This window comes from Dama dama, chromosome 23 (genome assembly GCF_033118175.1).
Source record: "Dama dama isolate Ldn47 chromosome 23, ASM3311817v1, whole genome shotgun sequence".
Lineage (NCBI taxonomy): Eukaryota > Metazoa > Chordata > Mammalia > Artiodactyla > Cervidae > Dama > Dama dama.
In genome coordinates this window covers 67573508-67641722 of record NC_083703.1, presented here as the reverse complement: position 1 = coordinate 67641722, position 68215 = coordinate 67573508, and the positions used below count along the sequence as shown (strand labels likewise).

Here is a 68215-nt window from a genome sequence, read left to right as displayed (position 1 = left end):
CAAACCCAGGTCTTGCCTGCTCCAGAGCCCGTGTCTGTCTTCTCTTATTGGGCTTTTGACACCTCCTCTGTGCTGCTCCCATTCCTGGTTCATCCCTCTTATCAAAGCATCATTCCCCTGCAACAGTTCACACCGCACCAGCTCTGGTCCCATCTGCTGGTCTCACCTGCATGGGCTGCTCATTTGCCTGGTCTTCTCCAGGGAAGCTCTCACCTGAGCTTAAGAGCAGGCTGAAGGCATGTTACATTGTACATTACATGGTAACACCAAGACATTGAAGGTCCCCGATGAAGCACACACCTCCTGATATCCATGCCTTTGTGCAGCCCCTCCCACATCAGGGTTGTCTGTGAGACTGGCTGTGGTCAGCAGGACCTCAGCAAATACGATGCAAACAGGAGCTTGAGAGGCGCTTGTGTGCGGAGCCTGGCTCTCCTGGAACACTGCCACCTTGTGGACAAAGTCCAGATAGATTTGAGGATAAGAGACCTAGCCCAGCCAATGGCCTGGCCACCTCTCCTCCTGGTCTGGGAATTCTAGCTGAGATGGATATGTCCCTTGGTCTTAAGTCAGTGGGCATGTTTTGATTTGTCTTGTTTTTATTTTATTTTTTATTTTTGGTTGTCTTGGGTCTTCATTGCTGTGCACGTGTGCTTTCTCTATTTGCAGAGTGGGAGCTACTGTCTATTTGCCGTGTGCAGGCTTCTCACTGAGGTGGCTTCTCTTGCTTCCGAGCATGGGCTCTAGAGCATGGGCTCAGTAGTTGTGGCACACAGGCTTAGTTGCCCTGAGGCATGTGGGATCCTCCCGGACCAGGGATCGAACCCATATCCCCTGCATTGGCAGGTGGACTCTTAACCACTGGACCACCAGGGAAGTCCTCTCTTGCTTTTACAAGCCTATATTTTTAATCTCATATTTGATTTGGCTTCTTCACTGGCCTCTCAATCTCACAGATCGCTTTCCTTTGCTCAAATTCACACCACTTGTGAGTGGAGGATCCAGAATTCCAGCCCAGATCTCTCTATCTGGAAAGTTATAATAATAATGATAACAATAGGGATTTCCCTGGTGGTCCAGTAGTTAAGATTTTGCCTTCCAATGTAAGGGGTGCTGGTTCGATCCCTGGTTGGGGAGCGAAGATCCCACATGCCACAAGGCCAAAAAACCAAAATATAAAACAGCAGCAATACTGGAACAAATTCAATCAAGACTTTAAAAAATGGTGTACATCAAAAAAATCTTTAAAAAATAATAACAATATTATTAAATACTGTTATGTATTATTATCAAATAATTATTATTTTATTTTCTTGCCCTAATCCTGTACTATATATCTAAGACATTATAGATTTTAACTTTATTTTTATGCATTTTATAGTTTTATCATCATGTTCTTTTTTATGTTTTTCATTATCACAAACTATTCTTTAATTTCTTGGTTTTCCTCTTATGTTAGAATGGCCACGATGTTGCCTCTCTTCAGTCCAGTTTTCTGCTGTATTATATCAATAGAGTATTTTGTATGTTTTCTTTTTTTCTCTAGTTCTTTCATGCTAGACCTAATCTTATGATTGGTTTGTGTATGTCTGTAAAAGGTATAAGCCAGGATCCTCGAGGCCCACCCTTAAAACACTGCTGTTGTCATGGAAACATGGTCCAGCCTACCCCACCCCCAACTGTTACCACTTGACTGTTTCAAACACCATGAAGGGAAATACAACATTCCCAGAAACGCTACTTAAAACCCTCTTTTCTGCCCCGTCCACTTACTTCACATGCCCAGAGTCTTTGTCCTCTGCCCAGCTCTTCTCTCTGTCTCCTCTGACCCTCTCACTTTCTCTTTTTCTTCCTAGGTCTTCCACTTTCTTCCAGCCTCTGCAGATCTGTCTCTCTCTCCCCATCTCCTGGATTCTGCATCACAAGACTCACTTAATCACTTGTCGACCACACGACACCATGCATGTCTGTGATTTTACACATTAAGAAGTCCAACAGTTTCTCCATTCAGGTCATTTAGAACTAATCAGAGAATTCTTCAAGGTTGTTCGATACAACACCAATAAACAAACACCAACGACAAAAATCAACTATGTTCCTACACACCAGCAACAACCAATTAGAAAATGTCCTTCTTCAAAAGATGCCATTTACAATAGCAATAAAAGCTTCAAGGTGTCTAGGAATGGGCCTGCATGATATCTTTATGGGGAAAATTAGAAAACTGTAATATGAGACATTAAAGAAGATATAAACATTCCATGATTTAATGAAAGAAAAAACACACACCCAAAATAAAGAACATACACAAAATCCACATGCAGAAGAGATACACTCCATTATCAAATTAGACAAAAGATGTGAATGGGGAATGTTCACAAGAAATATAAATGACCAGAAATCAAAGTATTCACTAAAACCACAGTGTGATATAACTTATTGATTATTAGTAAATTATTGAAAATTTAAAAAAATTTTAAAGTCGTAAATATGCAGGAAGGCCAAAGTGTGAAAAAAATGGGTGGATACCTTTAGGGAGAGTATAAACTGATTTTGTTTTCAGACAGTGACTTGACAATACCTGTCAACATTTAAAACCTCCTTCAGTGCAGTAATTTACTTGCAGTAGTGTATCCCTCCCGAATATACGTATGCAAGGATGTTTATTGCAGCACTCTTTGTAATAGAATAATCTTGGAAACATATTTACTCAAATGCCATTCAAAATGGAATCATTAAATAAATTATGGTATGAAACATAATGGACAAATGTTTAAATATTTAAAGGAATCAGTTGCTTCACTAAGCATGGAAATATATGAATACAACTTTCAAAGTCTAATAGGTGATATAAAGACCTGAATAAAGGAAAAAGGCACATTCCTATTTTTGGTTAGAAGAATCAATAAAGAAAAGATAGCATCTTTCATCTTTCAATCTGTAATTTTAATGGGATGCAAGTACATATTCCAACAGGATTGTTTTGGAACTTAACAAACTGGCTCCAAAGATGTTGCAGGAAAATCAAGAAGAGCCCTGAAGAGAGAGAGAGAAGTTGGAAGAGATAAACTCTGTTACATCTCAAAGTAGATGATAAAGTGACAGTAACAGTTCATTATGGATTCAAGAATAGACAGAAAGATGAATGGAGCAGATGAGTGAGTCTGAAAGTAGACACAAAAAGTAAGGTTATTTAACAAACAATAAAGGTGGCGTTTAAATCAGTGGAGAAAAGATGGATTACTCAATATTGTTAGTACACCAGGCTAGACATCTGAAAAGAAATTCCACTGGAGCCCTACCACAAGCCTTCGTGAAGATGAATTCCAAAAGGATAAATAAATAAATCATGGTACATGCTCGCAACAAAATATTACACAGCAATGAGAATAAATGAACTGTGGCCACAGGCAACATGGATGCGTGTTAGAGGCGATGTTTAGAGATGCATAATTAGGTGGCCAAACTATACAGGAGCATGGGAAGAAATACTATAGAAATTGGTATAGTGGTTTCCTACAAGGGGAAAGAAGACTTTGATCAAGAAAGATCATACTGGAGGCTTCTGACTGGGAAGGAGGGCAGCAATGTTTTGTTTGTCAACCATTATGACTGCATCAGTGTTCCTTTTACAAGTTGTTAGGTTGCTCATTTATATTCTTAGCCATTATGTAGGGTTTTTCTTTTACATAAAAAGCTTTGCAATAATTAAATACATGGGAAGAAAATGTCGGGCTTGGTTTTGTTGTTGTTGTTGTGGTTTTTAATTTTCTCAGCATGAGTAAGGCTTTTCTAAAGATGACATGAAACCCAAAAGCAATTTTAAAAGATTGCTTGATTTGAGCCCATAACAAATTCTGCATGGAAAAACACCTCCACCCAGTCGTATGACAAACACCCATTACTGGGAAATGTTTGCAATTACATCACATTTCTTAGAATAAAAGAGCAAAGGATTGAAGGATGGTTTTTCAGAATCTTATGAATGCGTAATTCATTAAACATAATACAAAACTAAGGAAAGGAAAAAAGAGTATGGCAGCTGCTTTTATATTGATGGGGGCTGATCTGCAAGGTATATTGTTATACTGTGTATAGTACATGCTACTATTTGTATAAAAAGTGTGTATGTGATGTGGATATCCTGGTTGCATTCACTTGGTGTTCTTTACCATATTTGTGGCAGATATGCACACATATACCTCTTTTTTTTTTTTGCAAATACACTTCTAAAAGATGAAAAAGACTCCACACGTAGTGATATTGAATGATGTCTACGACATACCACTACATGAGCAACAAAACAAGGCTAGACAGGAGTAGCGCTACTTCTGTTTCTTTTAATGGAAAACTGCAAACACGTACAAAAAGTAGAGAGAGAATATAGTGCACCCTTATGTACCTCTCTCCCAGATTCATGATAAAAAACACATGGCGACTTTTGTTTTTTCTGTACCTCACTCCCACGCCCCTCCACACCACATGATTATTTTGGAGCAAATCCCAGACATACCATTCTGTTTGCAGACACCTTGGGATGTACCTCTCTATAAGCCCTTGCTCTCTGCCTCTTTCTATTTCTCTCTCTCTCCATACCACAATCATATCCAAAAATTAAAAGCTATTAATAATCATACAGTCAAACATCCAGACACTGTTCAACCTTCCCAGATTTTTTCAGGAGTTGATCTTCTTTACCAGTTGATTTATTCGCATCAGGGTACACATGTCTACATTTCGTATCTGTGTTATGGTTCAAATGTCTTTTAATTTACAGGGCACCTTCTTTTTATACCCTTTGCAATTTATGTAAGGGGGAAAAGGTTATTTAACTTATAGATTCTTCCACCAGTCCCTTTTTCCCTCTCTTTGCAAGTTATTTGATGGAAGAACAAAAGGGGGTGGGGGAGGCGGGAGGCGTTGTTTGTCCTGGAGATTTGTCGGTCTTCTGGATTTTGCTGATGGCAACCTTACGGTGTTATCATGTTTATGCTGGACTGCAGTCACTTGCCCCACTCAGGTCTTCCTTCCACTCTTCTCCACCCTGCCCTTTGCCCCAGGAGGCCTTATCAGCCAGGCTCTCTTGCCCTCTGGCTTCAGTTGGGCTTGGCTAATAGCGAGCGCTGGTAGGATTGGGAGGGGACGAGAACAATGAGTTCAGGGTGTTTATTTCCCCAGCTTCCTCTGCAAGAAGACCATGTTGAGTTGGCTATGCTTCTTCACTAAAGGTGATTGTTCCTCTCAAGACAGCTGCTCTACATAACTGCCCCCCTTCCAGTTTCTGGTAATTTCTCCCTCTTATTGGCAAAGGCTTCTTTGCTCCTCATCCTAGGATCCTTCACATTCTACCGTCACCTTTATTTAAAAAAACAAAACAAAACAAAAAAACCCTCTTTTCATGTTTCTAACCTGAGTGCGTCATCCCTGTCCTGTTGGGACCCTAGTTAATACAAGGTTTCTCTCTCTGTACCCACCCTCCTCCACCCCCAGTATTTCCAACAAACTGGCAGTTAGATCTGAAGCTTGATCAGATTCAAGCTAAACATTTTTGTAAGAATACTTCATGGATGTTGTTAAACACATTACATTGTATCACCTCAGAAGGCATGGTAACATCCATCCATTACAAAGGTCTCCATCAACTTTTCACCAAATGGTTTTCAGCTGTCATTGGATCACTGTCTCTTGCCATTATTGGAAGTAAGAAAATAATGCTATTCTATCATTCTTTCTTCATGCACTTGCTGGAAATCCTCTACAAAGGAAAACCCCCTTACCATCTACTTGGTAACCATGTGGTCTAATTATACAAGAAACGGAGGACCATGCCTGCTTATTTCCCTTCTTTGTTTTTATTGATTTTCAGATGGCAAACTGGATCTTTCGAACATAATCAATGATGAATTCATGGATTTCAATATTTAATGTTTTAATTCTTCATCTTTGTTCTTTCTGATGCTCAAATTGCCCCCATTTTTTGGCCAGTGGGTGGGAGTCACTGAGTTCTTTTGATGTGATCCCAGGAGTCTTTCATCATTTCTTTGGTTTCTGATACAATAAGATATTCCAGGCTCATCTAGTTCCTGCCCCTGAACTGGAATCATCCTTTCCTCCAAAGAACTCTGGTTCCTTTTAATGAGAACTGGTATTTGAGACTGGAGCTTCCCTGGCAGCTCAGATGGTAAAGCGACTGCCTGCAATGTGGGAGACCTGGGTTTGATCCCTGGATCAGGAAGACCCTTCGAGAAGGAAATGGCCACCCACTCCAGTACTCTTGCCTGGAAAATTCCATGGATGGAGGAGGCTGGTAGACTACAGTCCATGGGATCGCAAAGAGTCGGACACGACTGAACAACTTCACTGGTATTTGAGAAGCCACACAAGGGATGTTCCTTTGTACTGTGTTATTTCTAGACCATACTTCAGCTAAGAAATTAATACTTTTAGAGAGAAAATTCATCGTGTTCTCTTACTGATATTTATGATTCAAATTTAAGATTACAGGACTTTAATTTTTAATTTTATATTTTATGCCTTGTAATGTATGCTGAAAATCTTAGTTCCTAACAACATTAACATAATCATTTACATATATATTGATACATAAACATTTATATCTTCATAATAACTATACCAATGCTATTACCAGCAACATAATTACTGGAAACAGTAAGATTCCTTTGCTGTTCTTTTTTGTCCTCAGAATATATCCCACTAAAGATGTACATTCAACTACTGGGTTTTTTCTCACCACTGTGAAAAAAAAGTCACTTAAAGTCACCTAATTAAAGATTTAAAATAGGACCTCTCTGTGTGAGTAAGCTACCAACTTGATATAATTAGCTTCATTTATTTCACTTTGCTTTTGATTTTTAAAGATTGTGCTTTTATTTCTATTGAAATTGGTTTCTTTCATAACATATACACAATTCCAGAGCCACACATACAAAGCATGTACTGTTAATTTAAAATGCAGGTGAAAGAAGAAGGAAGAAGAAGGCTCCTCTGGCCAGTACGGACAACTTAAAAACAGTTGCACCTTCCTTTTTAAAACAGAGCTGTCAAATAAAATGTTATTACTATAGCAACATACAATTAAGCAAGGCTGCCAAATTTTTTTAAGGTTTTAAGAATTTTATGGATATAGTTTGTAAAAGATTTTTTAAAAAACAACACATGATTACATTTCTCTAAAAAGAAAAAAACTCCATGTGACTTAAAATAATCCTTTGTTACATTTGGAAAATTAAAAAAAAAAATTTTAACTGAATCGCTCCAAATGTGGACCCTAACTCCCTGACCAGGGATCGAACTTGTGCCCCCTGCATTGGAAGCAGAAAATATTAACCACCCATTATTAACCACTGGACCGACAGGAAAACCCCTCCCTTGTTACATTTAACATTTGCAACCAAAATCGGAACAGGATGAGAGTTCCCATTTCATCAGAACAGGAACTTTGGACCAGTTTTCTACTGCCCTCAGGGGGCTGTCTGCTTTTCCAAACAGGCAGAAGAAGAGGGAACATCTTTCTCACCTGAGATACTGTTCACTAGGAATTGTCAATGAGGAGGATCTCCAATCTCAAGGCCAAGCCCCAGAATGCCATTAAATAGCAGGAAGCAGAAAGAGCAAACTCCAACTCAGAATATGTGAAAGAAAAAGGCCATGAGAAGTTTTAAGTGTCTGCCTCCAAAATTCACAAAGAGCCAAAACCAAGTTATTTCGTGTTCTCAGGATACACCTCTGCTCTTACCTCTTCTTCCAACCAGATTTCTCTGGAAGCTCTTTTAAATTTGGTCCTTCTCCAAAGTAGCTCCAAATTCAGAAAAGAACTTTTGGGAAATTTTGCATCTGTGTCATCTTTGAGGGCTTCCCAGGTGGCGCTAGTGGTTGAAAAAAAAAAAAAAACAAACACCAGTGCAGGAGACATAAGAGAGGTGGGTTCAGTCCCTGGGTCCGGAAGATCCCCTGGAGAAGGAAATGGCAACCCACTCCAATATTCTTGCCTGGAGAATCCCATGGCCAGAGGAGCCTGGCGGGCTATGGTCCACAGGGTCGCAAAGAGTCGGGCTGGACTGAAGCGGCTTAGCTCAGCGCAGCACCGCACAGATCTTTGATGCACCCCAGAAAGCCGCTAGGTGGCGCCAATGAATCTTTTCCCATAACCAATGACGACTCACACAGAGGTGATGCTAGGATAACCTGGGTGTAACTGCTAGGTCCCCAAATATCTCAGTGTATCTTAATAATCTTGTGAGAGGTTTCTATTGTTAGATCCAGAATGTGGGGGAAAGCTGCCAAGAAAAGCAGAAGATCATCCTTCGCCCTGGGTTGGGGGGGTGGGGGTGGGGCCTCTGTAAATATCCCGGTCAATTTTATTCAACTTCTTATTTGTGTACTTTAGCATCTGGGCGTACCTTCTCACAATGGCTAAAGGAATGTCTAGAACAAAGGCAGACTGGATCACTATCAACGAAGGGCTTAGTTCAAACTCGTGGAATGCCCTTTACTATGAATAGTGACCAGGGCATGGATATGGCTGGATTATAAAGCCTTACAGATCTAAAACAACTATGATGAAATCCAATCCAAATTACTGCGGAAGTGTCCCAAGTTGAGGAATGATCTGGCAGGCAAAGGGGAACTTCACCCCCTTCCACCACTAAAACTAGAGTTTCCAGAAGTGCGTCCAGGCCAGGAAATACCCATCAACCCAATTCCCAGGCAATCCCCAGATGGTTGTCCAGATGGAAAGGTCTGGCAGGACAAGATAGAGCCCACCCTCAGTCAGATGTTGATCAAAACCTTAAGCAGGCTGGAGAGTGCCCAGCAGCTGAATTCACCCCCCTCCCCCCAATTCTTGTCCAGGTTGAGGACTGGCTGTGAGGAGAATCCCACTGCATTTCCTCGGGGACAGCTAGGTACCAGTCAGAGGCGACCCCTCCACCCCCACCCCTTTCCGCATTCCTGAGAAGAATGCGCAGGCTGAGCTCAGTGGCCAAGGGAATGTCCTCCTCCTGTCCCCACTTTTCCTGTCCCAGAAAGTCGGCGAGGAGGTAAATGTAAAAGACCACCTTTTTAGATTTCTCCAAGACTGCTGACTAAATAAAACAGTGTTAACAATGCCATGTGGGGTATAGAGCGTAAGTATTAGCAAAACACAGGATACCAATGGCAAATCCCAAAGTGGCAAAAGGAGTTATATACGGTGACATTCCTACATTGTTTATACACTGACATTCCTACACAGTTTATACATGGGGACATGCCTACATTGTATGTGAAGTGTTACAGATGAACTCATGACCAACTGTAACAAACTGAGGATACACAATGTAATCCTTAGTGTGCGGTGTGGGCTCAGTCATATCAGACTCTGCAATCCCATGGACTGTAGCCCACCAGGCTCCTCTGTCCATGGAATTTTCTAGGCGAGAATACTGGAGTGGGTTGCCATTTCCTACTCTAGGCGATCTTCCTGACCCCAGGGATCAAACCTAGGTCTCCTGCATTGCAGGGGGTCCCCTGCATTGCAGGTGGATTCTTTATAGACTGCTCCACTAGGGAAGCCCATAGTCCTTAGAGCAACTACCAGAAAAAAAATATATATAGAGAGAGGCACAATTAGACATGAAATGGAATACCGAAAAGTTATACATTGCTAAATGATGTGCCTTAACCAAGGGAAGTTGAGTAGGTGTGACGTGTGTTACTTCTGGGTGGAAGCATTTGGGAACCAGGACTTGACTCTTAATGTTCTCTTTTCTTCTTCATGTTGATTTGGCACAATCCCAAAATGAAGTGCTGTGATTATGTGCAACTGTGATTCCCTCCAACCTGCACATACATGCTGACATCCACTGGACACACAACATAAGAAAGAAACCTTGTGGTAAACCTCTGAGATTTTTTTTTTTGCCTCTGAGATTTTTGATATTGGACGGATACCCTTGCCTTCCTGGAATAAAATCCATTTGGTCACTATGGATTATTTTTTCAATGTGCTGACAGATTCTGTTTGTAAATAATTTACTTATGGTTTCTTCATTGATATCTTTAAGTGAGATTGGGTTATGGTTTCTTCGTGTGTCTGTGTGTGTGTACATGTGAAGTGGGTAATCAGATTTTGATATTATACTTAGTACATAAACATAATTTAGATGATTTATTCTGTTCCTGCATTCTGAAAAAGTTTAAGGAACATTGGAACTATCTAGTCTTTAAAGGTTAATAGAATTCTATGCGCTTACCTGGACCTGGAGTTTTCTCTGAAGGGGCAGCTCTAGGGGTAACTTTCTTTAGTTCATCTATGGAAATAGGTTGGATGGGCTCTACATATCTCTATGAGGACCAATTACAATTTTCTAAAAAAATTGACTATTTCACCAAGGTTTTCAAATGTATTTGCTGACAGTTGTGCAAAGTAGTTATACTTTTTTTCTTGTTTTGTTTATTTATTACTTTGTGTATTTGTGTTTTCTCTATTCTTTCTAGTAGCTTAAAACTTTGTTGGTCTTTCCCTCGTAGGTTTTCTGGTTCTTCAGCTGTGTTTGTTTTTAATAACAGTTGATTTATTTTACCTTTTTGGGGGCCTGGCCACACCAGGCAGCTTGTGGGATCTTAGTTCTCCAACCAGGGATCGAACCCAGGACTCTTAGGCAGTGAGCATGCAGTGTCCCAACCACTGGGCCACCAGGGAATTCCCTGTTTTCTAATTATTCGGTTTCTTTTACCAACTTTTTAGTTCTATACATTGCTGTTAGAGTCTGATTCCATCTCATTTTTCTTTATTGTGTAAGTACTCATCTATTTTTCCTAGAGGCCAGATAATTTTTTTTTTTTTTAACTAGTATCTAGAGTTTGACATAATAGTTTTACTGGGCCTTTTCTTAAAGTTGACACTCCTGAGTCAGTTTTCCCAACTATGCCCACAGTGGGTCTTTATAGTATTTATATTTGGGGCCTTTTCCTTTCAGAGGGAGGAAAGTTTTACTGAATTACCATTTTAAGTATCAATTTTGTTCCTTTGTTTTCCTTCAATTCCTCTTCAATATAAAATTCAATACAGTTTAATTTTCAACTATATTCAATTTGATTCAATTTGTTTCCGCCTTTTCTTATCTATAATTTCTCCTATTTTCTTTCATTTGTTTTTCCTTTTATATCTTCTTAGTTGGATATCTTCATCCTGTGCATCTTGAGTTTAGGTTTCTGAGGTAATTTTTCCTTTTTATTCAGTTTCTTCACGGAGTCCTGTCAGTTCCCACTTCTCATCTACATCTACTCAAAGTTTTTCAGTTGTTTTGTGGTAGCCTCACACCTATATCAGCTTGTCTATTTAAAAAAAAAACATATTTAATTTGACTGTGCCTGGTCTTTATTGTGGCATGTGGGATCTGGTTCCCTGACGGAAGTTGAACCTGGGCCCGCTACATTGGGAGTGCAGAGTCTTAGCCACTGGACCACCAGGGAAGTCCCTGGCTTGTCTATTTTTAATTCATGTTGGAATGTTGCATTCCAGTTTTGCCTGTAGTGACTTTGGGGGGTGGGGGGGGGTGTATATATTTTATCTGATCAAAAGTTTGAATCTTTTGGGTTTTTTTTTTAACCATATCCTCTTAAGGATGCTGCAGTTTTATTAATGTTCATATCTGAGGATTTTAAGTTCACCTAAACCACATTAGCAGGAGGATATGGATAAGGGCAGGTCAAGGAAAGGGCTTTGGGGGATTACCACATTTCCCAGGGCTCGCCCTTCTGGTGCTATGGGGAGGGACAGACTCTTTACTATTGGGCACCTCTTAGCGGCTGAACCGGCGTCCCAGGTGGCGCTCAGTGATAGAGAACCCACCTGCCAGTGCAGGAGATGTAAGAGACGTGGGTTCGATCCTTGGGTCGGAAGATCCCCCGAAGAAGGGCATGACAACCCACCCCAGTATTCTTGCCTGGAGAATCTCATGGACAGAGGAGCCTAGATGGGGTCGCAGGGTTGGACACGACTAAAATGACTTAGCACAGTGACTGAACAAGACAAGACCTCTTTGTGGTCAGTCTTCCTCTGGTCCAGCCTTGCTTTAGTAAATATCAAATTGTAGGCCTTCTGTGCTTCCCTTCACACTACCTCTGGCTTCAGAGGCGCCTCTGTCACCCACAGCAGGGGTGCCTTTCCAAGACTGTCAGCTCTGGTCCAGGAGGCACCAGGACAGTTGGATCCCACGGGGCTCCCTGGGCCAGAGCAGATGAGTAAGGGGCAGAGAGAAGCGTGCCTGGGCCTCGGTGGGAGCTCCGAAACAGAATTTGAAGAGAGGAGAGGACTTCATGGGAGAAAGGGAAACAGAGTCTCTCTGTGCCACTTCCCAGGACTCAGCTGTCTTAGTCCACGGGTGATGCCCACCCTGGCCTCCCAGACCGTGGCTGCTCCCCAAGGTGAGGCCCCTGACCACCAAGCAGAGGAGTCACCAGAGGACAGAGGTTTGCTGGGCAAGAGGAAATCCTGGGGCTACCCTGGCTGGAGGAGGCTGACTGAGGGGAGGCAGTGGAAAGAATGAAGTGGGGGGTGGGTGGCTGAAGTCCCTGAAATCCCCAAGTTATCAGAATCCACTTGAGGAAATTATTCATCTGTTTTCCTACTGAGTTATATCCAGTAGCCTCTGCATATGTCTGCTTATACTACAGGAAGGACCCACAAGGGTTTTGAGGGCCAGAGAGGCCAGCAGAGAAAGCTAGAGAAAGATGAAGGAAGGATGTGGCTTCCAGCTCAGGGTCCTCCCTTCCTCCCAAGCACAGCCATTCTGGGGACCATCAACACTGTTCCCAGCATTTCAGGGAGCCCAGTCCTTGGGAGGAGTCCTAGGGAGAAGCTAGGAGTCCAGGTGTAACTGCCCAGCCTACAGTTCTCCTTTGCTCTGCCAAGGCACTGGATTTAGCCCAGAACCTAGAAGTACCAGACCCACCCTATTTCTGGATCTCATCATTCACAGCTCCCAAATACTGATCTCTCAAGGACCAGGCACTATTTATCTGCCGCTTTATGATTCTGTCAACCTGTGCTTTACACATTTTGAGGCTATTTTATGAGGGGCATAGAGGTTAGATTCAGGCTCTGTGTAACTTTTTCTGAATTGTTATAAAGTATTTTTCCTAGTAATACTTTCTGCCTAGCAGGTAAGTGTTCTAGTGTTCCTCTGCCTTCTTCTGTCCCTTTCATCTTTGTATCATGTTTTCAAAGCATCTTTTGCAAAGAGCTTGCAGCTATACATGTTTTCTAAAACTAACCTTATTTCTCGTTTTTCTTTTGACAGGCCTATTTACACTTATATTAACATACTTGAACTCATTTATACCACTTTGTTTTGTACTTTTAAAAAAGGAACTTATTTGGCTGCATTGGGTCTTAGTTGCAGTGGATGGCGTGGGCTTCTCTAGTACAGGCTTAAGTCTCCCCCACAGGATATGGGATCTTAGTTCCCCAACCAGGAATCAAATTTGAGTCCCCTGCATTGGATGGCAGTGGACCAGCGGGGAAGTCCCTATTTTATTCTTTTCATTAACTAGGCTACCTCTTCTCCCCACACCACCCACCTCCAAACTTTTCTTATACTATTAGACTTGGATTTATAGGCTCTGTTCATAATCTCTTTGAGGTTTCCCTTGCTGCATTAGTATTACCTATTCAGGGAGCTTATTCCAGGTTCCTTGCTCCATGAGAACCCAGGCTACATCTCTACTTAGGCATTTTAAAACATGTAGTCCCTACCCGTCCCGAGGGCTGATTTCTCTATCTGAAACTAAGGCTTGCCTCAGTGCCAACTCGGCTTACCAGTCTGGCTTTGATTTTCATGTTCATTTCCGATTTCCAAGCTTTTCCATGATATCTATAATTCTAAGGTTAGCATGACAACTTTTTAAAATTCTGCTTTATCCCACTTTTTGCATAACTTTGTAGGAGGTGCGAGGGGGTCTTTCTGGGTCAGCTTATACAGACATGTTTCCTGAAATCCTTTGGTGATTCATTCATTAGCTCATTAATCCTACAGGATAGTCAGGTGGTAAAGAATCCGCCTGCAATACAGGAGACCCTGGTTGGATTCCTGGGTTGGAAAGATACCCTAGAGAAGGAATAGGCTACCCACTCCGGTATTCTTGCCTGGAGAATCCCCATGGACAGAGGAGCCTGGTGGGCTAGTCCGTGGGGTCACAAGTCAGACACGACTGAGTGACTAAGCACAGCACAGGATAAAAGGAATTACTCTGATTTCCTGGGCTTCCCTGGTGGCTCAGCTGGTATAAAAATCCGCCTGCAATGTGGAAGACTTAGGCCCAACTGCTGGGTTGGGAAGATCCCCTGGAGAATGGCACGGCTACCCACTCCAGTATTCTGGCCTGGAGAATTTTATGGACTGTATAGTCCCTGGGATCTCAAAGAGTCAGACATGACTGAGTGATTTTCACTCATTTCCTAAATGAGGAGATAACTATCTGTCACATTGTTCTTGTTTCATATTATTTCAAAGATTTTTCCTCCTTAAATCCCCGATGAACACAAAGGTAATGGTTTTTATTTTTAATCTACACTTTTAGTTAGAATAAGGCTAGCTTCTGTAACAAACAAGGCCAAAGCTCTCAGTGGCTTAAACAGTAAGTTTATTTCTTACACACTGAAGGATTTGCAGGGTCTCTGCTCCAAGCAGTTGTTTAAGGACTCAGCTTCTTCCACTTTTGGTTCCACGCTCCTCTTGGACCTTGGACAGCTCTCTGTTCAGCCAGACGAAGGGGAAAGAGAGGCTCTCGTGGGAGGTTTATGGAAGCAGCCCTGCCTGGATGTTGTACATCTCTTCCATCCGTATCCCGCTGGCCAGAAATCAAATGGCTACATGTGTAACTGTGAGGGAGGCTGGGAAAGGTGGTGCAACTCTGTGCCCAGGAGGAAAGGAAGATGAATTTAGTAAACCGCCAGTCTCTCTGCCTATATTTTTTAATTCTCTGTTCTACCATTTTCTAAATATCTGGAAATGACTTAATTACAAGTATCTATAATGATACATTTCATCTCATCCATTTAATCCCTTAGTTAAGCGTAAAATAATCTGCGCATGTTGTATTTGTATGAGTTCAGTGTCTTCATTTCTTGGTCAGGTATTCTCTGCCCATCCTTAAACACTTATTTTACTCTAGACTTCTATTTCCTTACCTTTTCACCTTTGTCACTTTGGTAAAACTGTTTATTTCCCAAGATGCCCATGGAAGGGAGAGGGGGCACAAAGGGGGGACACCCCCGTCAGGGAGCGAGGCCCTGATCACCCTGGGTGGCCACTCAACCTTCGGAGCTGCCCTGACTCAAACCCAGAGCCAGGCTGACCCTGGGCGGACTCTCCCGACCCTGGGCTTTCCCCTGCCACAACGCAAACAGAAGCCCGAGGCTGGGCTACGGGAATCTATTTCTTCACGGCTGCCCTCAGATCAGTCAGCTGGAGTCGTATCCACTTCCTCTCCAGGAACAGTCCTGGCAGGATCAGAGGGAAGACTTACAATGTCTCAGTAGGGCTCCCTGGCTTAGGGGAAGTATAGACTCCTGATTTGTTCCTCCCACTGGAGCAGACAAGCTATCCTCAAATTGCCTTTGTTCACAGATTTGGTCAGTCATCCAACCAGCTGGTCAGTCATTAGAAACCCTGCGAGCCCTGGCACCCTCCGGGCCCAGCCCTGGGATGTGCATGCTCCAAGCTGAATGAAACCCGCCTCCTGCCCTTGGAAACACTTTCTGCCTTACAGTCTGTAAGAGACCACGTGCGGGCAGAGAAAAAGCTCAAGGTATTGTGATGAGCGCTCTGATGGTGGTCAGTGCGAGGGGCTGAGAGGGGTGAGGCGAGGTCTCGGCAAGCTCAGCGTGAGGAGTTAAAGCAGGAGAGCGTGAGGCCAGCCTCAGCACAGCCCCGACCCGCCTCAGTTCCGGGCTACAGGCACCCCGAGCAGAGCTGGCTGCACCTGTTCTTGGACCTACGCTGTGTCCCAGCTTACCTGCCCAGTCAGGGTCCTTCCTCAGCAAGGCTGGATGTCCAGGGCAATCTTTGCATCTCACCACTGCTCTTCAGGCCATTTAAAACATGGACTGTGGAGAAAGACCCCCAAGGCCCTCAGCAGCTCACCCAACCCCTCTTCCTGGAAGCATCATTATGAAAACCTCTCCACGGAGGCTGGTCCTGCCTCCTTCGCATCTGTCCTTTCTTGTCAGCTCACGCTCACCCTCTCATCCGCCCCCAGGCCCGGCTGTGGGCAGCCAGTGGCTCTCTGCGAGGCCGTGGGGCATCTTGAGCTGGCCGGGTCTGCCGCCTTCCCCTCCACCACTGCCCCTTCCTGGTCTTCAGGGTCAAAGCCCTGGAGAGCTGGAGCTGCATGTGAACTCCATGGACGGACTGGCTCTGAGGTGGCTTCCTCAGGGGGTGGCCCAGAGGCTCCACAGGATTTAAACGCATGGATTCTGGGGCAAGGAAACTCAGGGGCGTCCTGGGCTTAAGTACTGGGTGTGTCTGAGAGCTATAATTCTCCCCAAGCCATCTCGGGAGAAGAGAGGGGTTATCCATCCATTTAAGATGAAGCTGCAAAGGCCCAGGAAAGATGAGGTTGTGGCAAAACTGAAAAGGCAACACAACGGACCTTTTCCAATCTGTTTCTTTCTTCAGGAAGGCCTGCAAAGTTACGCGGCCAGCAAATTCACAGGGACAGAAACTTCTTAAACTGTAGGAAGGCCTCACACGGTGGAAAAGTCTCCAGCAAAGGAAGCATGAAGGATGCTGGCAGCCCCACACCTGCCCATTCAGAAGCTGGAGCCGGGCGGGCCCTCAGGGAGTTGACTTCAGACAATCTCGTTTCCATCTTTGGGCCCCTTTTCCTTATTTCTCAGCAGAAATAACAGGAGGAGGAAAATATTTCCAGTCCTGGAGAGTTCATGGGTGATGGTTCTCGGAAGTGTTATCTTCTTAGGTAAAGATGAAAGAACGCCACCTGCTGGGCATTCACAGTTTTGGAATCAATTTGCAAAACTAGCTACACGGACAATATAAAATTTAACAGATTTAAAAAAAATAAAAACAAGAACGAAAACGGCTTTAAAATGTAGCAAGAAGGACGCCTGTGTACACAGTCTGTACACCTCTGCCACCATCACGTTCATTCACTCTCATTTACTGCTGCAGAAGCGAAGCCTGTGGCTCATCCACGGCACAGCAAAGACAGCACGTCCCAAAGTCTGCTCGTCCCTTCACTGCAGACGCCCCAAAGAGCACAGTTCCGAGGGGTAACTCCTGGTGGCCCTTAACTGTCCTCCCCTGGAGAAACCCATCTCGCAGCCAAATGTTCCCAGCAGACTCGGGCCGTACACAGCTGGCAGAGTCACTGTCCCGACATGGCCCCAGGTCCCTGGAGGGGCCCGTCCGCTATGCCTGCTCGCCGGCCCCACCTCCGCTGGCCCCGGAGCCCTTGCCGGATGCCTGGGCCTCTGCGGAGCGCGAAGCCTGCTTGGGCAGGCGGATGGGGACATACACGTTGGAGGCGCAGTGCTCCCTGAGGTAGCCTCCCCCCTTCTCTTCATAGTCCTTCCTGGTGATCCAGACGTCCTCGTTGTCCAGGTGGTCCAAGGCCCAGTCGCGAGCTCCGTACCAGGCGTCCAGCACGGGGTTTGAGGCCAGCTGAACCTGGAAGATGAGCAGAGCGGTCACCGGAAGGGCATCTCCCATCGGTTTCTAAGGACTGGATGTTTAGCAAGGCTGGCTACAGAAATGCACACACAGGAGGGCCCCCTTTGATTCCATGATGCAGCAGGACGATCTCTGCACCCCTCAAACGGAGCTGAGTTGAGATGCCCCAGACATTCCAAGGAAGGACAAGAACATGCAGAGCGTACCACGACCGACCTCACAGACTACGGGGTCATCAGTTACTTTATCCACGCCACCCTGGGCGGGGCGAGGGACCCGCTGCCCGCCTCCTGCCCCTGTCCTGTCGACCACAAGGTGGCAGGTGGAGACCGGGAAGACCTGGACCTGAGCCCCTCTGCCCGCAAGGAAAGCAGAGGCTGATGCGAGGTGGCTCTGGCCATGGTGGCAAACGAGGCTCAGAGGACGTGAGGGCAGAGAGGCTGCCCTGGGCTTGGTTTCCGCTGCTTTCCCAGGAGCAAGACTGTGGTCAGCAGTCCCGGGAGTGCTCCCAGTGAGGCTGGAGCTGACCACAGGGCAGACCGCCGTCCAACTCAGACCGGGCTCCTCTTTCCTGGAGTCACCCGCCTGACTTCCCAACCTCCTCCCCCCTCCCTCCCTCCACCTCCCATAGAAGTCCCAGGCTGGAATGGGGGTTTGGGAACTTTCTGAAGTAAAGGGCCGGAGGAATCAGCACAGATGGCGGAGGAGGAGGCAAGGGACCTGCGAGAAAGGACCATCAACAAAATCAGGGTCACGAGAGCCCCGGCTGCTCTGGCGTAGGAGTGTCACTGACGGGACGAGGAGGCGCTCGTTCTACTCCTTGCACCAGGCAAGTGCCCACGGCTGAGGAATATCAAGTAGGATCACGTGTGGAGTCTCGGTGGGTCCTTCTAGCAACTTGTGGAGTCCAGCGTGTTCTCAGGGGCCCTCAACACAACAGCTGATGTCTGTCCATCACACGCAGGCCCTGGGCTGAGCGCCTGATTCGCCTTGCACGCTGAAAGCTGGGAACGGGTGCCAAGATGACCCCCCTTCTCACTGCTGCGAAAACTGGGGTGTGGCAAAACTCAGTGATGGTGGTGCTAGAGTCAGGACCCAGGTCCAGAGACCACCACCTGAACGTACATGTCACATGGCATGGGGCGGGCCAAGCCAAGGCCCTCAGCAGGACACGCAGGCTCCACACCCCATGCGCCCTGCCAGCCTCTCCAGCACACGCCCCCGCCCTTCACAGCCACTCTCAGCCGCACACCCCTCAGCAAGGTTTTGGCCCCCAAGCCTTTGCTCCTGCTTGTTCCCCACCCCACCCAATCTGGAACATTCTCTCCATCCCACCCCCCCGCCCTATGTGACAAACACCTCCTTGTCCTTGGAGCCGTCCCTGAACTTCCAAGGAGCCATCCCTGAACTCCAAGACCCCTAGGTGCCCAGGACATCTCAGCATCCTGAGGTGACTGGTCCACGAGGGGAGCTCAAACCACGTCTCTTAGTGATCGGGAATTTGGTAAAGAAATTGTGGGGTACCCCCACCAAATAGTTGCTTTTAAAAGTATTTCAGATGAATAGTTCAGATGAATAATGACATGGGGAAATGTTCCTGGCAGGTTAAGAAATTCAAGTTACAAAAGCCATGTGTAGAAAATGTGTGGAAGAAAGAAAAAACCTCCTCAGCCAGTCCCCTCTGCCTGTAGCCCAGGGCCTGGGTGAAGAGAAGGCCTTAATCTCAATGTACACTCTTTTTAAAGAAAATAATTTTGGTAATAATGAACCCCACGTGCCACAGGGTAAGTGGGGCCGTGTGCCACAAGTACGGAAGCCTGTGAGTCTAAAGCCAATGCTCCGCGACAAGAGAAGCCACTTCGATGAGAAGTCTGTGCACCACAACTAGAAAGTAGCTCCCGCTCACTGTAACTAGAGAAAGCCCGTGTGCAGCAAGGCAGACCCAGTGCGGCCAAAAGTAAATAAATAATTTTGGTGATAATTTTTAAAAATTTAATTAATTTAGCTGCACTGGATCTTAGTTCCAGCACGTGGAATCTTTCATCTTTGCTGCCACACGTGGGATCTTTAGTTGTGGCATGTGGGATCTAGTCCCCTGACCGGGGATCAAACTCAGGCCCGCTGCACCAGCAGTGTGGCGTCTTAGCCACTGGACCACCAGGGAAGTCCCTCAAGGTACACTCTTGTGTACTCTCTAAATGTGTACTGTATGCAGGTCTTCCTTTGTCAATTAAATCAAAACAAAGAGGTACATAAATTATGATTTCCATTTTGCTTTAAAAATCTGAAGAACAGAAGGAAAGCCACAAATGTGTTAACACTGGCTGTCTCTGGATGATGGAATGACAATTTTTCTCATTTACACTGTACTACTTTTGCAACCCAGAAAACAAATAAGGTTATTTTCGAAACAGCTGGTTACATGGACAATTGGTACCTGAAAAGAAGACTGAAAGGGCCTCATCTCCAGCAGCTCTTTCTCAATTCTAACCTTCATCCCAGGATACATCATGTTCCCACCAGTGAGGAAAACGTTCTGAACCAGCAGCTCTTGAACATCCTTTGGGTACCTGGGGATGAAACGATTCTACTGCTATAGTCTCTCCTACTTGAATATTGGAAGAGAATGTGGATGTGGAAATGTGAGCTCTCAGTACAAATCAGAAAACATCCACACAAAAAGTTAAAAAACAAACAAACAAAACACTTTCCCTTTTTCATTTGCCTTTACAGAATGAATGTCCAACAGCTAGCTAAAACCTTAATTTGAATGGTCAATCCATTTCCTTAGCATTATGCCTTTCTAATACATGTTTTTTAAAAACTGACTTAAGTGAGGATTGCTTTAAATGCATTTAGATGAAGTCTGACAGATTCATAAAGCCCAGCAACCACCACCACAACCAAGATACAGAACATTTCCATCATCCCCCGAAATCCCGCCTCTCCTTTTGAGGACCTCCCTCTCCACTTGTGCTGTTTATTAGTTTTATCTTACACGTTTGATCATTTTTCTACTCACTTTGAGACAAAACTCAAAGATATTCAAACAAAGTAGCTGCAATTACTTTTCTTCCTTGCTAGTTGTTAAGCTGCCATTTTGTTTTAACCAACAGCAACTAGAGGACCACAAGACTGTGTTCCCTACTTGTCCCACGTGAATTAGGAAAACTCACACTGCAGAATCATATCTGTGGGGAGAGGCATGTTGTTATAGAAATGTAAACTCTTAAAAAATAAAATGCAAGGTGGGAAAAAAACTAAGTTCTGCTTGTTTTTAGGGTGATTTAGAACCACTAGTGTGCAATGATGTGAAGACTTTTAGAAAAGTCAGTGTACATATATTATCATGTTGCCCAAATTTTTAAAAGACATTCTTAAAGCTCAAGTATATACACATTGAACATCCACACACTGAGAAAAGAGCAGACAGCCCTAACTCTGTGCCAGGCCTGGTGAGAGAAAAAAACACCCTCTGAGCGCAGCAAGTCAATGAAAAAGAGACACCCGGCCATCAGCTCCACTGTTCAATGCAAAATTCAAGGGAATGGTTCAAGAAAACAGAAGGAAAAGAAGAAATCCAGGCTCACCTGTCCAGGATGTACTGGAGGGTCTCTGCTATGCCAGCCTGCTCCTCTCCAATGAGAGATGGCTGGAAGACAATTTCTGGAGCTCGAATTCTTTCTGTCCCAACAAACAGCTGATGATACGCTGCCAAGTTAAACACGGGCTTTAAAAACCCAAGGTTTAGAAGATATTTTTAGGCCATAAGAACAAACATCCCAGGTGCCAGCTTCCTCAAACTGCATTTCTCATTCCATTATAGCTTTGTTCGTGCCAGAATAACCTCTCCCCCCACTCTCTTGATGTGATGATTCCATTTTTCTACCTTCTTTAACCTCTGGATGATAAACTGCTACACATCTCCATCATGAAATGATCCGTGAGATGCAGGAAAGAGACTGGGTGGAGAGCAGCAGCAGCAAGGCTGGCATTGGGAGACCAAGTCTCCGCCAGTGCCTGGCTCGGTGCCCAGTCCCTGCACAGCCAAGACAGCCTTCTCCCAGGTGTCTCAGCCTCACGTCCGTGGTTGCCACGGTGGTTCAAGAAAACAGAAGGAAAAGAAGGTCAACCACCTGGTTGCCACGGTGATGGCAGAACCATGGACCCAGATGACAATGAAACATCATAACACTGGCTTCAATTTAAACAAAAGCATTAAAAGCTACTCTTTGAGTCTCAAAGTCCCTGGCTACTGGTCCAAATGCTCCCACCAAGCAGACTATTTCTCACAGTTTCAGAGTCAGTGCTGGAACCCCAATCAATCACCGAGGAGGAAAAAGTCCCTGACCCTACAAGTTTTTAGAACTGGTACTCGCCCTTCTAGAAAACTACAACTGGGATTTGCAGCTAGAGGGGGGAATATTCCTAAAGAAGGAGACTAGACCTGACTGGTCATTCACACCAAGCTTCAAAGTATAAGCAAGGTCGAGGCTACAGGAGGCCAACCTGGACTGTGGCCACTGGCTTCTCCACTTCCGGCGTCTCCTCCGAAAACAGGGGCTCGAAATCGTTGATGTTTTCCACGTCTTCCAGAGACGGCTCGAGCTGCTCCAGGTCAGGAGTCTGAGAAGAGAAGAAACACAAGAAGATAGAACCTGTGATTTAGCAAGCCTTAGCTCTGTGAGTTCACGGTCACCAAAAAGAACTGGGATCTCACCCAATGTCCTGAAAGTATGTCCATACATAAAAACAATGAAAATTTTTCTAAACTATTGGAAAAAAAACAAACAAACAAACCTGAACACACATGAACACACGGTTAAAAGACTAAAAAAGCCAGAAATCGATTTTGTTCATACCCCCTATCTTCCCCACTGAGACCAGTCTCATCAACTCCCACCTTCTCTGAAGCCTTCGGAGGGGGCCGCTCAAGTCTGCCACCCCAGAGAGGACTGTCCCACAGAGACTCCAGAGATGAGGGGCTCAGGATCCAGCTGGCCACCTCCCTAAGCTCGGTCCACGCTGCCTCTCACCCCAGCCGCAGTGACTGGAGAGAATCTGGACTCGGACTGCTCGGATCTGACTCTCAGCTGCGCTGCTTCTAGCTGTTGACCTTGGGCACATTTCTTCCCTCGTCTCAATCTCAGTTTCCTTATTTATAAAATGGGAATGAAGACAGTACTTGCGGAATCGTGAAAACTCATCAAGACAACATTTGCACGGCACGGGTCTGGCACAGGCCCCGTGTCCTGTTATCATCAGTAACTGTCGCTCCTGAGTGGGCACCAGCTCTTTGTTCTGACCTTGGATGTCTGTCCTCCTCCACCCCCATGGCCACAGACAAGCTTCAGGTCACACTGGCTCCCTCCTGGGTGGAGCCATCCCATTTTTATCCTGTCTTCCCACCTCTGGTCTTGCCTCTCCCTAAATCCATCATCCTAACTGCCACCAGTTATTTTCCTAAAATAAAATCTCCTCAGATTATGCCTTGCTCAGCACACTCTGAAGGCTCTGTCTGAAGGATACTGTTCAGGCTGACGGATAAAGACCGTTTCAGGCAGCCACGGCCTCCCTTCCGGCTTCATCTCCCACACTCTCCACGCGGGATGGGCCCTGCTCCCTACATGTACACTTCTTTCCATATAAAATGTCCTTCCCTCCTCATCTGGTATCTACTGAAATCAAATAAATCTTTCAGGGCCCAGCTCAAACATCCCAGTCCTTTCTCATAACTCCATCTGAGGACTTCCCTAGTGGTCCAATGGTTAAGCATCTGCCTTGCAACTCAGGGGATGTGGCTTCCATCCTTGGTCAGGGAACTAAGATCCCATATGCCGCAGGGCAACAAAGCCCCTGCAACCACAACTAGAGATCCCGTATCCTGGCAACTAAAACCCAATGCAGCCAAAGAAATAAGTATTTTAAAAAACAAAAAAACAAACCTGCATCTGCATTCCCACAGACATCTATTAATAGCATCACATTTGATAAAGGTTATTACAGTCGGGGGCTTCCCTGGTGGCTCAGACGGTAAAGAATCTGCCTACAATTTGGGAGACCTGGGTTTGATCCCTGGGTCGGGAAGATCCCTCAGAGATGGGCATGGCAACCCACTCCAGTATTCTTGACTGGAGAATCCCCATGCACAGCGTATTACAGTCCTGAGTGTGGTTCTAGAGCCCTAGGTTCTGAGGGACTGAGGAGGGAAAGGATTGTATTTTAGTCACCTCTGCCCCTGGTCCCTGGCAATCATGCCGAGCACTGAGTGGTGAGTCCCCGGGATACACCCTTAGATTTCTCTAGAATAAAGAGGACTGTAAAATGTCTGGGTTTTAAAGGCTTTTTCTGTATTACTATCCACTTTCATATCTAATTATATTCAAAAGCAGTCACCTTAAAAACAAGATTTCTTAGCTTCACCAAAAATTGTTAAAAAAAAAAAACCCAACAAAAAACCTTTTCCTTATCCTGATTCATATGATTCATACAGAAGAACAAAGCTGGTAATGTCAATGCAATAACGGGTATCCCAGAGATAACTGATTTCTCTACCATGGCTGGCTTCTCTCCCTCTTAGGGTTTGCCAGGGTCCCCAGGTGTACTTGCTAACAACTGGGAACATATATATATAGGCTGTTCTTTGGGAACCAAAGAGAACAACAGTTTGCCAAGGCCCGTCAGAGAAGATGCAGTGTGGTTCCCCATCAGAGAAGATGCAGTGTGGTTCCCCAGAACAGCCTTGAGCAGCAGAAAAACAGAGACCAGCTCAATCTTGATTCCTCAGGTAAGAGAACTTTCTATCTTTGGCCCACTATGCTTTCCAACAAAGAAGGGTGCTAGGGAGCTGCACTCCCAACCATTTGCAGTGATGGAAAGTGAGCATCTTTTAAATACTCCATGAGGAATGCTATTAGGACTTCCTTGGTGGTTCAGTGGTAAAGAATCCACCTCCCAATGCAGGGGACACAGTTTGATCCCTGGTCCCAGAAGACTCCACATGCCACGGGGCTGTGTGCCACAACCAGAGAGTCTGCGTGATGAAGATTCTAAGTGCCGCAGCTAAGACCCAGGGCTGCCAAATAAATAAATAAACATTAAAAACAAGAATGCTAACAAAGCCTACTCCTTTACAACATCCTCACTGAATACGTGCAGTGAGGGATGAAATGGATTGGTCTGTAAGAAAACATGGATTTTTAGAACACACTGGAAGTTTAAAAATTCAGCTGTATGAATCCAATGCAACTTTTATCGCTTAGATGGCATTTCAATATGAACTGTGGTCCACACAGATTTGTTCTCTCCATTGTAAAGGAACTGTACAGTTGGAAAATACAATAAATACTTTTTGAAAGGTAGAACTGGTTGGCCAGTGTTGTGGCCAAATTTAGCCCATGAATGTTACTGTAACTGATCTAATCTTCAACAATCTCCCTGACTGACCGTTAAGGCCTTGGGACAGATGGATTCATCAGATCTGTTGTACTACGTAGGGAAACCTTTTAAAGTCCAACAATTCAAAATCTCCCCAAGCCCAGAGAGATTTGAATATGTACCCTCAGGTCACAGGAAAAAGTAGGGACTTAGTAAGTACCTGCTGAATGAATGAACAGAGTGACTGAATCAGGGCATATAACAAACACAGAAAAATGAACCAAGAAAAGGAAAACTAGCTCCCCAACTGCTTGGGAATCACATCTTCAGTTATTTGATTTCCTTTCTTTTTAAATCTGAAATCCTCCATGTGCATGTAGCTCAGTGGTTCATCTCTGATATAAAGATGCTGACACCCTGTGGACATGTTGATAAGCATGATAGTAAGTACAGATAAACAAACAAGAAAGGCAATGTGAACAGAGGATTCGATGGTTGGATGGCACCATCAACTCAATGAACCTGAGTCTGAGCAAACGCCGGGAGGGAGTGAAGGACAGGGAAGCCTGGTGTGCTACAGTCCATGGGGCCGCAAAGAGTTGGTCACAACTAAGCAACTAACAACAACAGCAACAATGTGGATCCGGATCCCAGGAACCAACGGCTCAAACCTGAAACACAGATCTGCAAGTGGGAGGCACGCTGGTTCTCCTAAAGCTGATCTGGGATGCTGTGGGAGACTAAGACGGAGGTCAAGGCCCCTTCAACCCCGGACCTCAGTGACCCAGTATGCTGTGTCTAGGAAGTCTGACTCAGGATCTGCTTGGTCAAACATGCACGCTCACAGCCAGTCACTGTCCTCATGTGATCTACAGCCTGTCTGAGAGGTGGGGAAGGGGAGGGTGAGGTCAGGAGCCATGAGAGCTGGCCTCCAGCTGAGACAGTGCCTGCAAAAGCAGGCTGCCTGCTGAGCCAAGGACAGCTCTGAGGCCCCTGATGAGCAGCAGACTACATACACCCAGCGGCAAACTGAAATTTTCCACAGGAATGTTTCTTTTGAAAAGTAAAGGCTTTAGAATTTAAAGTTGACTTAAAAACAAAGATCAATAGCTGGACTGGCTAACCCTGCCCCGGAAGTATCACAAGGCAATGAATAAGTACCTTTATTTTAGAACTCCAGAGATGACAGATCCAGCAACAAGGCATCCACCTACTATCACTTTTGTCCAATTCTAGGGAAAGTGAGACAACCAGAGACCTGTGACCTGCAGGCAGCCCCTTCCACACAAGCCCAGTGCTAGGGTTTGATTTACCCAGGGCACTATCTCAGCCCCACGCACCTGCCCGCCCTTTCAGCCACATGAATACTTATTCACAGTCCATGGGCAGGGAAACAAAAAGGAGACTGAGAAGATCAAAGAGTTAGCTTTAGTAACTAACAAAAGGCTGGTTTTTAATCAGCCCACAAATATCTTTTCAAGGTTTTAAAAATAACACTTATTTCTTAAAAGTTAACATGTGCATAATAGGAAATCGAAAAACACAAGAAGCAAAAAACAACGTCACTCATAATCACAAGTCGTTTACCATCTGATGTGTCCTTCTGGGTCTCATTTGTATATTTCCTATTGAGCATGTCTACTAGTGCCTGTAAAAAAATTCCCAGACTATGTGTGAAGTGTGATCCCTGTCGTTAGGGAACACTGAGATGGAAAGGTGATGAATGAAAGAGTAATCACAGTATATTTAATAAGAGATCAGAAGAAAGTTGAGGCATATATGATGATCCAGGAACCATCAGTGGGGCAGGCTCACGCTCAAGATGGGCCACACGACTGGTGTGCATATGTTCTTGCTTTTCTACTCGCACATGTCCCCCTCCCAGGGGCCAGAGCTCTACCAGGTAAAACCCCTCGGGTCGGTACTCCAGTTGGTACAAGATCAGTGCCATCCCTGCCCCCATCTGTGCCCCCAGACACATCAAACACCACTCTGTTCTCTTTGCCACTCTAGTCTGGTCACAACCCATTTGCCATCAGCCTTTCCTGGACATTCCTCTGTCCTCAGAAAGGGCTATCCTCTCTAACAACCCCTGGAGACCTCCCTCCCGAGGCCCCAGTACCTCTGGCTTGCTGTCCACCACGTCCACCTCGAGGCTGACTTCTGCCTGAAGGATCTTCTGCTTCGCCTGCTCCACTGCGGCACTGAGCTTCTGGATGTAGGACTGCAGCTCCTCCGGGGAGTCCATGTTCAGCTCTATCAGGGCCTTGTGAAACTGATCCATCTGGCCGTCCTCCAGGAGCTCCTGCAAGCGGAGCAGTCACAACCCATCCTCAGAGACGCGCATCGGGGCAATCACGCCCGGGAAGGAGAGAAGGGGCTCAGAAGCTGGACGGACAGGAAGAACGGCGGGCGAGGGCTCCCCGAGTCTGCCCCTCCACACAGCCTGCCCCGTGAAGCTTCGCACCATGGCCCTCCTCCCCAGCCATCTCTGGGCTCCCACGCATCACCATCTCAGCACCACCTGAGCAGGCAACACTCATCTATGTGGACAGATGTCAGAAATGTGAGCTTCTGGGAGGACAAAGGTGGGAGAGTTGCTAACAGGAGACTGAGGGAGGTTCCTGGGCTGCTGGTAGTGCTGTATTTCTTGATCTGGACGCGGCTACGTGGTGTATTTCAGTGATGAAAATTGACTGAGCTGGACCCTTAAGATTTGTGCGCTCTGCATCATGTGTGCCACACTTAAGCCAAGAAGTTAACATCAATCAAAGGGGACTATAAGGATAAAATACATCATCAAGGCCGAGTCCACAGCTCTTTCAGAAATTCCTGCTGCTACAATGTCCTCCACACACGTGATCTCTACACGGATGATCCCGCTAGACTCCTCCTTGACCTCAGGGCGGGGGGGACTGAGACGGCTGATGCGTTTCATGGCTGGGGCAGAATCTACAGGAAGAACAAGGCGGGGACCCACCCAGGGGTCTGCATCACCTGCACATAGAGCAGCCGGTCCAGCCGCTCCTGATCCAGCTGCAGCTTCTCCTCCCGCCGCCGGGCATTCAGCTCCTGCAGCCGCCGCAGCTGCTGCTGCCGCCGCTCCTGCTTCTCCTCAGCGGTCAGGGTGCTGCCCAGGAGCTTGCTGGAAAACGGCAGCTGCATCTTGTGGACGTTGTTCTCATAGTAATCGGGGCACCGCCATTTCTGCAGCTCTTCAAAGGAAGTGTTTCGGAAGTTAGGAGACGGGAACACCATTAGCCCTGAGATTAGCAAGCTAGGACCAGGGTTCCAGGTGCAGGGGAAGATGGAGGAAGCATGCTCCCCCCATTTCTGAACCCACCCAATTGACAAAATGCAGCAGTAAGACCTGGACACGATGCCAACACACCTGCTCTGAGAAAACTGGTAAATAAAGCTTTTCAGATGGAAAGGATATCACCTGGAGCACCAGAAATGAAGGAAATGCAACTGAAATGATGAACAGACTAGATTAACCTCCTCTGGAATTCTTTAAAATATGTTTGACAATTCAAAGTAAAAACCATGACAATGTCTGATGGGCTTCCCGTGTATGTAGATGTGACACGGAAGACAAATCCGACACAAAGGAGGAAGGACACGGGGGCCTCTGGAGTGTTAACATCTCCAGGTTCCACTTGAAGTGGCGAAAAAGAGACCCTAAGACTGACAAGCCTGTTAACTGTCATCTCTTGAGCAACCACTAAAACAAAAAACCTACACAAGAGAGACTGGTTAAAAACACAAGAGATAAATTAAAATGGAATGCCAAAAAACTGGTGGACCTAAACCCAGACACAAGAGGGATTACACTCACTGTAAATGGTCTTAACTTATCAGTTAAAAGATAGAGACTGAAAGAAGGGATTTTCAAGGAAAGGACCTGTTAGAAAACTTGCTTTGAATATAATGTTTTACATAGACTAAAAGGCCAGGAAAAAAACCACCACATAAGCACCAATCAAAAGAAAGCTCAAGTGGCTATACTAAATCCAAGCAGACTTCAAAGCAAAGAAAATTGCAAGGGATAAAAAAGAACATTACATAATGGTAAAAGATCAATTTGCCAAGAAGATGTAAAAAAGGATGACTACATAAAAGACCAATTTGCCAAGAAGACATAAGAATCCCAAATGTGTACCTAACAAAGGAGCTTCAGATACTTGAAAGCAAAAACTGACAGAACTGAAAGGAGAAATAGGAAAATTCACAATTCTCCCTGGAGATTTCAACACTCTTAATAATCAGTAATAAATAATCAGTACAGCTTGATGGACAATGAAGCTGGGTTGACAAGAACTGAACAAAACCAAAAACCAGCAGAACCCGAATGACGTCACAGACTACTCCATCCAACAAGAGCAGGACACACATCCTCTGCAACTGTATATGGAGCAGTCACCAAAACAAACCAGGCCTGGGTCCTAAGCCAAACCTTCACGAATTTAACTGACACCAGGGAAAAGAAGTTGTTTGACTATGATAGAATTAAAGTAGATATAAACCACAGAAAAAAACTGGAAAGTCTCCAACACTTGGCTATATTCTGAATAATCAATGGTTGCAAAGAAAAAACCATTTTTTCTTTGAGGGAAACTTAAAAATATCTGAACTCAATAAAAATGAAAATACACCATACCAAAATCTATGGAATGTAGATAAAGGACTGCTGAGAGGGAAATTCAAGCTTTAAATGTCTATATTAGAAAGAAGTTATGATAAAAATCTATGCTTCTACCTCAAGAAACTAGGGGAAAAGGGCAAAGTAAACCTAAAGCAAGAAGAAAGGAAGAAATAATAAAAAGAAGACATCAATGAAATTGATGAAACTTACACCGACACCTATTAAAGAAATTGAATTCCTTCAGAAAAATAAATCCCCCAGGCTCAAACAGTTCTGCTGCAGAATTCTAACAAACATTAAAAAAACAAAACAAAACTATTTACTTAATCTTTCCCAAAAAGTAGAAGAAAACACTTTTCAGCTCATTTAATAAGACCAGCATTGCCATGATCCCAAAACAAGACAAAGACAGTAGAAGAAAACTGCAGATCAATATCCCTTATGAATACTGACACAAATACTTCACAAAATTTACCAAATTAAATCCAGCAATATATAAAAAATAATACATAGAAACAAGCAGGGTTCAAGGCCAGTTCAGTATCTGAAAAGCAATCCTTATACTCTCTTAAATGAACAGTCCAAAGCACAAACACCATAGGATCATATGAGACACAGAAAAAGCATTTCACAAAATTCAAAAATCCATTCACAATAAAAATGATCAGCAAAACTTGGAACAGAGAGGAAATTCCTCAGTTTGACAAAGAATAAAAACTCACTGTATTTCATAAAAATTCACTGCATTTCTATAAAATAGCAATGAGCAATTGGAAACTGAAATTTAAAATAAGTAAAGAAATAATTTAGACATAACTCTAATAAAACATGTACAGGATCTATATGCTGAGAACTATAAAATGCTGATGAAGCAAATGAACAAAGACCTAAATAAATGGAAAGATACATTATATTCATGGATTAGAAGCCTCAAGATAGTAAAAAATGTCACTTCTCCCCAGCCTGGATTTAGCATATTTGGATTAATATTTAGAAGGTTGCTGTTTTATATATAAACCGATCTACACATTTAATGTTCTTTCAATCACATCCCAACAGAACTTTTGGTAGATATGGACAAACTGACCCTATCATTTAAATGGACAGGCAAAGGAACTAGAATAACCAAAAGGATTGTGAAAAAGAACCAATATATGAGACTTATCACTTAACTGGGAAGTTTTTGAGGAAAGTAAATACCAAAAAATGGAAGAGGATGCTATAAAGTATGAAGTGCAAAAAAGTGGGCAAAAAGGGAATTCCCTGGTGGTCCTGGGGTTAGGACTCTGCGCTTTCACTGCAGGGGGCACGGGTTCCATCCCTGGCTGGGGGAAGATCCTGCATGCCACGCCTCGTGGCCAAAAAAAGCCTGTTAAGAGTGAGCAAGAGAGCCACCCTGGGAACAAATTTACGGAACACCCCCAAAGGCAGACAACACTCGGAGCTGCAGGCAGACGTCCTCCTCGTACCTTCCACGTAATCCTCAGCGATGTAACTGTGCTCGTGGAGGATCTCCTCCATGCGGCTGAGAGTGATGGCGGCCAGGTGCCCGGGATACTTCAGCTGCAGGAGACGCTGGAGGTAGCCAGCTGCCTGGCTTCCTCCCAGGTTGATGCGCTTGCAGTTTCTAGCATCTAACCTACAACCAAGAAGTGGAAATAGCACTGAAACTTTGGCAATGTGGAGGAAAAAATATGGAGCAGGTGGACAAGGGGGGATGATAATTTAATGTAGACTAATGAGGAAGAAACTGACTGGTAGGGGAAAAGAAAACAGTTGGTAGGGACTTTAAGTTGCCTTAGTGCAACCTCTGACCCAACACAGGCATTCCTAGACCACGTCCTGACAGACACATGAACATTTAACTTCTGGTAAGAGTCTCAGAAGGAAACCAGGTTCAAAGCAAAGAATGTGCTCTCAGAAGTCAGACCCTCATGTGACTTGTCATGTATTTCTCAAACTGTGGTTCCAAGGCCACGCATCCTGGAATTAACTGGGGATGACGTTTAAGGTGACAATGCCCAGGACCTGTCTGCTCTGGGGAGGGCCTAGGGATATGCACTTTTTCTTTTTCAGCAGTGCCACATGGCATGTGGGATCTTAGTTCCTCAACCAGGGATCAAACCTAAACCCTCTGCAGTGGAAACTCAAGAGTCGTAACCTCTGACTGCCAGTGAAGTTCTGGGGATATGCATTTTGACAAGCTTCCCGGGTAGCTCCAGTGTACCCCTCCCCTAGACACTCCACTTCTACTTATGCAAACACATTTAAGTAACCACATACACACCGGCTTACCGTAATCTCCTAAGAGTACCAGGTTCCTCTCACTTGAAGTGAAGGAGAGGAGAACCACAGTAACTTTATAAATTCTCAGTGTGAGAAAGGGAGAGGAGGTGGGCTCTAGGAACTTGCTGTGCACTGAAATGATGCCGCTATATCACACCTCACCAGCAGGTGCCAGCACAGAACAGGACATGCTCTGATCTGATCCTAGCTTCCAGGTCAAATCATTTTCTCTCAGTATAATATAAAATATTATTTTTAATTTCTGCATATTCTGGTTACATAAGGTAGAAAATTCTGTATAGCAGGAGTGTTTTGGAATGCCTAACGATTGCCTTTTTCTTCATAAATGTTTGTACAAACTTCAAGAGAAAGTCCCACAATAGGGCTCAATAAATTCACCAACCTCTATTTTCACTTAAATATTCAGATTGTTTTACAAAGTGCCATCCCCTACATTATCTCATTTCATTCTCAGGGTAACCCTGAGAAATCAGTTTTTCCCAAGTTTATATGTTAGGAAACCAAATGAAGAAGTTAAATACCTCATCCTTAGCAGGACTGCAAACCCAGGCTTTCAACTCCTCTCCCTATTTACACACTCTCTCTATGCAAAGAGAAACCTTCTCAGGAGAGCATGATGCTGGCCTAGTCTCACTCTTTCTTTTACTTTTTAACTGAGGCACAACTGATTTACAATATTTCAGGTATACAGCAAAGTGATTCAGTTACATATAACATACGCATATATGTATACTTTTTCAGATTTTTTTCCCACTGTGCTTCCATTGGGCTTCCCTGGTGGCTCAGATGCAAAGAATCTGCCTGAAATGTGGGAGACCTGGGTTGGATCCCTGGGTTGGGACGATCCCCTGGAGGAGAACATGGCAATCCACTCCAATATTCTTGGCTGGAGAATCCCCATGGACAGAGGAGCCTGGTGGGCTACAGTCCATGGGGTCACAGAGTCGGACATGACTGAGTGACTAAGCACTGCTCATATATATACTTTTTCAGATTCTTTTCCATTGTAGGCTATTACAAGATACTGAATATAATTTTGTATCCTACACAATAGGTCCCTGTAGTTTATCTGTTTTATATATATTGGTGTGTCTCTGGTAATCCCCAATTCCCTATTTATCCTTCCCTTCCTGGCCTAGTCTCTTTGAAGTGAAAGTGAAAGTTGCTCAGTTGGGTCCGACTCTTTGCGACCCCATGGAGTATATAGTCCATGGAATTCTCCAGACCAGAACACTGGAGTAGGTAGTCTTTCCCTCCCCAGGGGATCTTCCCAACCCAGTGATTGAACCCAGGTCTCCCAAAGGGCAGGTGGATTCTTTACCAGCTGAGCCACAAGGGAAGCCCAAGCATGCTGGAGTGGGTAGCCTATCCCTTCTCTAGGAAATCTTCCCAACCCAGGAAAGGAACCAGGGTCTCCTGCATTGCAGAGGGATTCTTTACCAACTGAGCTATCAGGGAAACCCCCTGGCCTAGTCTCTTTAACAGACAATAAGAGCCCAACTATAAAATAAGAACACATTTTAAACATGACAGAAACTACCCTCAACTTTTAAACAACTTGGAAAATAATCTACTACATATCTATTAAGTACCACACTTGAAAAGGTCTAAATAACTGTCATTAAAGAGCTTTAAATAAAAAAGCAAAATAGCACTTAATAAAAAAAAAGTGACTCCAGAACACAATAGTCAAAATTAAATTTATTTAAACAATTTACTCAGAACATTTTTATTGAGTGCCTACTACCTACAGGTACTTGTGTTAAACTATCTATTTCACTCTAAGTCAAAATCATACAATTCTAGAATTACAGATTTGTACCTCAGAGACCACTGACCCCAACCCAAGCCAGGAGGTCACAAGGACAGATGGTGAAGTGACATATCTATACTCACACAGTGAGGCAGGCCAGAATTCAGCCCAGAGGTCAGTTCATGGTCCTGTACCTGCTCTTTCCACTCCACCTTTACTGTAAGGGCCCAATAAAAGTTTCCTGAATGCTTCTCAAAACAGTACTCAAATGCCCTAAGTACAACTCACCTCCCTTCTAAGATGGGTAAAATATGTGTACACTGATAACCAGACGAAATGATGAGCCCACTTGAAATCATGTTCTTTGGGTTATTGTGGTAGAAGCTGAAGAGGCTGTCTATCCCATAGGCAACCTTAGGAATCCCGTAGCACTCAAAGAGAAGTTCAGACATCATCTGTCGTGAATACAGTGGGGTGCACACGGCTTCTGTCAAAACTATGGGATGATCAACACAGCCCTACTTTGAAAGAAAAGAGCAAATTGTTAGGTGCTAAGAGGATACACTTTTCAAAGCATAAAAAGAAACAAAAATCCTTATTATAAGGGCTGAATTGGCTTTTGGTCTGCAATCAAAACACCTGATCAGAAGCAATTGAGAAACACCCCTCTTCCCTGGAAGTTTCTTTGGAAAATATGAAAGTAGGGTCAGTCGTGTCCAACTCTTTGTGACACCACGGACTGTAGCCCAACAGGCTCCTCTGTCCATGGGCTTTTCCAGGCACGAATACTGGAGTGGGTTGCCATTTCCTTCTCCAGGGAATCTTCCCAGGGATTGAACCTGGATCTCCTGCATTGCAGGCAGATTCTTTACCATCTGAGCCACCAATGCTCATAGTAACTTTCTTTCTTTTTTTTGCTCACAGTAACTTAAGTCAGTTCAGTCCAGTTACTCAGTCATGTCCAATTCTTTGCAACGCCATGAACTGCAGCACACCAGGCTTCCCTGTCCATCACCAACTCCCAGAGCTTGCTCAAACTCGTGTCCATCGAGTCAGTGATGCTATCCAATCATCTCATCATCTGTCATCCCCTTCTCCTCCTGCCTTCAATTTTTCCCAGGATCAGGTTCTTTTCCAATGAGTCAGTTCTTCGCAATGGATGGCCAAAGTATTGGAGTTTCAGCTTCAGTATCAGTCCTTCCAATGAATATTCAGGACTGATTTCCTTTAAGATTGACTGGTTTGATCTCCTTGCAGTCCAACGGACTCTCAAGAGTCTTCCCCAACACCACAGTTCAAAAGCATCAATTCTTCAGTGCTCGCGCTTTCTTTAGAGTCCAACTCTCACATCCAAACATGACTAATGGAAAAACCATAGCTTTGACTAGATGGGCCTTTGTCGGCAAAGTAATGTCTTTGCTTTTTCACATGCTGTCTAGGTTGGTCATAGCTTTTCTTCCAAGAAGCAAGCACCTTTTAATTTCATGGCTGCATTGTCAACTGAAGTTAAGCCCCATCCGAACTGTGAGCCAATCATCTTTAAAACAGCTCCAGAATCCAACTGCTTCTTATCACATCCGCCATTCCTTCCTCATCTAAGTTACCATCATCCCTCACCTTGGAACTGCAACAGCCTCCTACTGATTTCCCTATTTCTACCCTATGACTCAGGCCAGTTCATTTTCCATATAGCAGCTATAGTGATCCTTTTGAAACAAAAGTCACATCCCTCTTTTGTTCAACACCCTGCAATGGCTCACCATTCCACTCATAATAAAAGCCTACAAAGTGTGTGACCTCTCTGACTTTTACTTCCTGAAGTGAAGATGCTCAGTTGTGTAGAACTTTTTGCAACCCCATGGACTGTAGCCCACCAGGCTCCTCCATCCATGGAATTTTCCAGGCAAGAGTACTGGAGTGGGTTGCCATTTCCTTCTCCAGGGAATCTTCATGACCTAAGGATCGAACCCCGGGTCTCCCTCATTGCAGGCAGATGCTTTACTGTCTGAGCCAGGGAAGGCCTTGTAAGTAAGACCTTCTGTTTACTACTCTCCCCTCACTCTGACTATCCTCAATTAGGATTAGGGCAAACTCTTGCCTCAGGGTCTTTTCACTGGCTGTTCTGTCTCTCAAGAGTACTATTCATTCAGATATTCACAAGGCTTGCTCCGTCAATCGTCTACTTTAGTCCTTGCTCAAAACACCACCGTCACCCTGAGTCCTCTCCCTACCCATCTTACTGAAAAGCTGTAACCCTTTCTTCTCCATCATGTCGTAGAATCTACTGCTTAATCCTACTGTTTATTCTCTCTTTTCATACTAGAACGTCTTTCCATACTAGCTCCATAGGCACAGGGGATTTCGTGTTATGTTCCCAGACATATTTCAAACACGTAGAAAAGTCCCCATTGAGAGTAGGTGCTCAACACATATCTGTTAATAAATAAATGCACTAACAAACAAACCAAACAGATGCTCCAAGAGAAAGGGGCGTTATTTTGTTCACTGGCATACCCCAACCGCCTAGCATAGGACTTACTACATACGTTAGGCGTTTAATATTTGATTGACTGACTAAATGAATGACTAAATGACAACTGGAGCGACTATCATCTCTCGGAGAGCGGAGTGACATGGGACACGACCATACCCCTCTCCTCAATCCTAACCCCACCTCGCCCGTCACCTGTGAGGAGACACCCAAATGCTGGAAGCTGTAGTCAAGCAGCAACTCCTGAAGCTCCAAGTTCACCGGCACGTTGCGGTCGAAGGGCGATCGCAGCATCCAGCGCAGCGGCTCCAAGCTGCCCAGCGCGTTTCCCACCTGCGGGCCCGACCCGCCCCGAGCCCCACCCCGCCCGCGGGCGCACACAGCGCGGAACTGCAGCCGGGGCTCGGGGCCCGGGTCCGGCCCGGGGCACGCCCAGCCTGCGCGGGCCTGGAACGACCCATTGTCCAGCACCAGTGGCACCGGTAGTGACCCGTGTGCCACCGGGCCGGCCTCCAGCACCGGATCTGGCGCTGCGCGGGCATCGCGGAACGGAAACACGTTCGTGGCCAGGCCGGCTGCAGTAGCCGCCGCCATCTTGAAGCGCTGCTGGCTCCGCCCCTCGCCGCGGCGTCAATCTATTACGGCGCGAGACTCCGCCCCCGACGCAGCGTCCGCCCGTGCGGCGCGAGACTCCGCCTTCGCACTGATTCGCGGTGCCTCCAAACCTTGCGTGTTCTTGCCTTTTAATCTCTGCTGACGTTTTCACCAAACTCACCCTCCGTAGCCCAGGCCGCCTACGGGGATCCCTAGGCCACGCCCACCCTGGCTGTGGTTTAACCTCGTTCTTAACATTCGACCTGACTACTCCCCTTCGCGCTAGCCGGCACTCGGGCCAGCAAACCCCGCACCGAATGCGTAAAGCCATCGGTCCCTGCAGGTTCCTTACCTCCCGAACTGAGCTGAGCTCCGCGGAGCCCCGCGTTTCCGCCTAGCCACGCCCTATTTGCCTTCTGTCACTTTCCCTCGCCGTTGACTCCTCCCCACGTGATAACTTTGCCTTTAGTCAAGGAAACAAACTCGGGATTAGCAGTCAGCTCGATTTCTTGACCAAGGAGTTCGCTATTCAGGCGTGTTTATTTTGTGAAAATTCATCAGGCCGTTCACTTATGATTTGTGCACTTCTCTGTACGTGTATGTTGGAAACGTGGTGGCTCAGACGGTAAAGAATCTGCCTGCAATGCAGGAGACCGAGGTTTGATCCCTGGGTCGGGAAGATCCCCTGGGGAAGGAACTGGCAACCCACTCCAGTATTCTTGCCTGGAGAATCCCACGGACAGAGCAGCCTGGCGGACCACAGTCCATGGGGTCGCAAAGAGCCATACGCAAATGAGCGACTCTTTCTTTTTTCTTTTTGCGCATATATTTTATAATGCAATGTAAAGTTTCCCAGGTGGCGCTAGTGGTAAAGAACCCACCTGCCAATGCAGGATACCTAAGAGGGTTTGGATCCCTGGTTTGGGAAGATCCCGGTGAAGAAGGACATGGCAACCCACTCCAGTATTTTTGCCTGAAAAATCCCATGGACAGAGGAGCCTGGCGGGCTACAGTCCATTGGGTCGCAAAGAACCTGACACCACTGAAGTGACTTAGCACATAAAGTTTTAAAATAGATTTATTAACTTCCACAAGTCTATGGGACTTGTACCTTCTCACAAACCTCAAACACTGCAAAAAAGACTGCTAAGTATTACTTAATATGTATATATTCTCTTTCTTTTTTGTGGTATGATTCCCTTACAGGGTCCTCTAGCTTGTTGTGATCTTGTGACTCAGTTTTGGCCAATGGGGGGGGGGGGGTAGGGAGGAATGGAGGTGATGTCATCTGCCCGCTCCTCAGTTTTAGCTGTAAAAGGACTGAGCTCACTCTCCCCTGCCCCATTTCCCCCTTTGCACCAGGCAAGACAGCAAGAATTAGAGCGCCTGCTTTGACTGTACCCTCCCAGCTCTGGAGCACTTAATTTTGAGAGATAAAAGCAAGTTAATTACAAAAGGCCCAGCTCAGTAGCTCAGTCGTGTCTGACTCTTTGCGACCTCATGGGCTGCAGCATGCCAGGCTTCCCTGTCCATCACCAACTCCAGGAGCCTACTCAAACTCAGGCCCATCATGTCAGTTTTGCCATCCAACCACCTCATTCTCTGTCGTCCCCTTCTCCTCCCACCTTCAATTTTTCCCAGCATCAGGGTCTTTTCCAGTGAATCGATTCTTTGCATCAGGTGGCCAAAGTATTGGAGTTTCAGCTTCAGCATCAGTCCTTCCAATGAATATTCAGGACTGATTTCCTTTAGGATTGACTGTTTGGATCTCCTTGCAGTCCAAAAGGTGGTTCTGTAATAAACATCCTTATGGAGAGATGAGACCCCCCAAACGTTCTCCAGAACCTCTAGGAACACTTCTAAGCCAAACAGGGAGCCAGTCTAGCAGCAAATCAGATGAAAGGTGTTGTGTTCCAACATAAGTCATGATCTCACATCTGAAGGAATCCATTATTAAATGGAGAAAGCGGGGCAGAACAGAACACAGAAGATATAAATGAATGTAAATTCAAGTACTACACCTCTGTATACTAATATGGGATAATCTCCAAGAAACATTTTTAAAAGAAACAAAACTGTGCAATTTATAGGAACTCCCTTTGAGAAAGGTGGGGGGGGGGGAGCATTGAAAATATATAGTGTTTTGCTTGTATTTTCATGTATTAATAGATAGACCAGAAACTAAGAGTTTGCCTGTAAAGAAAAAGACAAGGTGAGTGGGTCAGGTGTGGGAGACTTTTTTCACCGCATACTTTTTCACATACTTTTGATTTTTTTAATCTTGTGAAAGTATTACCGTTCCGGGGGGGGGGGGGGGGAAGAGCACTATGTATAAGCGAGGTAGATTGGATTATTGCTCCCAGTTCTTCACGCCTCTGTAATAGGATTATACATCCATACCAGTTGCCATGTGACTCTGTTGGGCCTCTCTCACTGTAGACATTGATATTGAACTAGGCCATGGGATTCACTTTTAGCCTGTGGACTATTAGCCAAATGTGATCTGAGCAGAGGCTTTACGCGTACCCTCTTACCATTAGTCATGAGAAGAACATGCCCTGAGTCTAAAGAGGATGGGAGAGACACATGGAGCAGATCTAACACAAACTGCAGCCTGGAACCAATCCAGCCAACCTCCCTCCTAAAGTTGAGCTGTGCCCCTCTTCACTTCCTGACTGGTGTCCATGAAGCCCTGTTGACTCCCTTCTTTCCTCCAAAGCCCCTAGAGTGGGAAACATGAGTTCCTGGGGGTAGGGCTTGTCATTTTATAAAACATGTCCCTGATTAGCATCCTTCTATTTTTGGGAGGCAGGGGACCACCAAAAGCCCACTTTTGAAATATGGAGGACCTGAAAGTAAAACACTAGAGAAAAGCAGTCGTTATCCACTGGGAAGGGAGGTGAGAGGATCCAGAGTGGCAGGGAGGCAAGAAGCATTGAGAATGCTGAAGGTGGAGAACCTTGTGAGCGCCAGCAGCTTTGCACTCTCAGCGCTAGGGGGCGCGGCAGAGCGGGCTCGGGACACGGTGGCGGCTTCCTCGCGAGCAGAAGCATCTTGGTGGTTCCCAAGCCACCCAGCCGGATGGCTGTCCGAAGCGCCCGGAGTCACGGTTCGTCGTAAGAACAGACAGGAACTGATGGGGGTAGGGGACGGAGGGGACGGGTCCTGGGGTGGATTCCTTCGCTCCTCAGTTCGACTCCCGAAAGAACCTTGCCGGCCCTTTCTGCCTCACTCGAATTCGGATTGCGAGCTCACAGCGGATCCCTGCAAAGAACTTAGCTCTCTTCAGCTTCCACCTATGCACTTTGCTGTTGGGGGTTGGGGGAGGCAGAGATGGGTCTCATCTTTTATTTCTCCCGTTGGCCTAAATGCAAGCCTTGGGGGTGGGTGTATTGCCCACGACGGGGCAGGGTTTCCCTTGGGGCGCCTAGGAACTTGGCTCTCCCGCCCCGGCCTTTCCGGGCCCAGGAGGCGGTCGGAGCGGGGGATGATTTGGTGGGGGTGGGGGGGTGGGGGTGGGGGGTGTGTGTGACCCGGGCTCGGGGAGCTGAGCGCAAAGCCCGGAGCTAGGATGCAGTGCAGCGGATCCCGGCGGGTCCGCGGAGGTAGCACCCGCTGTCCAGGGCGTGTTTAGTGTCTCATTTGTCCTTTGAAAGACGGGAAGGACGGAGCTGGTGCAGCGTGACGCTCCCACCTTCCCTTCCACTGCAGAAATCCGGGCTTTTTCTGAAGCCTACAGACCGAGCTGCGATTCAGAGAGCACCCAAGGGTGCGTAGACCCGCCGAGGAGCAGCGGAGACTTCCCCGGCGGGGACAAGCTTCTCCGGCCTGGGAGACGTCAGAAGGTGTAGGAGGACGGGAAACTGAGAATCCTCTGGCCAGAGGATTCCAGCTCTCGACAAGAGTGACAAAGGGGCATCGGGCGGATGATAGCAGGCATCTCAAATGCCCCGTTTAAATCGTCAGAGCCTCGGGCGGCCAAGGGAACCCAATTTTCTCCCCCTTGCGCTCCCGCTCCCGTTGGGTGGCTGCGGAACCAGGGCAGTGCGCGGTCACCTCTGACGCAGGTACGCGCTCATGGATGGTCTGCACACCCAGGCGAGCACACACATTCATCAAGGCTCTTCACGCCACCCCCTGCCCCCCGGGATGTCGCGTGTGCTGCTCTCTCTCTAGCTCGGCTGCACACACTCACCCACGCCTGTCACAGCAGGCAGGGAGAAATGGCCGCCGTGCATTTGGCAGTACCCCTCTTCTTTCCCCGTGCGCCCTTTGCTCCTGGAGAAATCGTTCTAAACGAGGCCTTTGCCTTGGTGGGAGAGACCAAAAACCTCCCGCACGACTTCTCTCAGTGAGAACGGCCCAGCCGTCCTGAGCACGCAGATCTCATCTGTAGAGGCTAACCACGACCCATTCCCACCTTTCCCAAGACGGACGCCCATGGAGGCAACGCAGGGGCTGCGCCTGGAATAGGATCTGCACACAGAAAAGAACCGGATCCTCTGGGTATTTTAAGTAAACACATTCTCAGATAGGCTGCTCAAGAAAAGGAGAGGCTGGAACATAAAGCGCTGTGCTTGGTGAATCTAAACAGTCGGATCTCTTCACTGTGGCTGTGTAAACTCCACACAGAGGGGACTGAAGGGGGATTCTCCAGGGTGAGAGATGCGTGGGAGGCCAGGTTGGTTCCCACCCTGGGAAATACACAGGAGCCTTGCTGATTTCCTTTACAGCCTGTAAGTCATATTGTGGATTTCAGAGTCCTTGTCAATTGCCCCTGTCTCCTCCTCTAGACTGTAAGCTCCGGGAGGGCAGGGCTGGGTTTGTTTCTCCAGGAAACCAGCACAGTCCTCACCCCTGGTGAGCTGTCTTTCAATATTTGTTGAAAACCCAGTAGGGCTTTTGTTGTTGTTTAACTGCTAGGTGGTGTCTGACTCTGGGACCCCATGGACTGTAGCCCGCCAGGTTCCTCTGTCCATGGGATTTCCCAGGCAAGAATACTTGGAGTGGGTTGCCATTTCCTTCTCCAGGGGATCTTCCCCACCCAGGGATCCAGCCTGCCTCTCCTACATTGGCAGGTGAATTCTCTACCAATGAGCCACCAGGGAAGGGCTTTTGTACACAGAAAAAAAACTTAAAAAAAAAAAAAAACAATTGGAAGTTGAGAGCATCCACCAAATTCTCAGATGGATCCAACTCCCGGGAAGAGATATGGGTTAAAAAAAAGAAAAAAAAAGAAAAAAGCCTAGTCCTGGCGGCTGGGGACCAAGGTCACACGGAAACCGTGGGCGCACCGCCTGCTCCTTGGCCTGAGTCCCCCAAGCACCTGGAGAGCCGCCCCCTCCTCTCCCGGGACGCTTTCTCTACAGCTGCCTCTCCGCCCCCAATGGCTTCTCCCGGAGGGCCAGAGCCCGGATTCCCGCGTTCGAAAATGCAGAACTGAGCCAGGGCCGCGAGCGCCTTTGTTTCTTCTTTATTTGCGGATATAATTATGCACCGCACTCTAAATTAGAGATAGATTTTTTTTTTCTGATATACATTTCACCTTATTCACCACGAGCACACCACACGCACAGTAGAACAGTTCCACAACCTGATAAATTGCGCAGGATGAGTTTGGATTCCTGAAAACCGCAGGCAAGCCAGCCCCGCCGCGGCTCCTCGCCTCTCCGCTTGGCTGAAGGAAATTCGCCCACCCGAAACGGATTTCCCGGCCAGCCTTTCCCGCTGCGGGGTTGAAATGTCTCTGGAATGGAAAGCGCTCTTGCTGGAAATGGCCGGACGCTGCAGATTCCGAGCACTGATGGCTGTGAAATGTCCGCCCCCCCCCCCCCAAGGTCAAGTTTCCGTGCCACCGAGCTGCGCCCCCCTCTCCCTCCCTTCCCACCCCTTCCCTCGGTGACAGGGACCAAAGTGTCAGGGCCCCTACTGGAAGGACAGAAAACCTTGCCCGCAGATGCGCCCCCCCCCGTCTCCCCCGAAACCAGGGTGTTTTGTGGAAAAGAAAGGACAACAGAAACGCAGACGCGATGGATGGTGGATCCCTAGCCCCTCCCACCCCCAACCCGCAGAATCAGAAACTAGGAACCAGAGATGTTGACAGCTTGGCTTCCCAAGCGCGGCGGCAGCGGGGCGCACGGGGTTGGTGGGGGTGGGGCGGGTGGGGAGCGAGGAGGGCGCGGGAGCTCGGTCGCGGCTCGCCCCCGCGCGCCCTAGTCCTCCGCGTTGGTTCGGTAGGCCTCAATGAGGCCCTCCAGAGAGTGCACGAAGCCGGACACGCTGCAGATGCCGCCGATGACGAAGATGGCGACGTCGAAGAAGACCTGGTGCCACAGCAGCTTGCGCCAGAGCAGGCGCAGGTGGAAGAGGCTGGGCAGCAGGAAGCAGAGGCCGGCGCCCGTGAGGCTGCCGGTGAGGCCCATGAGCAGCGCGAAGTGCGGCACGTAGATGGCCATGAGCAGCGTGAAGACCACCAGCGCGCAGCGCAGCGTCAGCCCCCACGACTTGAGGCGCCCGTCGCCGCCGTAGCAGGCGGGGAAGAAGGCGCGGCTGCCTTCCTGGAAAAGCGACTTCTCCAGCACCTCGACAGCAGCGAAGAAGGGCAAGGGGTAGGAGAGCAGCGCCTTGGCCACCAGGAAGATGTTGACCACGGCGCGGATGGACCCGGGCAGGTTATCCGTGATGACCTCCTTGGTCTCATCGGCCCAGGTGAGGTAGGCGACGAGCGCGAAGAGGCCTTTGAGCACGCAGGCGGCGATGTGCGTCCAGTTCATCATGCAGTGGAACTCGCTCGGCTGCTGCATGTTGCCTTCCAGCGAAGGCAGGAAGATCTGCGACGTGTAGCTGAACACGATGATGCCGATGGAGATGGGAAACTTCTTGACGTCGATGTAGAACTTGACCTTCTCCCAGGCCCAATCGCGCGCCCGCGACAGGCAGTAGGCAATGACCAGAATGTTGATGACGAAGTGGGCCAACGTGCACAGCAGGCTGAACTTGGACACGGCCTTGAGGTTCTTAAGGAAGGCGCAAGGCAGCAGCACCGCCGTGGCGATGATGGACCAGGACTTCTGCGACACGGGCAGCCCCGGGAAGCTGTTGTACATGAGGTTGCCGCTCACCACCACGTACAGGATGCAAGTCATCACCAGCTCGATGATCTGAGCCACGTTCACCACGCGGCCGCCCAGCGTGGGGAAGCGCGGGGCGCAGCAGGCGTTGGCAATGGCCACGTACGAGTCCCGCACGCGCACCACCTCGCCGTCCTCGTTCTCCTCGTATAGGCAGGCGATGAGGATCTTGCCGGTGTAGCAGCACACCACGGCGGCGAAGATAATAAGGAACAATCCCAGGTAGCCGCCGTGCAGGATGGCGTAGGGCAGGCCCAGCACGAACATGCCCTGCGGAGCGAAGAGGCAACCAGACCCGGGCGCTCAGAGGAGGCAGATCTCGGCGGAGGAGGGTCTAGGGGAGTGGGTTAAGGGTGTCGCTGGAAGGGCGCGCTAAGGAAGTGAGAACTGGGCCTAAGCCTCCGGGAGGAGAGGTTAAGGGTAGGCTAGAATGGGGGTGTAGAGCGGCCTAATGGGGAACGTGGTGTTGAGTCAGAGATGGCGAAGGACGGAACGGAGAAGGAGAGGCGTGCTTAGTGGCTGGAAAATAGAGAGGGGGCTGGGGTGGGGGGAGATGGTTGTCAAGCTACAAAGAGGGAAGGGTAAGAGGTGATATCTGGGGGCGATTCGGCAGAACGCGAGCAGGGGCTGGAGGGGGCGTGGCCGGAAAAGGGCAAGGAGAAAGGTGGAGAGCGGGGCCTGGGCCACTCGGAAAAGGGGGCACGGAGGCTCAGGTGGGGCCGGAATGGGGTGCACAGAAGCTAAGGAGGGAAACGCAGGGGCCGAAGGGCCAAACCCGAGAAGGAAACTGTAAAAGCGGCAGCGGGAGGGAAAGGAGTCGGGGGGGTGGGGGGAGTGGCGGCGGGGACGGAGGGAGGCTGAGCATGAGGCCAGCCTCAGGGGGGCGAGAAGTGAGCGAAAGAGGTTGCCGGCGAAGGTTTTCGGGTGGGGTGAGGCCAGGGGGCGCGGGGGCAGGGAGGCAGGGTAGGGCAGTGTTTAGGGCCAGGCGGGAATTGGGGCTCCGAGACGGACCCCTAAGGAAGGGGGCTGAGGGGTGGAGGCAGGCAGGATGAGGGGCCTGCGGGGAGAGCGCGAGCGCTCGGTCGAAAGCAGAATCAAGCGAGAGTCGAGAACCAGAAGCTGCGGGATGGGGCGGGCAGAGCTGTGGAACGAAGGTTTAGAATCCACATGGGGAATTAAAGCTAACGAAATCCAGGGCTCCCGAGGCTTGCAGGCCTCCAGCTTCCCACCCTGGCCTCCCTCCAGGCCAACCGAACGAGCCCTTTAAAGATGCCCCAGGTGGAGGCGCGGGCGGCGGCTGAAGCTGGTGCGGTTCCCCGGTCCCTGCGCTTGGCCGTCCTGCCCGGCCCTAGAGGGGGAGGCGTCTTGGGTTGGGTCACTTATTGAGCGGGGCCCCTAGGAGTCCCGCGGAGCCCGAGTACCTGAGTAACCCCATCTCGGCCTCCAACTCCTGGGAAACCCACGTTCTGCGCCCCAGCGACCGTGAGCTCCGGGGACACAGAGGATGGGGCTTGGGTTGCAAAGCCGCAGGGCCCGGGGACGCCCGAGGCCGAGGCCTCCTGTGCCCCGCGAGCTGCGGCCGGCCCGCCTTCGTCGGCGCTCGGGGTCGTTGTGCAGATTGCAAACCCGTTCCGTGTGGAGACCGGCGCCGCCTGGTGGGGACTGAGGGTTGACCGTAGGGGTGACGGGGTGACGACCAGAGGCGGTTCAGAGCATCTGGAGGCGGCTCCGCCAGGGTCACACGCGGAGGAACTGGTCGCCTTTTTGTGGCCGCCAGGAAACAGGGATTTCGGCAGAGAGGGGTGAGTCTGTGGGCAGGTAGCGCTGGGGCACCAAAGACCATGCTGTGCTGGTGTGGTCACACGTATGTGTTTGTGTGTGTGTGCATGTTTGTGAATACCTGTTTGTCCCCGACAGGACTGCACCTGGGACAGTGGGTGGATCCTGTATGCATGAATCTATGCGTGTGTTATGTTTAAATAGGTTTGTGTGTGTGCCCTTGGTATGTAGAGGTATGTGTTTCTGTAGGGTGGGTGTAGGGGTGCATGAAGGTGCATTTGAGGATGATCTTGTGGTCTATATATAGATGGATGTCGTGTGAACCTGTGACCTGCGTCTCTTCGTTGGGGAAGGGGACTGTGGGTATGTGTGTCTATCTTTGTACATGCGCGCTGTCTGTGCGTGTGTGTCGCATGTGTGTCGGGGGAGGAGACTCCCCGCTCAGCCATCCCCCCATCTTCCTTTCTACCCAAAATGCAGCTGTGAATCCATTCCGGAGTCCCAGGCGACACTGTTCTTTCCTATCCTGATTTTCTTTCTCCCTCACCCCTCCCCACTCCGCCTCCTCCTGTTTCCCTCGCTTTTGCAGGGTCTCCGGGCAAGCATCTCTGACCGAACCTTAGCTTAGCCATCCCGCGGCCGAGGACGCGGGAGAGGGGCCGGACCAGGGGGAGGACACACCGCCTGGGGGCGTAGATCCCCGCGCAGGGCTGAGAGGGATGGGGAAAGGCGAGATTCCGGGTACAGGAGAGGGTCTTGAGGCTGAGATCTCCAAGGGACTCTGCTTCCGGCAGAGCCTGGTGCGCAGAACTGGGGGTGGGGGAGTAGGGGGAGGGGACAGGCAGAGCTGGGAATCCCGTGCTCACCTGGATAGCGTTGGTCACGTTCCAGCCCGCCTCCCACGCTGTAATCTTGGGCTTGTCGTGGCCCCCAAACTCGCCACCAGCTCCTAGGGCCTGGTCCTTGGAGCCCGAGGGCGGCAGGGGCGCGCCACCGCCGCGCTGGTAATGGATGTCTCCCTCGACGGGTGGTTCGGCGCCCTCGTCCCCGCAGGGCTCGCCCTCACTTTTCAGGATGTCCATCTGCAAGCCCTGACGGTGCTCAAAGTCGAGGTCGTCGCAATGCGCGAAGCCCACCGCCTCCTCGTCGGTGGCCGCCTGAAAACCCATCCTGGCGAACATGCCGCTCACCTTGGCCTGGGACTTGTTGGACACGGACGTGGCCACATTGGACAGCTTGCTGCGGAGCAGGTTGGCCATGGCGGCGGCGGACCCCGAGGAGAGGACAGCAGGGACCGGGGACCCGGGGGACGCGCGGCCAGGCGGCGAGGGCCAGGGGGGTGCGAGGGCGCTATCTTCGCTCGCTCTCCCCGCGGCGCCCCGGGGCGCTGTGGCTCATGACCTCCTCCGCTGGCGTCTGAGGCTCGCTAGAGGCCGACCCGGCGGGCGGGCAGCGGGGCTGGCGGAGCGGCGGCGGCGAGTGCACTGCGGAGCTGCCGCGGGGCGCGGGCTGGGCTGCGGAGGGCGGCGGCGGCGACGACGACGGCGGCGTCAGAGCGGCTACGCGAAACTGGCGCGGCCCCCCCACCCGCGCGCAGCCCAAAGCGCTCCCGCCCCTCGGAATCAGGCGGGGATGGGGGTGGGGGGTGCTGGGGAGGGAGAAACACCGGGAGGCAGGAGGCGTGAGGAGGCGGCAAGGAGAAGAGACTGGGGGCACCAAGGGACTCCGGAGGACCGAGATGGGGACCGGAGAAGGGCGCCCACGGAAGGGAGCGGGAGGGAGCGCGCGAAGGAGGGGTGCGGAGGGCGGGGTGGGGGCCAGAGTGCTGCATTTCTGGGGGAGGTGCTAAACTCCGATCCTGGCCCTTCCCATCTCGCAGCCGCCGGGAGGGAGGGGGCCCGAGCGGGCGGATTCTTTCGGTCCCCTGTCCCGGCTACCCCGTCCAGAGTCCGGAAGCCTTTCAGCCCCGGATCCTCTGGCCAAGGACTGGTCCAGACGCCCGGGAAGGCAGCAGGATAATTACCTGACTCCGGCAGCGCGGACCGTCAGGGCATCGCTCTGTCTCCCTGGCACCCATCACTGGCACTTGGACCTGGTCGCAAGCACCCCCCCCCTTGAAGGCAGAAGGGTGCGACAGAAGTGGGGGGGACCACTCTCAAGAAGGCTCAGCCCCGGCCTCGGCCACTGGGGCTGTCTTCTCCCGTCCAGGGACGCCGCGATGGAAGCGATTCTGCGGTTTGTTTGCCACCAGCCGTTCTCCAAACGTGTGCAGAATGAAGGCGAAAGGTTGGCTGTTCGCTTTCTTTTCGTTTGGGAGTCTGGAAGGAGGAAGAACGGAAGGCACCTGTCGACAGCCTCGAGGCGGGTCTGCGAGTGCTGGCGCCGCGAAAAGGCGCAGCCAGTGCCTGGCACAGAGGAAAGAAGGGCTCGCTGAGGGCCCAGGGCGCAGAGGCGGCGCGGTGCGCTCCGGCCTTGCTGGCCCCGCGGCCGCCGCGGGCAGTGAAAACCTAGACTGTTTCTGTTGAGTGGGTGGCATGTGTGTGCGCTCCAGAGTAGGAGAGAGACCCAGAGACAAAGACCGACATGGTATCAGCTATTGCTCCGGGCCGGATCTGAGTGGACTCCGAGGGTGAGATTTGGTAACCGTGTTTATTCTGTGAATGCGTAGTTTTGCGCCTCATCTAAGCCCCTGTGTGCACAGAGCTTGTGTGCTGGATTGTATGTGCAGATGCATTCCCGAATGAGTTGCTTGCGTTTTTGCCTGTAGGAGTCCTTTTGTAGTCGTGTCTCCGTGCGGGTCCGCGGCTCCATGTGTTCCCAGCTGGGCTCCTGCCCCCGGACTCAAGCGGTCAACAGCAGCGTTAGCGACCTGGCCCTGCCAGCCGAGGTGGAGGAGAGCTAGTGGCTGTGACTGGGGGTAGGATGGGGAGAATCCGAAGGAAGCGAAAAGAAAGGGGCTCCTAGTGAACCCCTTCCCAAGACCCAGGCTCTCTGAGAACCCCCGTCTCTGCCTCCCCGGCTGTATTTCTAGATTAGCTCGTGTCAGCGCACAAGTAGGGCGGCCTGAGGGCTTTGACCAGTTGGAGCTGCCAGGGCCAGACAGGCTTCCCTCTACCTCCCTCCCTCTCCCCGTCCCCGCCCCCAGCGCCTCACAGCCTCTGAGACGCTCCTCTGCAGATAGGGAACCTCCACCACATTGGGCAGAGATGCTGTAATCCCTCCCAGGGACCCTCTTAAATACCCTCTTCCCCAAGAACCCGCCGGGCAGAAACCAAGACAGAAATCGTCTGTCTGTCCTAACCTGAAGCATCCTCCTAGCCACTGTAACGAGAAAACCTTTCCACAGAGCCCTCTCAAATTCACATCCTCCAAACAATGATGGGACTCAGAACAAAGACAGGACAGAGATCCTTCCCCCAAACAGAGATTCACTCCTCCAAAGAGGCTGTGAAGAAAAAAAAAAAAAAAGTCTGATCTTCCATCCCAGGAATTCACCCTATACAGAGACCCTCCCCATTTCCAACCCCAGATGCTGGAGAAAGAGAGAGAATCTTTTACCTACAGATTCCTAGAGACAAAAATCTCTATCACCTAATCCTCACCCCTCCCTTTTCTGATCTTGGTGAAATTCTTTAGTTGCACAGATGATCTGGGCAGGGACTGGAGTCCCCTAGTGCCCCCTTCCACCCCATGCATGCCCAGACCTGAAGATGGTCACTGATGCCCTGTTTGACAAGTGAATCAATAACATCTATGCATCAGTTCAGTTCTGTTCAGTCATTCAGTTGTGTCTGACTCTTTGTGACCCCGTGGACTGAAGCACGCCAGGCTTCCCTGTCCATCACCAACTCCCAGAGCTTACTCAAACTCATGTCCGTTGAGTCAGTGATGCCATCCAACCATCTCATCCTCTGTTGCATGTCTCGTGCATCAGTTGGGCATTGCCAATTTGTGTGTGGATTTTATGAGGGTCCAGAGTGCTTATTCTCTCTTTCCTTTTATCTGGTGATGTTCACTGCTATAGGACCCAAGGTGCAGTTCTCTTAGTAGTGAGAAGTGGGACTCATTCATTCACTCATTTCTTCATTCATTCAGCAAACCTTCTTGAAGCCCTACTGTGTGTGTGTAATTCTCTTCCAGCTGAAGATGACACAGGCATGGCCCCTGTCACTACTCTTAACCCTAGTTCTTGGGTCTGGGTGGGGAGAACCTGAGGGAGAACTCAGGCCAATCATCATCTCTGCAGTGTTTTAAACCATCCCTGAAACATCCCAGACAAAGCCTCACTTTCATTCTCATTGTACAGAAGAGCCAACCCAGGCTCAGTACGAGGGTGTCCTGCTCAAGGTCACATAGAGTCTAGGGTAGAGCCAGGCTAGGATGTAGGAGCTCTGATGCTCCTCCACTGTGCTTCCCCTCCACGATCTCATCTTGTCCTTCCGTGCCCTCTCCCTCTTTGTTTGGTGTTTGGCCACCCCACTGTCCAGAGAGACACAATTCTAAATTAGACTCCAGTCCTTCCAGCTGTAATCAAATGCCAGCCGCTGGGGGAGGAATGCCTCTGCGTCCCTCCTCTCCTGCTGTTGGCAGTAAATGCAGGCTGAAGGCTGGTGTAGCAAGCTCCTCAACAGCCCATCCCTTATGGCAAAATCCTGCTCCATCACGTACTAGCCGTGTGACATCGGATGACTCACTTAACATCTCCTAGCTTCTATTTTCTCATCACTAAAATGTGAAAATAACAACAGACTCCTAGATTTCTTGAGGTGATTCAACGCGCTTGTGTACGTAAAATTCTTAGCATGTGCTAAGGGCCCAATACATGGTAGTGATTATTTTATTATTGTTGTTATTGCTATAACCCAGTGGCCATTTTTCATTGTTTGGGAGGAAAGTGAGTGTACAACAAGAAAAAGCCTTGTGATTGGGGCTGAGAGTCGAAGTGAGCTGAATGCACTCCTTCTGGCTTTGCCTTGCCTCCCTGTCCTCACCCCTTCCAGTCCTGGGGTGACCTTAAGAGAAAAGGATGAAGGAGGAGGGCAGAGGGCAGGGGGCCTGGCAAGCAGCCTCAGGAGACCACCAGGACGACCTACCTATCTGGTCCTGTGAGCCAGTCTGTGCTCTAGTGAAGCGGTCAGCCTCCAGATTCTTCCACTAGCTCCTCTAGGGGCACCCTCAAGAGAGGAATCTGCAGCCGCTTGGCCCCCTGAATTGAAACACAGCACACACATACACACATCTGCTCGCCCACGGAGCATGACAAGCCAGTTGACAGATGCACTAAGAGATGAGGACCAACACACAGATTCAGGTACATCGGTAGATTCACACAGATTGACGGAGCAACACACACAGGTCAGACACAGGCCAGCGCATCCACACGCTGATAGACACCCAGCACAGGAACACACACACAGATTCACAGCAACCAATGAATCGCCAGGCACCCACAGAAGCAAGAATACCCCCATGTGATCACCGAAGGGGAAAAGAGGAGAGAACAAAGAGAGGAACAAGGCAGAGGAGACATGAAAAGGAAAATGCTAGAAGAGGCAGCAGGGAGACAGAGCAGGACATGCCAGGCAGAGGCAGCAGCCAGTGGGGCACAAAAGAGAGAGAGATGCCACAGGCTTCCTCTTGGCCAATGTCAGAACCTAGTTCTGTGACTAAGACAATGGGGTGAGGAGTTGGGGTGAGGGAGCAGGAACAGCCCCTGTTGTCTGTCCTGGGAGTGGGGGTGGGGGCTTCCCTCCCAGGGCCACATAAGGTCCCACCCTCTTGGGGGACCTAGGCTGCCCCAGAGGGAGCAGTGAGGGACTCCCAGGACCCCTGCCAAGTGCTATGAACTGTATTCTGAATCAGTCCCACCACCTGGAGCCCGGGGTAGGGGTCCCTCTCCCATCGTGAGATTTTTTTTTTTTCTATTTTTGATGCTTTTGGTACCCAAAGGGTTAAAAACCTGGCTAGCAGAGATGGAGGACACTTTGGGGGGGGGAATAAATAGGGTTAAATAGAACCGGGCTTATCTCCCAGAACAGGCAGCACCATGGGGGTGGGGCATGGAGCCCTTGAATTAATGGCCTGGAAAGCCAACATCATGAGCATCATTTCGGGGCTGAATGATTACAGACAGACCCCCTCCTTTTCCTTTTTCAGAGCATAGACGGTGGTGAGCCTTTTCCTGCTAAAGGGGCAGCCACTGACTCTATAAATCACCCTCTGCCCTTCCCCCCGTCAAGCTGGGGCATTGGCTTGAGAAAGTCTTGCCTCAAACCAGAATCCAATTTCCTGATGCTGTGTCCATGGGCACCAGGGCAGAGAGGCCGCAAGGCTGAGGACTCCAAGTGGGCAATCCATGCCCAGAACAAAGACCCCAATTCTTCTCCCTTTGGTGAGACAAATCAGGGGGCATCATGGATGGTGAAGATGCTGTCTCTGCTAGTTCAGGGTAAAACATATTAAAATATATTAAATGAATTTTTAAATGCTGGCATTTTTCCTTGTGGAAGTAGAAAGCATCTCATCTCTGGAGGCATGCAGGCAGAGGCTGGATGTCCTCTTAGAGAGCAAGTGGAGTCCGGCCTCAGGGCAAGAGAGGCTGGATTCCATGACTTCTGGGCTTCCATCTTTGTGCCTTTGTGTGGATGGCTCTGAGAAGGGACCACGGAGCAGGGGACATTGGGGACCCAGGCTGGCCTGGCCTTTGAAACCAGAAGAAGCTGCCTAGAACTGAAGAACGAGCCCTGGATCGGGCTTGGTGGGTTAGACTAAGAGTTCCTGCCATTATGAAAACACAGTTTTCTATTACATTGGGAAGCAGGAAGAATGGTGACCTCATTCCCCACTGGGTTCCCAGTGTACTGCAGACACTCAATAAACATATGGATTGGATTCAGTCCACATTCCAAAACCATTCCCCCCATCCTGAACTTTTAGGATAATTGGTTGAGGAAACACATCCAGCTCTGAAGTCTGAGTTCTGTAGCTCTGCTAAATGGATTCATCTTTTATGCTTACATCACTTTCTACATAGATGAAGGTCAGTCATACATAGACACATATGAGAGTGATTTTTGTACAGAGAGGGTTTGGGGTACACACCCAGATTCAAGGACTCTTTGCAAGACCTCTCAGCAACCTTGGGCATACTTGAGTCCCCAGTTATAACTGGGAGACTGCTGAGTGGGGGCTGTGACTCCAGTGAGCCTTGCTGCTAGGCCCCTGACCCCAGGAGTATAAAGGTGCTGTGGGTCTGACCTCCTGGACCTTCAAACCTGTTGGTGCACAGCTAACCTTTAGTGAGTGCTCTTTGCATGCCAGGCATTGTTTGAAAGCACTCTGAGGATTGTTGCCTTAAATGCCCACAATCCTTAGGTTCAGCGACTATCATCTTCAGAGGCTGCAGGTAGGAACCGCAGGATTGGACATGGGGAGATGGTGCTGGTTGGGCATAGGCAGGGGAAGGGGGAAGGTTGGAAGGATGATGGGAGTGGGAGATGTTAGACTTGGGGAGCCAGGGGAACTGGAGATGAGCCTTGCTTAAAAGGATCAATACTGGTCAAAACCTTCCCTCACCCAGATAATCCATTTCCCTGAGTGACATGAACCAAACTGTGTCCTCTCATAATTCATTATGTTGAAACCCTAACCCCCAAAGTGACGATTTGGCGATAGGACCTCAATGGAAATAAGTAAGGTTAAATGAGGTCATCAGGATGGGGCCCTGATAAAATAGGATTGGTGACCTTATAAGAAGAGGTACCAGAACTTATTTGCTCTTTCTGCCATATGAGTACTATGAGAAGGTGTCCATCTATATATAGACCAGAAAGAGAGTCTTCACCAGAAATCAACCCTGCCAGATCTTTTTTTTTTAAAAAATTTATTTATTTGGCTGCATTGGGTCTTTGTTGCAGCACTCCACTTCTCTAGTTACAGCTTGTGGGCTCCAGAGTGCATGAGCTCAGTAGTTGCAGCACACAGGCTTAGTTGCCATGAGGCATCTGAGATCTTAATTTCCCGACCAGGGATCAAACCCACGTCCTCTGCATTGGAAGGCAGATTCTTAATCACTGGACCACCAGGGAAGTTCCAACCCTGCCACATCTTAATCTGAGACTTTCAGCCTTCAGATGGTGAGAAAATAAATGTTTGTTGTGTAAGCCACCCAGTCTGTTGTATTTTGTTATGTTGCTCAAGCTAAGATACTGAGTGACCTGCCAGCCCCTGGCCTAAGATTTTTCTAGGTCACAGCCTCCTTGAACATTTGATGAGGCTGAAGATCTTCCCTCTAGAGATACACAGAAAATGTGGCACGGAGTTTCAAATCCTGTATAGCCCACTCATGATGGCTCTATGATCTCCAGCCTAAGGGGTCACTCTAGGAGTTTCTTTCCCTTCCAGTTCTGCTGAGAGCTGGAGTCAGGTGAGGTATCAACATTAATAGTTAGCCAATGGTTATTCCATGCCAGATTCTAGGATGAGTTGCTTTGTCTGTGTTCTCTCACTGTCGCCTTATAGCATCTCTATGAGCTTGGGTTGGTTTCATTACAGAGGAAGATGCTGGCATACAGAGAAGTTAAGTAACTTGCCCAAGATCTCACAGCTAGGGAGTGGTGGATCCAGGATTCAAACCCAGAACCAGAGCTGATCTTATAACCTCTACTCTCTAGGTGAGTCCGCCGGGAAGGGCTCAGGCCTTGGACTCCAGAGAGGGACTCAAGTCTAGATCTGGTTCCCACTGGCCACGCAGATCTCCATGTCTGCTCTTGGGCCTGCTTCCTGCACTGACAGGTGTATATGTCTACTCTGGCCACACTCATCTTCCTCCCAGCCACCCAGGCAACTTCCCTCGGACAGTGCAGGCATAGAGTAGGTACTCAGGAGAACTTGCACATTTCACAAAAGTCTGGGTGGCCTTCGAGGGCTAGGCCCTGTGTCCTGGGCTTTCCAGCCCCAAGAGCACATGGTTCTTCCTCCAAGGATGACAGCCTAGCACGGCTGATAAAGGCTCCTGGGACATAGTTTCTTAACCTGGGTTGTATGAACTCTCACCCAGAATTGCTGGATTTCATGTTGTGTTATTTTACATCTAAACAATCTACCAGCAGATTCTAGATCCCCAGGATGACCAAATAATGCTTTAATTGTCATAGGCCTTATGACAAAAGGACAGAGAACCAAATGCTGAAGCATACAGAACCATATTCCCTGTGCAAGTGGCGATTTAATTTCAGCAAGGCATCATCCATCACGTGAAATTAATCGTGTCATTTTGAAATTTCTGATTTTGTAGCTTTGTTCATGTCACGTGGGCACACTGTGCTTGCTTTTCCAGTTGTATAAAGCTAAAAGGATAAGGATTTATACCCAGCTTTATGTTTGTGCATATTTCAGTAAAATCATAATAAAGATAATTTGTCAACTGTTGGGCAGGGGCTGTGATTTTTTTTTTTTCCCCTTTAAAAGCGGCTCGCGTATTAGTCAAGTGTGAGAAGCGTGCGTTTAATTCATTCTGACCAAGTAGAAAATAAGCTTCACACATTGATGCCCCCCCCCCCACAACCGTTGCCACCTGCACGGGTCCCCATCCTCGGCTCAGCCCCCCCACTGCTGCCTTCGAGGGGAAATATGACAGCATAATGAACAGTGGTACCACGTGCTGTAAAAAGGCAATTAAGGGAACTGTTGGGCTGGGACAAGCCGGCGTGACCTGGTTAATAGCTCTGAGCGGAGCTGGGCCGTGGGGAGCGGGAGGAGAGGGGGGAAGGGGTTTGCCGTTTTACCGCGAGGGGCTGGGCTGAGCTGCTGCCCACTTTCTGCCAGGTACTGAGGGAACCCACAACGAACAGGTACAGAGACAGCCCGAGGGGGAGTTTGGTTCAGAGCTCAACTCCAGAGTCCACTCTGCCACTCCTGGCTGAGTGACCGGGCAGGTGACTCAGGGTTCCTTAGTTTCAGTTTACTCAGCTGTTAAATGGGAATAAAAATGTCCTAAAAGGATGTCCGGCAGTGGGAACAAAGAGTGGAACATTGTTTAACTGGTTAGCGCTCAGAGCTGCATACAGAGTCCAGAGGAAGATGTGCAAGAGGCTTTTGCTTTGTGTTCAAGTAGGATCTTCAATACAACACGATGCACGTGTGTGTGTGTGTGTGTGTGTGTGTGTGTGTGTGTGTGTGTTCTGATCGGGTCACCCAGGCTCTCTACTCTACACAGGATGTGAGTTCTTGATCTGATATCCTGGAGTCACCCCCGCAGTCTTCCATCATGAGGCCACCCCTCATCCCCTTTGGACCTCTCTCATCTTCTCAGCCTCTCAGTCTCCGTTCTCCCACACGCCCCTTTAGGATGGAGACAGAAACACTTCCCGCCCCTCCAAGTACCTGTTTCACCCTACGTCACAGTGTTGGCGGAAGGATTAACAAGACAGCAGGTGAAAAGTAGGTAGCGAAGCACCTGGCACAAAGTATGTGCTCGATAAAAGCGAGCTATTCTCATAAATCAACTATATTTCAATAAAAAAATTCTTTTAACTTACCAAAAAAAAGTGAGCTATTCTTGTGGTCACAGTGGGCAAAGCTCTAGGTTTATATTTAACACCTCGTACAGTGCCTGACACAGAGTAAAAGTCGCTCAGTCGTGTCCGACTGTTTGCGACCCCATGGACTGTACAGACCGTGGAATTCTCCAGGCCAGAATACTGGAGTGGGTAGCTGTTCCCTTCTCCAGGGGGTCTTCCCAACCTAGGAATCGAACCCGGGTCTCCTGCATTGCAGGCAGATTCTTTAACAACGGAGCTATCAGGGAAGCCCCTGACACATAGTAGGTGCTGAATAAATGCTGGTCGACTGAATTAATTGTTGAAACCCTACTTGGTCCCATTATATACAATCTATGATTGGACACTAACCTCTCTCGGAGCCTCAGTTACTCATTAGTCAAAGAGGGTTGTGATCCTGCCCTCTAGTCAGAGAGATGCCTTGCAGATTGTCAAGTCCCTGCCCACTGCAGGAGCTGGTTCTCTTCACTTCCATACCCACCCCCACTCCTCTGTGCTTGGCACCTGGATTTCTGAGAGCCTGGGGGCTCAGCCCCCCAGCTCATGCATTTATCCTAAAATAGGAAACCAGCACACACATTGGTCTGCCTGGTCCCCCTCCCCCTCCCCACAGCTTCAGATGGAAGTGGGGCTGAGAGCCAGCCAGCGACAAAGGAGCAATCAAGAGTCATTATGGCTTATTTAGGGTGGGCTTCGTGATTGGCTGAGAAGCCCCAGCTCGCTCCTCACTTGAGAGGAAGAAAGTCTGAGCGAGGCAGCTGGAAAGCAGCCCCTCAGCTGCTTCTTTCCAGCACCCAGCCCCAAGGAGGGCTGCGAGAGACAGGAGGGTCCCTGAAGGAAACCTTGTCCTTTAGGTAGGCAGTGACTACCCCCGCCCCCACCGAACCTATGCACCAGCATCCCCTGCACTGAAGACTGCACCTGAGGGCGTGATGCGGACCCGGCAGAGTTCTAAAGCCAAGTCTGGCCATCTATCCTCCAACCACATTTATGATGAAGTCCAAACTCCCTTCCTTGCACTCACAGCCAAGAAGACCCTGTGTGTCCTGACCCCAGGCTGCCTTCGCAGCTTCCTTACCCAGCAGTAGAACTGGACCTCTGTCCAGGGAGTGGCCTGTTTCCCACCCCCACTCCCACTTCTCTTCTCGTTTCTGTGGTCCAGACCCCGCACTGAAAGGCAGGTAGTGCGTGCTAAGTCGCTTCAGTCATGTCCGACTCTGTGCAACCCTATGGACCGTAGCCCGCCAGACTCCTCTGTCCATGGGATTCTCCAGCAAGAATGGAGTGGGTTGCCATTTCCTCCTCCCGAGGATCTTCCTGACCCCGGGATTGAAGCCATATCTTTTATGTCTCTTGCATTGACGGGTAAGTTCTTTACCATTAGCTCTACCTGGGAAGCCCAGAAGGCAGGCAGGGCCACCTGCAAATACAATCTTCACTTTGTAGCTCTGGCTACAAACACCTAACACCTAACAGAACATCAGCATTCTTTTTTTTTTTTTCATTTTTTAATTTAATTTTATTTTTTTTATTTTTTATTTTCTTTTAATTTTTATTAGTTGGAGGCTAATTACTTCACAACATTTCAGTGGGTTTTGTCATACATTGACATGAATCAGCCATGGAGTTACATGTATTCCCCATCCCGATCCCCCCTCCCACCTCCCTCTCCACCCAATTCCTCTGGGTCTTCCCAGTGCACCAGGCCCGAGCACTTGTCTCATGCATCCCACCTGGGCTGGTGATCGAACATCAGCATTCTTATCTGTCGATAACCAGGTCCTCCTGCCAGAGTGGCCGAGAGATTACATTAAAGGGGATGAAGCATCTAAACTGTCTCACATGTATTACACCCTTCATGAATATTAGCTTGTATTATTTACTGTGCTTTCTTAGGTCACTGCTTAGATGTCGCCTCCTCCAGGAAGCCCTCTTCAATTGATTCCCTGGGGTTTGCCCCTCTGAAGTATTCTGACCACGCTCGGTGCTTTGCCCTGGCCTGTTGCAGGTACAGAGAGGTGTGGCCTGCGTCTCACTCATCCTTATATCCTGGAGCTCAGCACAGAGTCCGCCATGGAGGAGGCTCTTCCAGGGGCCTCCAGACAAACCACTGTCCTGACAGCCATGACCAAGCGGGTATGCCTGGCATCCCTGGCCCTCAAGCCCTGAGCCAGGAAGAGGTGAGGCTGTGTCTCGGGCTGCCCCATCTATACTTCAGCAGGACCTGTCTCTTCATCCCAGCCCCTAGACCATTGTCCAGACTGGCCCCTCTACTGGAATGCTTTCCACTCTCCTAGTCTCACAAACCTGTCTTGTCCAAGGGGTTTTCTAAGACCACCCTGCTCAAAACAGTACATAGAAAATAGAATTTGTCCTTCTGCACCACACAGACAGATTGCCTGTTAGGGTGTGTATTTGAGCTGGGTCTTTGCTCTCTCAAGTGATAGCAACTGATTTTCAACTGTGTATTGTTCTGAATAAAGAAAATTATTCATTAAAAATAATAGCAGCTACCACTTACTGAGGCCTGCCTTTTTCCATCTAACATGCTAAATGCATTATCTCATAAAATGTAGCATCTCATTAAATGTAGTTTCTCATTTATCCTCAGCCTCAGCCACTAGTTTAGTCTAAAGGGGCATTCCTGGGAGGATGCTGGGGCCTCAGGTAATTCTGGAAGAACAGGAAGCAGCGTGGCCTCAGAGGAGCTGGGTCCAGGGATCCCCTCTGTTCCTCACTTCTGTTTCCTTAACGTGTCCCTTTTTTTTTTTTCTCCATGTCGAGGGAACACAACTGCCAACAGCTCCCAAGCCTCTCATGTCATAGCTGTCACCACCAGAGGCGGACCAGCTGTCTGGCGGCTCAAGTGTCTGCCTGGTTCGTAGGGTTGTTGCAAGGTTTAAATAAGATCATGTGCATTAAAGTCCCATGCCTTGTAGTAAATACTCAGTAAATGGAGGCTGTGATTAATATTGTTATTATTACCAGCTTTGATCATGTTCAGCCTAAGAGGACGTGACACTCACAGGTGGGGATGTGAGGCTGGATCCCATAGGCAATCCATCCTTGGAACAGACCCTGTTCTGAAAAGGGCATTTGTTCATACCAGAGACCACGCCCCAGACCCAGGCTGTCACCCGCCGCCAGGGGGATGAATTCACGGCAGGGGCTTTAGGGCAGGGCTCAAAGGATGGGGTTCTCCACAAGCCTGCTGGAGGCCTCCCTCTGGCCCTGATCTTGGCAGCTGCAGACCAAGACAGGGGTTGTCCTCTTAGGGACTCACAGGTTGGGCTACTCTCTGTTAAATGAAGGTAACTAAGGGTCTTCACTGGGGCTCCAGTGGCTAAGGCTCCATGCTCCCATTGCAAGGGGCCTGGGTTTGATCGCTGGTTGGGGAACTAGATCCCATCAGTCACAGCTATGAGACTGCATGTTGCAACGAAAAATCCCTCACACCTCAACTAAGACCCAGTTTAGCCAGATAAATAAATAAATGCTAAAATAGAAGGTCACTGAAAGGCAAGGAGCCTCCTCCATGCAGAGATGTAAAAGTCAAATGAATGTGCTCACCAAAGTGCCTCCTGCAGGGGATGTCCATTCATGTTAGACATTCACAAGCCATAGGCCTGCTTGAAGCAGGAGGTCCTCTCTGCAGGGTCTCCGAGTCTCGATTCCGTAGGCAGGGAGAGATCCTTGTGCCTGAACAGCGCCCAAGGCCCTCGGAGTCAGCCCCAGCATTTGGCCTCCTCCCTCTGGCTCCTAAATCAATGCTGCCCTCAGGTGCAGATGCTACAGGTCATGCCTCAGCCCACCTGCCGCCCTCCAATCCCTGCCACCCCCCACATCCTACCCCTGCTCTGTTCCCCCAGCTGGGCCTTCCACGTTCAATGCTGTGTAAAAGCATTGGTGTGACCTCCATGCTGGGCTATTAGAAACGTAACCCTGACATCAGGGGGGTGCTCCCTGCCGCCGGAGATCAGAGAGGGTGCCTACCTGAGTTCACGGCTGGTTGGCGGAAGTCTCTCCAAGATACTGGATTTTTCAATGTTTCTCAGCAGGTGGGTATGGCAGGGAGGGGTGAGGAAGGCAGGAATGGTGGTGAGGTTTCCTTCTTTCTGTTCCTTGGCCTCTTGTAATCAGGCCCTTCCCTTCTTCCCCTTCCTGCCCCTCCTCTAAGCTGGCCTCTGATCGCCTCCAAGAATTCTTTCCTGCCATCTGTCCTACTGCCATCGTGGAGGATGCAGAGGCTATGACAAGAGAGATGTGGAATTTAGGGAAATGATTCTGGAAAGCTTAGGGCTCCGGGGAATTCACCTAACACTTTCTGGGCCAAGATCAATAGGTTAGGGGATGTCCAAGCCCTTAATTAAGCTAAGTCCCTGAGAAGATGAGTTGTAACTAGGTATTAACTAAGCATTCTTTTCTCTACAAACAAGAAGGCCACTCTCAGTTAGCATTTTCTTGGAGCGGATACTTCCTTTTTTTTTTTCCTTTCTTGGTTTAGTTTTGTTAACATGGTTGAGAAAAAAATATATAAAATGTATACAGTCAAAAGTCTCCTCTCATGCCTGTTTCCTGTCCACCCACCTTCTGATTCTCCCCAGCTACTGTTATTGGTTTCTTCCCATTTGCCTACACCACAAATGGAAATATACAAACAAGTACAAATATATTTTCTTATTGTCCTTTTCCTTTTTTAGTCACACAAGAGGTAGTGCATTCTATACCCTGTTATTCCTTTTGGGTTTATTATTATTTTTTTGCCTAATTATCTTTGGAGATCTTTCACATCAGCATAGAGAAGCTACTTAACATTCTGAAGGAGCTAAAAATAGCATTCTCTAATTATTTTTCCTTCTTTCTCTTCTTTATATTCTACAGCTTCCCCCAAATAGATATGTCATTTTCATTCATCCATTTATTTGGTGCTTACCAATCTCCTGCTCTGTTCTGGGATCCATGCAAGATGCTGGGGCAGCAGAAATGAATTAGCCCAGACCCCCTTCCTCAGGGCTCAGAGGCTAGGAGGAGCCAAGTCACCACCAGCAAGCTGTGAGTGGGGGGAGGGGGCAGTCCCTGGCTCATTTTAGTTTGTTTTAGTTGCTCAGTCAAGTCTGACTCTTTGCAACCCCATGGACTATAGTTCACCAGGGTGTGTCCATGGGATTCTCCAGGCAAGAATACTGGAGTGGGTAGCCATTCCCTTCTCTAGGGATCTTCCCAACTCAGGGATTGAACCCACGTCTCTTGCATTGCAGGCAGACTCTTTACCGTCTGAGCCACCAGGGAAGCCCTTACTTTAGTTTAGTTAGACTTGTCCTTTGTAGGACAGTGATCTGGACGGGGTCTTTCCCTTTCTTACCTTTATTATACCTTGCCCACACATCCATCAATCTACTTTTATGGAAGGCTGGGGGAGTCAATTTTCCCTATTCTGGGGCAAGGATTTTTCAACTAGGTTGGGAGGGAAGATTTCTAAGAATCTCTAGCAAGGGTGTGTGTGTGTGTCTGAGTTTTATAAAAGCAAATTCATCATCGGAATTTACATGGCTCCTCTGGAAATTCCCATTATATTCTTAATACAAAGCACAGAAAATAATAACCAACTGAGATGTTGGCTAGTGAGGGACATAGAAGACAGGGTATTAAGATTAAGAATATGCCTGAGATGGTGTGAATGAAAAATTCCTTGGTACCTTGTGGTGTTTGCCATGTGCCTGGGATGCAAACAGTATGTGTTATGATCCTGTTTATGCCTCTGGTGCATTTACTATTTTAAAGTTATGATAGAACAAGAATATAATAGCAGCTACCTCCTAAAGCCACATGGCTACAATTCATTAAGTGCTTCACATGGAGCACTGTCCTAGCTACACTGTGAGGTGAGTATGACCATCATCACTGCATTGTAGATGAGGAAACTGAGGAACAGAGAAATTCAGTAACTCCCCTGGGCCAAATGAATAGTCAGGGACCTGAGTGGGTCTTTACTCCATCCACTAATTATCCCACCCCCTGAGAGCCCATTTCACTTCTCTGGGCCACAATTTTTCTCATCTGTAAAATAGGGATAAAAAATTACATCAAAAAGACTGACGATGATTTAAAGGGATCATGTTTGTAAAGTATGTAGTGCACTCCCCAACACATTGCTATGGATACGGCCTGAGATGAATGTCAACGACACTCCTATACTCAGGCTGCTAGGAAGGGCCTACTTCTTCTTCTTCTTCTTCTTTTAATATTTATGTACTTATTTTTAGCTGTACTGGGTCTTGATCACTGGGCACAGGCTTCCTCTAGTTGCAGCACGCGGGGGCTACTCTGCATTGAGGTGGTGGGCTTCTCATTGTGGCGGTTTCTCTTGTTGCAGAGCACAGGCTCTAGGCATGCGGACTCCGTAGTTACTGTTCTAGGGCTTAGTTTCCCTGCGTCGTGTGGAATTTTCCAGGACCAGGGATCGAACCCATGTCCCCTGCTCTGGCAGGCAGATTCTTATCCATTGGACCACCAGGGAAGTTTAGGGAGGGCCCTCTTCTGAGTGGGGCCCTGGGAAGATTGTGTTGCAGCCCAAAGTCAGGGGAAGGTGAGGGATCTGGTGCCGGGGGAAGCTCATTGATTTGATAAACTCCCCTCTGCATCTTAGCCCCTTCCCTGGCTCCCCTGGAGCGAATCCTCTGCTGAGCAGGGGCAGGGTCCCTCTGGGCAGGAGAGTCTGTTTTGGTCCCATTTCCATTACACACTTGGCTGAGCAGAGGCGAAGAGGAGTCAGTGGCCGCCAGGCAGTAATTAATTGCCTATTTGCACTCCTGCTGTCACCTAGATGGAGGATGCAGGGCAGTTCCCGCCTGGGCCTGGGAGGGCTGACGGCTGGGCGAAGACTGTCCCTCCTCTTCTGGCCTCTGCTGTCCCCTCTGAATCCATGCCCAGGCCATCTGGGAAGGAACCATGGCAGAGGAGAGTTGCCTTCTGTCTGCCGTGATACACATGTAAATGGGATCTGGAAAGATGGTACCGACGTTCCCACATATAGGGCAGTAAAGCAGTGTGTTATGTATGCTAAGTCGCTTTAGTCATATCCAACTCTCTGCAACCCTATGGACTGTAGCCTGCTGGGCTCCTCTGTCCATGGAATTCTCCAGGCAAGAACACTGGAGTGGGTTGCCATGCCCTCCTCCAGGGGATCTTCCTTACCCAGGGATCAAACCCACATCTCTTAGGTCTCCTGAATTGGCAGGTGGGTTCTTTACCACTAGCGCCACCTGGAAAGCCCTGCAGCAAAGGAGACAGACATGAAGAACAGACTTTTGGACTCAGTGGGAGAAGGAGAGGGTGGGATGATTTGAGAGAATAGCATTGAAACATATACATTACCATATGTAAAATAGATAACCAGTGCAAGTTCAGTGCATGGAGCCGGGCATCCAAACCCCATTCTGTATGACAGCCTGGAGGGATAGGGTGGGGAAGGAGGGGGGAGGGGGTTCAGGAGGGAGGGGACACGTGTACCTGCGGACAGTTCATACTGATGTATGGCAAAACCACAATATTGTAAAATAATCATCTTCCAATTTAAATAAATAAGTTTTAAAAATATTTAAGCAGAAAAGAAAAGAAAGAAAAAAGCCTTGTGGTCCTGGTCAATGGTACTTACTGACTTACCAGCACCACCTTGGGCGCCCTGTCTTGGATGCTTTCTCCAAGATAGTAAGGGTCACTTTAGCCTCTGAGAAGTGGATACTGTGAAGGGGAAAGCATTCAGAACTCAGAGTTTTAGGACCCTGCGTTCTCAACCTGGCTTTTCCACCCCCTGGCTGTGTGATTTTGGATACGGCACTTGCCATCTCTGAGCAACCACTTTCCTCGTCCAGGAAAAGAGGTAGGGGAGGAGGCACTCATACGCCTGCGGACTTGTGCTTTTTCAACCTCTTGGAGGATCATCCCCTCCCCTCCCCATTTGATAATAATCCTTCTCAGTTCCTACGGTATGGTGCCAACCCTGTAGATTCCAGAGACAGAAATTTGACCCAGGCCTAGCCATCAACATTTTCTTGGGGCTTTTAAAAAATTTTTAATTATTATTTATTTATATGTCTGTGTTGGGTTTTAGTTGCAGCATGTGAGATCGTTGTTGCAGCATGCAGACTTTTCTCTGGTTGCAGCGCACAGGCTCTAGAGCATGTAGGCTCAGTCAAGGCATGTGGCCTAGTTGCCCCGTGGCATGTGATATATTAGTTCCCAGACCAGGGATCAAACCCATGTCCCCTGCATTGGAAGGTGAATTCATAACCACTGGACCACCAGGGAACCCCTCTGTGGGGACTTTGCTTTTGAGCATGTTTGAGAGAAAAAAATCCTGTTGTTGTTCATGCTCAGTCATGTCCGACGCTTTTACGACCCCATGGACTGTAGCCCTTCAGGCTCCTCTGTCCATGGGATTCTCCAGGCAAGAATCCTGGTGTGGGTTGCCATTTCCTCCTCCAGGGGATCTTCCTGACCCAGGGATCGAACCCAGGTCTCCCGCATTGGCAGGTGGGTTCCTCACCACTGTGCCACCTGGGAAGTCCAATCTTGAGGGTTACAGGGGTGCACTGTGAAGGTAATGCAGTTGACAGCACTTCGCAAGCCTCAGAGCACAAGGTATGTTTGTAAATAAAATCATTGTCATCTCCATTGTCACCATCGTCACTGTCATTAATATTATCATTATCATTGCTATGCCTGGGCCAAAAGACCTTTGCTAGCATGTTACGGGTTTACTAATCATCTGGCAGAGGCTTACAGGAGCCCTGGACTCTGAGGTTAACTGGATCCTCAGTGGGAAAAATTAACTGATCAATTAGTGATGTCTGCCCTGACTGTAGGAGGGGACAGTGCTCTGTGCTGGTCATTCTTCATTCACCTCTCCTGAGTTGGAAATGAATATTCAAGGTTATGTGACACGTCTGGTATTACAAGCAAATGCAAGACCTCAAACTAGAGACCAGAAAGGGGCCCAGAGGATACACGGGTGAGTTCACTCAGTCGAAGCCAGAGCTCATGGGAGGCTCTTCAGCACCAAAAGTTGGGAGCTCAGCCTGGACATGAAAGAATTACAGGCACAATCCTGGGCAGAAGAACTGGCAGACAATGGAAGGTATGTAGGCTGGGGATCTGCAGTTGAACCCTCTCTGGTCTAGGTGGTACTCCATCTACCCGGACACTGCTGATGGGTGGATGTCTCATCCTCCATTTGGGAGTTTGTGTTTTGGCCAAGGCTGATGGCTTAAGCATTCTGCCTCTAAGAATAGCGCTGATGAGGACACCCAAAGGAAAGGCAGCAGCTGAAGACTCCCCTTCTACAGCCCTGCGGCCAAGATTGCCACCGCCCCCTCAGCCTCACCACCTCCAGGGTTTCCGTGACCCAGGTCCTCAACACAAATTCTCAAACAGCATCTGGCTTGACTCAGGGGACTTGTCCCTGAGTCCCCCCAAAGCTGGACCTTGAAGGATCTTGAATCTTTACACATCAAGCACAGACAGGTCTGAGCAAAAAGTCCACTCCTGGTCACTGCTCTGGCTGGAAAAGTGGCAGAGGTTTTCTAACTGACTTGCCTCGTGAGAATTATTTTTCCAATTTGGTGATGCTCAGACTACACCTCAGGCATAAACAAAGCACTTCCTGCTCACGACTTCACTGGACTCTCACAGCACCCCTGCGGAGCAAGTACTGATAATAATACCTCCATTTTACCGAGGAGAAAGCCAAGACTCAGAGAACTGAAGTGCTTTCCCCAAGATCACACAGCTAGGATGTGGCAAGTCTGAGTTTCCACCCCAGTGCTGCCGAATCCCACATTTCTAGGAGCTCAGGGGCAGTGCCAACCTCACCTCACTCCATGCATGCACCTCGGTTCTCATTCCCCAGCATCTGAACGTCCAGCCACCCCTCTCTGTAGCGGGCACATGCTGAGATGGCACTTGGGGGCATCTGGGCCGCTTCTCATCCACTGACCTGGGAAAGCTCCAGACGAGGTGTGGGAACAGGGAAGGGCAAGTGTGGAGGGGGCAAGGGAGCAGAGAAAACAAACTGGGGAGATGAGAGCTGCAAAGGGAGATGAGGTCACATTGTATTCTAAATATCAGGCATCAGGAAGCCGTTGATCACGACCTGGAACAAGGTCATAGAGGGGGGGGTTCACCTTAGGTGGTTTAGGTGCAGTGTAACGTGGGGGAGAGGTTGCACCCAAAGAAAGAGTGTCGTGATCAGAACACGAGGAGAGGGATGTTCTAGCTTAAGGGTGAAAAGTTCTAGGAAGAGGTGACACCTGGGTTGAGCCATGTGGGCCTAAATGGAGCTGTCCCGGTGAAGAGGGTAGGGGGAGGGCAACTAACAAGGTCCAGAGGTGGCAACAGGTGCATTTGGGAAGCTGCAAGTATTTCATTGGCTGGAGCAGGGGTCAGTCCTGGAAAGGGACCAGGGCTTTCAGTACATGGGGGAGGGTGAAGCAGCTTAGGCTGGTGAAGAAGAGGAGGCCCTGGGATTTGGGAGCTGACCTGGCACAGAGCCAGATGCCTCCAATCCGAGGGCACAGATGAGCTGGGGCTTGGGGTCCTAGCGTCCACTTCAGGGTGAGGATGACAGCAGAGATCTGTGAAGAGGGGCAATGTGGTGACCTCACCACATGGGCTGGGCCAGGGCTGGGGGGCCAAGGAGGGCAGTCTCTAGGGAAAGAGGGGACCTGGAGGGGGCTGGGCTGATGGGCTTGTGGGCAAAGACTCAGAGCCAATAAAGTCCTGGAGAGCAGATGCCAGAGGGAAGCAGAGCAGGCTGAGGACAGAGCAAGGAGGCACCTAACACGGCCCAAGGGAAGAGGGTTGGGAAGACTTCCTGGAGGAGGAGAAATCCTAGAGTTTTGCAAGATTAAAAGGAGAGAGCTCTGCTTCAGTTCACCAACTTGTACATGGAGGCACTCTCGGGGCAGGGCTGTGGCTCAGTGGGTAGGCATGAACAGTTCAAGCACTAGATACAATCCCTTTCCATCGAGGTCAGAATTAGCCCCTTGGCCAGGGGAGGGGATCTGACTACAGCCACTGGGAGGTGGGGAAGCAGGGATGGGTCACCAGCAGTTGTTCGGAGTGGCTTCGAGGAAGAAGGGAGACCAGTGAGGAGGCAGGTACAAGAATCCAGGTGAGAGGCAGTGAAGTCAAACCTCAGGCGGTGGCCTAAAGGAGGGGAAAGAGATGCTGTCCACACTGGAGACTGACAGGTCAACAAAACCAGGCCAGGTCTGTTCACAAGGACTTGTGACCTAGTGGGGGAGTCAGACGTTTGGTCAAAAAATCAAGCAATAGCCAGAGGTGTGGAGTGCTATAAAGAGAGGTTCTGGAGCTGTAACAGCCATTCTGAAAGGATGAGACTCATTCCAGGAAGCAGGAGGTGAAGACAGTGCCTCTGGAAGAAGAGCTAACAGCACATGATGGATGTGGAGCACAAGGAATCGTGTTCATCCTTAAGGTTCAGCCTGCTGTATTACCTTTTCCAGAGATAAGCTCTCTTCCCCACACTCCCCCTGTCTTGCTTTACTCAGGACATTGCTGCTGTTGTTTTGCGGTCACCCAGTCATGCTCGATTCTTTGCAACCCCATGGACTGCAGCACACCAGGCCTCCCTGTCCATCACCATCTCCCAGAGTTTGCCCAAGTTCATGTTCATTGAATCCATGATGCCGTCCAGCCATCTCATCCTCTGACACCCTCTTCTCCTTCTGCCTTCGATCTTTCCCAGCATCAGGTACTTTTCCAATGAGTCATCTGTTCACATCAGATGACCAACATATTGGAGCTTCAGCATCAGTTCTTCCAGTGAATATCCAGGGTTGATTTCCCTGAAGATTGACTGGTT

At 48.6% G+C, this 68215-nt stretch overlaps 2 protein-coding genes across 4 annotated transcripts; both read right to left on the bottom strand.

Annotated features, from left to right (window-relative positions):
- Positions 1-14628: 14628 nt before the first annotated feature.
- ACTR5 (actin related protein 5) lies at positions 14629-37217 on the bottom strand. Of its 3 annotated transcripts, XR_009690131.1 has the most exons (10): positions 36465-37217; positions 34067-34296; positions 31188-31357; positions 28071-28288; positions 27196-27378; positions 22206-22322; positions 21287-21426; positions 16657-17693; positions 16021-16111; positions 14629-14916 (listed from the first exon to the last, which is right to left on the bottom strand). XR_009690131.1 is itself a non-coding variant. In XM_061127273.1 (9 exons), the coding sequence occupies exons 1-9, from the start codon at positions 36861-36863 to the stop codon at positions 17436-17438; spliced, it is 1848 nt and encodes a 615-aa protein (XP_060983256.1). In that variant the 5' UTR covers positions 36864-37212; the 3' UTR covers positions 17301-17435. The 3 variants fall into 3 exon arrangements, 1 of the variants encoding a protein (XP_060983256.1); XR_009690130.1 differs by having other exon boundaries at positions 16021-17693; XM_061127273.1 differs by lacking the exons at positions 14629-14916; positions 16021-16111 and adding an exon at positions 20134-20266 and having other exon boundaries at positions 17301-17693; positions 36465-37212.
- A 5858-nt stretch (positions 37218-43075) lies between these two features.
- SLC32A1 (solute carrier family 32 member 1) lies at positions 43076-47031 on the bottom strand. Its single transcript, XM_061125849.1, has 2 exons — positions 46639-47031; positions 43076-44263 (listed from the first exon to the last, which is right to left on the bottom strand). The coding sequence occupies exons 1-2, from the start codon at positions 47029-47031 to the stop codon at positions 43076-43078; spliced, it is 1581 nt and encodes a 526-aa protein (XP_060981832.1).
- Between the last annotated feature and the right edge of the window lie 21184 nt (positions 47032-68215).

Coding starts and splice junctions, on each gene's coding strand:
- ACTR5 (XM_061127273.1), bottom strand. CDS start 36,863: ATGGCGGCGGCTACTGCAGCCGGCCTGGCCACGAACGTGTTTCCGTTC. Junction 34,297..36,464: donor ATTTGGGTGTCTCCTCACAG/GTGACGGGCGAG, acceptor CTTTCAAAGTAG/GGCTGTGTTGATCATCCCAT. Junction 27,379..28,070: donor ACCGGCTGCTCTATGTGCAG/GTGATGCAGACC, acceptor CTCCGCTTGCAG/GAGCTCCTGGAGGACGGCCA.
- SLC32A1 (XM_061125849.1), bottom strand. CDS start 47,031: ATGGCCAACCTGCTCCGCAGCAAGCTGTCCAATGTGGCCACGTCCGTG. Junction 44,264..46,638: donor ACGTGACCAACGCTATCCAG/GTGAGCACGGGA, acceptor TTCGCTCCGCAG/GGCATGTTCGTGCTGGGCCT.